Here is a 69,352-nt window from a genome sequence, read left to right as displayed (position 1 = left end):
CCATGTGGTTTTTGGGAATATTCCTGCGGCATCATCCCAGAAAAGAGTTGGGTCCCAGTGAGCACAGTCTCTCCCATCACAGCCCCACAGGCTGGGGATGATTTATTTTCCTGTGGCACACCTTACATCACACCTAATGCACCTTCCCTTGCTCGCTGGCTCAGGCATCATGTGGGCTTCCTGTCCTCACCCCTGGGGCTGCCCCCCACCACTGCTCACCTTGCAGCTGAACGAGGGCTGTTTGGGTGCAGCTGATGGGGAAGATGAGGTTTTAACCTAAGATTGACCACAGGGAAAAAGGCTTTTATGTCTGAGTGGTAACTGAGATCGATTACGGCCATGGGGAAATGACTCGCAGTCCCCCACTGCTCATTACTCCAGGTGCATTTTGCTTGAAATCGTTGCTTGAGATGGGGGCTAATGTTCAGCACTGGGCTTTCCTGGTGTTGTACCCCAGCACATGCTCCCATTTCCTTTCCTGAGGACTTTCACCCGTTCCCCCTACCCTGAAGACCCCACTTAGGAGCAGAGGACCACAACAAGCCCCTCTACTAACACACAGGGGTTTGCTTCTGCCCTCTGCATCTCACAACTTTGGGTTCCCCTTTATCCTTGCTCTCCCATCCCTTTTGCCTGCAGGGATGGGGAATTCCATCCTACAGTACTTCCAGAGCATTGCACTGCCAAATTGCACTCCCCCATTCCTCAGCTTACCTTTTCCTTGCCTTCCTCCTGCAGGAAAACAGGACTGTTGGCAGCGGTGTGCACGCAGAGCTGAGCTGCAATGCTGTGCAACCATGCAGTACCACAGCCTCAGTCGCATCTCGCACCCCAGAGGCAGAGATGCTGTTGGGGATTTGAGGTGAAAATAACAGCCTGCTGAGGGCTGGGGCTGCATGCTTCGGCAGAGGGCTGCAGGCGCGTGATGCTGCTTCTCCCTCACCATCTCTGGGATTAGCTTAATAGCACGGGGAAATAACAGGATGAAAAATTTGCTCCCCTCCAAGCACTAAAAGCCAAGTTTCAAGGTTAATTGTCTGCCCTGTAGGAACAGCTTTAGCGCGCTGCGAGGGGCTTAATTAGTGTCATTTTAGCCAAGCAGAGAGAGCACGCCCTAAACCCGTACTGTGTGCCCCCGAGCCCATTTTGCTCTCACTGTGCCGCTCGGAGAGGTGATAGATTGCAGGCTGCTTCCTGCACTGGCACCCAGTGGGTTGGATTTGGGGCCGATCAGGAAACCTCAGCCAGGCAGCTGCAGCCTCGTGCCCTGCACCCATGGGTGCTGCATCCATGGGGTCTGCGCCTGGTGTTTTCTGAGCCATTGTTCTGCAGCGTGATGGAGACGGCGGAGAGCATCCCAGTGTGAGTGCATGGGGAACATCCAGTATGGGAGGTGCAGGGAATGCTAGTGCGGGTTTGCAGCAGGTGCAGGCGTGCAGCGGGTGCATGCAGCTGCCTTGTTTCCAGTCCCTGTTGCAACAACCCCACAAGGGAAACACCCCAGAAACGGGTTATGTTGCTGCTCCCCTTCACCCTTGCTGGTTTTTTTTCTGCCAGCTGGGCAGCAGGGAGGAGCAGAGCAGCTGCTTTCAGCCCAGATTTGGAAACCAGGGCAGTGCCAGCAGTAGGGCCCTGTATGATGGTGCCCAGCCGTAACGCAGAGCTTTCCCATGGCAGCACCCCTGGCAGGCAGGCAGCGGGGCCGTGGTGCCCTGAGCACAGCGTCCTGGCACCCAGCATCGTTCCTAGCCGGCTCCATCCCATAGAGACGGCCATGACCTGCTGTGCAATCCCAGCCAGGACGCTGCCCTGGACGCCAGCCTGTCTGCGCTGGAGGAGACCTTGGGGAAGAGCAGCACAGCGGGGCTTGAAGTTTTCCCTGTGCTGAGGAATTCCCCGCAGCCTCTGCTAAGCCCATCCACCAGCACAGCCCCATCATTCTGTGTCACCGTGCCACGTCTGCCTGGCACAGGTTGCACTGGGTCTGTCCTGCTCTGCAGGAAGGCTCCAGCTCTCCTCCTTCCCCCTCTGCCCTTTGCACTTCAATGTCTCACCCGTGTCCAAATGGGGCCCCGTGGGGGATGGCGGTTCCTCACCAGAATCGACAAACCACAGCAGCAAACGTCTGCCCCGACGGCCAGGGCTTCCTCAAACCAAAGCGTCTGCCCTCTTTACAGGGATCTGCCAAAAAATAATTTCTAAAAAATGTGCAGATGATGGGTGCTGCAGCCCTGCATCCTCCAAAGGGGACACTGGGACTGTGGTGCTGCCCAGCAGTGTCTGGTTCTCTGGGTGCAGGAAGGAGAAGGGACATGCAGTGCAGGGAACAGGGACAGCCCAAGGTGCCTTTTGGCTTTAGCAACAAGGGGATTAAACACCTTAAACCTTAAACAAGATTTTGTTTCAGGCCCTGTTTTCTACAAAACAGATCGCTTTGTGCTCAGTTATCCTTCACCTTGCCAAAAAGGTTGTGGAAGAGAAACACAGAGTCGGTTCCTATGGCTTCTTTGATCTGGAACCACCTGAGCTGGCACCTCGCAGCGTCCCCACCCCGGGATGCATACATGGGGTGGTGGCAGGGTGGGTTCCTGGGGCAGGATTTGGGCAGGGGGGAGTACGCTGTTGGTGCTCACTGCTCTCTCTGTGCCCCTACTGCTGGTGCTCCGGGCTTCAGGCTCGTGGCAGTGAGATGATGTATTTTTAATTCGTTTAAGGGAATTAAGCTCATCTGTGTCTGTCTGCTGACAGTTTTTCCACTTTCATTAATTTCTGAGCTGCTCGCCTGGTTTTCCTGGGGCCTGGCAGGGCCTTGGCCTTGCAGAGATACCCATTTCCTGCAGACTGAACATTGCAGGCAGCTGGGGAGTGGCAGGACATCCCTACAGCCATGTCCCTGTGAGCAGGGACAGTCCTGGTCACTGCCACATTGTCTGACAGGGATCAGCTAATTTGGGGATGTCCGAGGGAGCAGTGCTATGTACCAGTCTGTGGCCATGGGGGGTTGGTGTGCTCCAGCTGAGCAAAGCTTCTGGCCAAAGGTTGGAGGGAAGTGGAGTAAAAAGCCCCTGGGAGCAACCAGGGAGAAGGGAGAAATGCTTGGCTGGGCTCCTGCCCCTGGGGCGGCACAAGGCAGAAGCAGGCAGTAGTGCTGCAGTGATACCTACCTCTGTGAGGACAAATCCCTTTCCAAGTGTGCCCTTGCTCCTGATGGCCCCTGCAGCCCCTCAGCAATTTGAGTTGTGTAATTGCTGCTAACCACTCTGTCCAGAGGGCTGCTCGCTCCTAATTGCATTTCCTGCGTCTGGCCACCACTAATCCTGCCAGCATTTCCTGAACGTGTTTGGATCGGGGATGTGAGTGAGTGCTGCAGCAGGACCAGGAATGGCGCCCAGAGAGCAGCAGCCCCCAAAGCACCTTAAAATCAGATACAGCACGGGATAAACCAGGGTGGGTCTGCAAAAGTGGGGTGAGACTGCTGGGATGCAAAGACTACGCCAATCCCTGCGGGCTGAGCCCAACCAGCCCTGGGTGCGGGGCTTCAGCTCTGACCTTCCCACCTCAGCCTGAGGGATGCTGCAGGGAGCACAGCCAGGGGCAGAGCTCTCATCCTTTGCTTGGGTGGTGATGGGGCAGGGATCTGGCTGGGGTCTGGCTGTCCCGTGCCCCGAGGTTTCTTCCTGCCCCCCTTCTGAGTTGTTTCTGCAGTTCAGCCTGTAAACAACCGTGAAACGGAGGGGAAAGAAGAGAAGATAAAAATAACAGCAGCCGTAGAGGGTTTGAAGTAAATAACGGCACCACATCAAAGAGGAGGGGAAGCGATGCTCCAAGGAGGTATTTATAGGCAGCTTTGTAGTTCCTGGGGATAAACCTGCATGTCCCCGTGGAAACCTCAGCCCTTCTCCTTTGTGTCCCAGAGCTGCGCATTGCCCTTCCCCGGGGGCCTAGGGTGCTCTGAGCCCCACCACCTGGCTTTGAGAGATCATTTGTGGGATGTGCAGTCCCCAGCAGGCTCTGAGCTCTGCATGGCACGAAGTGGTGCTGGGTGCTGCTGTGAGGGCCGTCACGCACGGCACGAAGCCCCACCACGAATTTTGTCCCCCCACTGAGCCCTGGAGGGGAATTTTCCCTCTCTGCAGCCCCCCTGGGTGCCACGTCTGAAAGCAGGGCTGAATGCCCAGGGCAAGGAACAGGAGGTGATGCAGGATGCAGTGACTCAGCTGCTCCATCCCTCCTGCTGCGGTGAGCATTAGGTGGCTGCTCTGCTAATGGAGACACCCTAATAATGCACCGTGTGGGTCTGGAGCAATGCAATGCACTTACAGGATAGCAATGCACAGCGGAAAGGTGCTGGAGTGGGTGGAATAGCTTTGTAGTCCTAGGGAAAGCTGCCCTACATGGGGACGGACCTACGGGGCAATGGGGTGCCTGTGGTGTGGGGTGGGCTTGTGGCAGAGTGAGGTGGTAGCAGTGACCTTTGCAGCTGCCTCCTGCTTTGGGAAGCCAACTTCTCTGCAAGCATTTGTCCCCACAGAAAGGACTTCTAGAGGGATTCAAGTGGTTTGGGGGATTTAGGGCTTTAGCTCTTTAGGAGAGAGTAGAGCAGCAATAAACCCTGTAGCCGGCTCTGTAGGATCCGTGCATTGAGAACAAGAGAGAGCCCAGGGGACTTCCACCCTCCTGGAGCCCTGAAATATCCTCCTCGCTCCTACTGCTGCTCCCTGGGCTGTGGCAGCACGGGCTCTGCATGCTGGTGCTGCTGCTCTCTAATCAGACACGGGATTTGCAATTAAGCGACATGGAGTGCCTTGGGGACACAGCCTGCTGTTTGAGCCAAGCTCAGACGAGTTCAGGGAGGGAGAGACCTGATTTCCCACTTAGCAGACAGGTCACGATCGGTGGATTCATTGATCCCAGAAAGCAAAGCCTCCGCTTCATTAGAGACATGCCGGTGATGAACGCAGCCTTGGGGAGCGGGGAAGCTGCTGTGAATCGTTCCCCAAATGCTGGCTCTGACCGCTATGCAGAGGGAGCTGCTCCATCCTGCTTCACACATCATGCACTTGGTTCTGAGGGGCACAGAAATACACTGAGCCTGGAGGGATGCTATTCCCCTTGGCCTGTAGCAAGGACGGATCCTGCTCTGCCCTCTGCTGCCTTTCCAATTCGCTCTGCCTGGCTCAGCTATCCCCACAGGGAGGTCTCCTCGCTGGCTCCTGCCAAAAGTTCCTGGCAATAACTTCCCGGTGCCCTTCAGTACAGCTGCTCAAGACAGCAGATGGGGCCGTGGGTTGTAGCTGTGCCAGACCGGTTGCTCTGCAAACCTGGTTCGCGATAAGCTGTGCTTATTCAAGCAGCTCCATCTACACCCGATGTTTCCAATTCCTCATGTAAAAACCCACCGAGATGCTGGGAGCACAGTGGGAACCAGCTCCGGAGGGGAGCAGTGCCCAGGAGCTGGACCAGGGCCCATGCTGTCCCCTCCCTGCATGACGACATGCACCCACTGGGCACCGCACATGAGCCAGCACGATAAAAACACCCACGAGTGAAAACACAAGACAGTAACTGGGAGAGGACTGTGAGCCCTCAACACTGAGATTTTGTAGGTTTTCCTCCATTCTCTGCATGAGGAGAGCCACACAGGGGATGCTGTTTTTAAGATTTCTGTTCCAGAGAATTGTGTTATGCTGTTGGCTCAGGGCAGGGATGTGTCATCCTGCTCCGACAGGCTTTGGGACTCCTTGCTGCTAATTCCTTCTTTCAAGAAAGCATCTCCCATGGGCAATCATCGCTCCACGGCATCGCTGTGCTCCCTCCCAGCATGATTGCCCAGCGGTGACTGAGCTGGCTCCTGCCAGGGAGAAGATGCCTGGCAGGCAACTCCAATGCCAGCATGAGCTTCTTCAGTTTTCAGCATCAACAAGCCCCCGTACAGTGACACATCCCCTTCGCAGGAGCTCTCCTCCTGGGGCCGTTGTTCAACAACTGCTCTAGGGGCAGATCTCGAGCTCCCAAGCGCTTGGCTCCAGTTTCTGGCTCAGAGGAGCAGGAAGCACCGCACGCTCAGCCCAGCCTGACTTTCAGCCTGAGAGCATCTCGGGTGTTTGGAGGATGTGGATACGTGTAGCTGAACTGGGTCTCTCTTAGCATCCCTGGCATTCACATGAAAGCATGCAAGGAGGTGAAGGTGCAGCTGCCTCTGCAGATTTACAGAGATCAGGATCCACGCGAGTCCCCAGCACTAACTGGGGTGTAAGTGGGAGCAGAGTCTGACTCACATACCGTATGTTCCCAATCCACCACGTTCAATCAAGCCTAATAAAATTAATAGGGGAGCATTGAAAATCTCGTGATTAATTCTTTATGATCTGTAATAGGGGAGCTGTGTGCCAATTACTCGAGTAAATCATTCATCAGAATATAAATAGAGCTAACCTCCAGCACAAACACTAGAGGATTTCCACTAGGATTGCAGGTCTGGATTGCAGCATGGCATGGCTGGTGACAACACGTTATCAGATGAAGAACAGAGGAGTATCTGCAATTTCAGTGCTGTCTGAACAGCCCAAGGTTTCAGCTCTGTGTTCCAGTGTGATTTCTTCTGTTTGCAGTGTATTCCTGTTTGTTTACGGTGTTTTGATGCTGTCTTTGATCTGTGTAGCTTGTCGGTCCAAACTGCTGCAGGTTTGCAAGGGGGTCAGTTTTTCTTCATGAAAGGTTTGAAACTATGGGCCATGACACTGCCCTTGGGGAAGGGACACAAAGCATTGGTGAAAAAGGCCCCAGACCCACATGCTGAAGTTAACCTGTGCTCTTGGCTGGAGTTCTCCAGCCACATTTGCAGTGTCCCATTTCCAAGGGAAATCCACCCGGCAGTACTCCCTACCCTGCATTGTTGGGAGTCCCTCGAGTATCCTTGCATTCAGGGACATTGAAATGTTTCTGAGCAAGCTGCAGCTTGCTGAGCCATGGCATCCTGCTAAATCCAACAGCCAGCATCCTTCATTGGACTGCTGCATGCATGCATGGCTGACCCACATGCAGTGAGCATGCAGTGCTGAGAAACTCTCTGCAGCAGATGCACCATCAGTCCTCCCTCCATCAGAACAGTTCCTCATCCCCCTTACCAATAATGACTTTAAGTGCTTTCTGCCCACGCAGGCATTTTGCAATTGCATATTCATCAGTGACCCCTCAGGATAATGATGGGATTTAAAAGGCTGCTGGGAGGGTTCAAGCTGAGAAAGGACTTGGGAACACCAGGAGTAGCGCTCACTTCCTTAGCTCAGTGCTTGGAAATAGAGTGCTGAATAAAAGGCATGCCACAGGGAGAAGGAGAGGGATGGAGACACAAAGAGAGACCCAGCCCTGCAGAAAGTCCTCTTTGTCTCCCTCCCAGCTGCCAGGATGTTTCCCAGAGGCAGAATAGAGGTGTATGGAGGGACTCCACCACTGTAAATTCCCCCAACCCAATGTCCCCTCAACAGGGGAATTTGCAGTGGGAGTGACATGGGGACTCTGGGAACATTTTCTATGCAGCATAGCTTGTGGGAAGGCACACTGAGCCTGGAGCTGGCGGGAGAAGTCCCCCTCTCCTGAAATGCATGCCTTTGCAGGCTGATCCACAGTGCGGGGGTGACAGGATGGATATGTTTGTGACATCCCAGCTCTGCTGGCCTTTATCCTCTCAGCCCACCATGACATCCTTGTCCTCTCCCCACTAGCCATGCTGATAGCATGGGGACATCCTCCCCTTGCAGCACAGAGGCCGGTTTGGAGACAATTTCTCCTTGCTAATTCCCTCCCCTGGGGGACATTTCTTCCTCTCTGAACACTGCCATCATTGCTCTTCCCATTGCATCCCCTTCGCCCTCCCCTCTGCCCCAAGGACCCAGCTGGTGGGACTTGCAAAACAAACATCCTCCCATCTGCTCCTGCGCTCCAGCCTGGGAGATGGCAGAGGCGATAATTACACGCTCGGCACAGCAAAATTATCCAGCACAAGGGAGAAGAGGCCGGAAGCAGCTGGAGATAATCCGTCTGGGGAACGCTGCTCCCACCCACAGTGCTTTCATCTCACCCCAAACCAGCCAGCTTTGCAAATTCTACTATGAATGTGCTCAGAGAGCCTAGACAGGATGGGGTTTGGCCTCGTACAAGCACCCATAGCACAGAGCTGGTCCTGTGGGTGGGGAGATGAGGATGCATGGGTGCAGTGGAGCAGCAGATTCAATGAAACCTGGTTTCCCACTGAGCCAAGAGTCATTGCCGGGTTTCAAAGCATCTTTCAACAACAAAGGATGCAGTCTTGCTGGTGATGTATGCATGGGAGCTGTCACTCCTGCTCCTTTTCAGTGCCTGTTAGGGCATGTGTACATAGACATCCCCCCATCCTTTTCCTCACCATTGCTTCTGAGACATCTCTGGAAGGGATGCCTGCAGCTCACTCATAAAACTTCCTTTCTACCAACCTCCCTTTTGAAAAAAATATATTTCCCCTCAAATGAAGGTATTTAAAATTGAACGGTCCATGCAGAGGCATGGAAGATACTACCAGCTTGCCCTCACACAGTCAGGTCCAGAATTGCAGCCCACCACACGCACCAATTAGAAACATCCAGAAGAGGAGTGCAAAAAATAAATAATGTCATAGAACCACAGAATCATAGAATGACTTAAGTTGGAAGGGACCTTAAAGACCCTTGGGCTCCAACTCCCCTGCTATGGGCTGGTTGTCCCCCACCAGATCAGGCCCTATCTAACCTGGCCTTGGGCACCTCCAGGCATGGCACAACTTCTCTGGGCAGCCCGTTCCAGTGACACACCGCCCTCTGAGTAAAAATTTATTTCCTAACATCTAATGTAAATTTCCCCTCTTTTAGTTTAAAGCTATTCCCCCTTGTCCTGTCATTATCAGACTGCGTAAGAAGTTGGTTCCCCTCCTGCTTTTAAGCTCCCTTTAGGTAGTAGAAGGCTGCAGTGAGGTCTCCCCAAAGCCTGCTCTTCCCCAAGCTGAACACCCCCGGTTCTCTTCTTGTCCCCATTGTAGAGGTGCTCCACTCTCTGAGCATCCCCGTGCCCTCCTCTGCACCTGCTCCAACAGCTCCATGTCCTTGTGCTGGGGGCCCCAGGTCTGGATGCAGCACTGCAAGTGGGGCCTCAGGAGGGCAGAGCAGCAGGGGACAATCCTCCTGCCCTGTGTCCCCCCACCCACCCATTGATGCTGCCCAAGGTACTGCTGGCTTTCTGGGCTGCAAGCGCACAGTGCTGCCTCATGTCCCACTTCTCATCCACCAGGTCCCCCAAGTCCTTCCCCACAGAAAAAGAGGTCCTGGGGACCTCTTGTCCCCCCGGTCCAGCTCTGCAGTGTCACTGATGCCCTGCTTGGGTTCATCTGGGCCAGTGGAGCCAAGCCCTGCAAACCCACACTATGCAGAACCCCCTACCTTCCCCCCAGGCCCTGGGGGCTGCAGGCGGCCCCAGTCCCCCCCACCACCTCGGTTGCTTCACTGGACAGGGGTGCAAAGTCCAACCACCGTCAGCACAGGCCACCCTGCCCGGTCCTGCGGCCAGACACACAATCAGAGCCCTCAGCGGAGGTGGAGGGGCCCGCAGCGAGGTCAGCGCTTGCCCGCAGGGAGCCAGGTGGGACAAAGCCCCGCGAGCAGGTCGCACTCAGGCCCGGCCGCCACGCTGCAGGCCCGGCCTCTCCTAGCTCAGGCCGCAGCGTCCTCTGGGCCATGTAGTTCCCGCAGCGAAGGGAGGACTACACTTCCCATCATCGCCGCCGCGCTTGCTGGCAGCCGGCCGGGGGAAGGCTGCGGGGTGCCCCAGCCCCGGCCCCGTGCCATGGCGGGGAGGCCCAGGCCGGGAGGCGAGCGGGGGCCGGCGGGAGGCCGGCGGGGAGCGGGGCCGCGGTGGTGGCCGCGGGATTGCTGCAGCGGGCTGGGCGGCCTGGAGTACAGCGAGGTACCGGGAGCGGGGCGGTGGGGGTGCCGCGGGGGGTGCTGCGGGGTCTGCTCCTGCCTCTGCCCCTCTCCTTCCCACCCTGCTGCCCTGCTCCGTGTGGCTCAGGGGGGATTTTCCCCCGAAGTGGGGGTGCTTTGCCTCCGTGCCCTCTCCAGATTCCAGCACCAGCGTTGGTGGAGCAGAGCATTCCCTGGCACGATGCTGTGAATGGAGTTTTGCTGCGCCCTGCCAGCAGCAGGGAGGTGTTGGCTCCCGTTGCCCTTGGCAGGACTGGGAACGCAGCAGGTGGCAGTAAGGTCACCACGGCCAGGTGCTCCCGTTGCACCACACTAGCTTGTGCAGTGCCCAGCATACTATGAGTGTGAGGCCGAGGGTTGCAGGGCTGCCAAGCCACCTGGGGAGCAAGTCACTGCCCTGTGCACCCTCTGAACAGGGCTTGTTTGTATGGGACACAGCAATAAACCCGCAGGCTGTGTCTGCAGGTGGAGCAGATGCAGAGGGATGCTTAGCATCAGTGCACACACAGTGCCTGAGATGCTTCCCACAGCCCTTCCTGGTACTAATTTCTGCTCAGACCATGATTGCATGCTCCAGCTACATGGCAACAGATGTGTTTGCCCAAGACCTAGTGCAACAGGATGCCTCAACCAGACCTGGGTGCCCATGCAGCTCTCATCCACTCTGATTTTGGGGCTGTGCAGCATCCAAGCAAGCAGTATTTGCCACCAGGAGCCTCTCAGAGCTCACGGATGCGGTTATTTATCACCTGTCAGGGAGGAGGGGGCAAAGTTGAATGTTCTGTGCTCGTTATGTTGTCCTCTCAGTAACTTGCAGAGACAGCTCATCCTAATGGGTTTGTTCCCCTTTTATCCCTGTGAGCACATGCTAGGCACAGGCCAATCTGCTTCCTGCTAGAAGCAGCAAATTTGGTTGTTGAGGAGGGGAAAAAAGGTGAGTGCAATGTTAATGATGTTGCCAGACAGGAGTTAGTAGGTCAAGAAGCTTTTGTTCAGCCCGTGCTGGCAGTGTGCACAGCACCATACGAAACAAGAGGAAAGAAGCTGTCCTGGTCCTGCAGGTTTGCAATTGAAGTGGGACTGTACAGTTCAGTCCTGGCACCAGTGGTGCCCAGGTTGTATCTTGGCAGAACTCAGTTTGAAGGGATGAAGTCTGATGGCAAAGTGCTGCCCAGGTGTGACAGGAGGAGCTGGAGAAGGTAGGAATGGGGGCAGAGGGTCAGGGCCAGGCCCTGGGGGCTCTCCCCTTTCTTCCTCACTGGGATGGAGGTGCCCCACAGAGCTGGGGTTGTCAGTGGTGGCCTATGGGCAGCAAGCAAACCGCTGTGAGGATTCCCCTGTCTGCCCATTCTGATGCAATCTTTGCTCTTGCACTTTGTACTGTGGGCGGTCTTCTCGCTGTGAGGGGACACCAGGTTAAACAGCCCCTCTCCACAAAACCCACTACAGCTCCAGTCCCTTTGAAGAGCTCATGAGGAGCCAGCGGGAGTTTCTCTCTTGCACAGGCAGAGCAAAGCCAATGCCTTTTCCAGCCCTTCCTGTCCCCTGGCATTGAAGGACTTGCAAACACAGCTGTGTTTGGGAAGCAAAAACCTTCCACGTCTCAATGTTGTCTTGATTTTGATTCAAGTAAGGGAAGGGCTTGGGCTGGGCTAGTTTGTCGTTTGTTTTCACAGTTTTTGGGAGAGAAAAAAAAGGTGCTGGCTGTTTTTCATCGAAATTCCACTGCAGGGAGAGGGATGAAGAAGCAGCATGGCTTATCTGCACATAAAAATGCTGACAATGTCAAGGAGTTGTCCTGGGAAAAATGTTTCTTTTTTTAAAGGAAAAAGGGAGAAAAACAGCAAGCTTTAAGGTTTTCTTTTGTTGCCAGTAAGTAAGACAAGAAAATCTTTTGCAACTGCTAACAGTGCCAGTGCATCCCTACGCAATATTGTGGGCTTGCATCAGCCTTGCTTTATGGAAAGCAAGTTGGAAGCTGATGCAGTTCAGTGCTCAGAGTTTCCATGCAGAGCTGCACTCCAGGGACAGTCCTCTGTCCCCAGGGTCACTGGGACACTGTGAAACAGTGCTCCCTTTCCTGCAGTTCAGAAACACTCTTTCAGCTTTCCTAGCTGACCTGGGGTGCTGGTGCACATCCTCACTGTAGTGGGGTCTTTGCAGTGCCCACATCCTTCACCAAGTGTCCCAGGAGAATGGGAGGAGTTGGTCTGACGGTTCATCAACTCTTGTGGAGCATTTGGTTTGGGATGAAGTACCCCATCTTTGGGTGCAACACTGAGTGCCTCTGCAGGACCTCTCACCCCCCGTAACTGCCTCTTTCCCCCCAGGTGGATGTGACAGCCATGGCGCGGCTCTTCGGCTACGTGGACGTGACTGATTCTGGCTTCATTGCAGCCGTCCTCTCTATCGCCTTCAACCCATTCTTCTGGAACGTGGTAAGAGCTACCTGCATGCTTTCTTTTGTCAGCTGACATGGGAATACCCTTTGAGCTGCTCTGAGTAACGCCTCACCTCTACCGAACACCCCAAGAGCATTTCTCCTGCAAGGGCACTGTAGTCCTCCCCCTGGTGCAGGTGTTTATTGTTCTGGGAACTGCTCTAAGGGAGGAACTGCTTCTGGAGAAGTCTGGTGGGGAGAGCCGTGCTTGGTACATAGGCACTAGAAAAGAGTGAGCAGGGAGTTTCACTGCAGAGAGAGCCCCGGCACTGCAGCTCCTGGGGATGGCAGTGGCTATGACATACGTCACAGAGGTCAGGAAAATGGGAGCCAAAGCAGGATGCAGAAGGAATTAGGAACTAAGCTCAGATGAGGGGGCAGAGCAATCAAACCCATCCTTCAGCCATCTGCTGCATCTCCCACCCTGGCAGCCAGGCACTGCTTGGTATACATGGTGAGACATCAGTGGCACGAGTGCCACTCATAACGAGACATCAACGGCATTAACTCCTGCAGGGGGATGCACTCAGCGCGTTGTCCGCTGCTTCCCATCAAAATATGTTGACAGGAGGTTGTATGGATGCAAGAAACATAAACAATCACCCAAAAGTCAACCTGAAGAAATTTCCCCTCCATCATTTTGCAAAGTCTGGCAAAGAGCCTCAGAAGTGGCAGTGAGCCAGCCCCAAGCATGGGTAGGGGTATCTGTGCACGGTGACGTTCACTGTCTCTGCAGGCACTGTATTGCCACTGGGTATGGTAGTGCTTTGGGAACTGAGAGTGGAAGAGGTTTTGCTGCCCTTTATCGCTGTGCTTTGCAACCTTCCTGCAAGAGCAGCGGGATTCATCTCTGGCCCCGTTGTGCAAGCCTTGCAGAGCCAACACGCCAGGCGAGGAGCCCAGGCCAGTGAAAGCACAAGTTCCCGCAGCGTCCTCAGCAACACAGCTGAGGTTTGGGGATGAAACCTTCTCCCTGCAAGCACTCATGGAAACGGGATGTCATCGCAGCCAAGATTCCTGAAGTCGCTGCCAAACCTCCCCGCAGCGATTCTCACCCTGGGGAAGTCTCCTTATAAAGGCCTTGTTTTTCCAGAGGGGGAGGACTCGGCTCGCTCTGAGCGTGGGGGCTCTTGAGATTGTCTCATGCTGGGCTTTGGAAAAGCGAGGCTCTCCTAGCTGTGATTCACTGTGGAAACCTCCGTCGGAGTTCTTTGTTGCAGCCTCCCTAATTTTTCATGCAACTCATTATTAAAAAGTCTCACAGTCTCTGAAATGCGAACTAGAATAAGCCACATTATTTCTACTGTGGAGTCATCGTTTAGCATAAAGAATCAATGAACAAGAAGATTCAGGATGTGGTCTCTGGGGAAGAGATCAGCTCCAGCAAGAAATTGCATAAAAGGGAAAGAAAAAAGTACTTTATTGCTGTCTGCTGCTACGCCTGTGACTCGTTGGTTGTCTGCAGCTTGGGAAATAGCATTTCTTTTTGGATCAAGACTTCAACTGCTCTTAAAGTAGAGCGAAAACTGATGTAACAGCAGGAAGTTCATTGCTCTGCGTTGTTGTGGTCCCCTTGCAGCATCTGAAGAGCATTGCCGCTGGCGGCAGGTGGCACTGCAAGCAAGACGTGCAGAGCTCCACCTGGGAGCAGAAGGCATCTGCATGGGTTTGCAGTGAGCAACCCCATCCGCTGTGTTGATGGGGAGCTGTGGGGAGGTGAGCGTGGCACAAGGTGCTCCTGAGCTACCAAGGGCCAGGTGCCTCTCACAGCCCATGTCCCCCCATCCACATGCTTGCACTGCCCAGTCCCCAGGGCTTCCCTCTGACATTTTCTGGCTCTGGCTCGCACCAGTCACAGCTTGAAGGCTGTTGCAGAGGTGCTGTGGAATCTTCAGCCCTGAGCAAGCCCCCGTTGTTGGTGCATTTTAGCAGCAGTGGCTCCAGCCATCCCTAGATTTTCCCTAACCTGCTTCTTTCACCTCCTCCCAGTCCTTTCCATGTGATCAGTGTCCCCTGCCTGCATCGAGCCAGCAGCTCTTCTTTCCTTCTCCACACCCCCACACAGGCTCACTTTGTCTTCTGCTCTCTGAGTTTCTTCTCAGCAGCTGAGATCATCTCTGCATCTGAATTACTTTGTCTGAGCTTGCAAGAGCCTCAGTGTAAAGATGGTTTCTGTGCAGCGCCGGGAACCCTCTGCTCTCTGTGCTTAATAAGTAAACTGGGACCCTGATCAAAACACCTCCTGTGCGTGAAATTCCTGATGTGGACAGAAACTGGGTGGGGATGCATTGATTTACTTCAGCGTCTTAATTCCCCGTTTCTGCTGAACTCCAGCCAGGTCTGCCTCTTGCAAAGTTTGGCGCCGGGTTGTCCTCTCTGCATAGAGTCTCTGAATAAATATGTGCTGGGGAAGCCCCGGCTCGGTGGGGGCTCGGGCAGTACGCATCTCGAGGCCGTGGGGGGGAGCAAGCTCCGGCTGCCCCACTCTCAGCAGTCACAGGGCATTGGTAAGCAGCCAGCATGTTTCTTCTGGACAAACGTTGCAGTGTTTGGAGATGAAGCAAGGGCGATGGAGGCTGTGCAGTAGCTTGGCTCCAGAGCAAACCGTGGTTCTTGTTGATGGAATTCTGTTAAGAGAGCAATTTAGAGAACCAGAGCCTACAAGGAGAAATTTTCAGGACTCCGGCTGAGCTGGGCTGGGCTCGGTTGATTCTCCTCATATTCTTCCCAAGGGAGAAGAGCCCCCCCAGAAAGACCTCTGGTCCCCCAGTTCACACCCTCCCCCCTGCAGGCATGTGCTGGGGGGTACCATGAATATCCCCCGGGATCCCCAACTGTATTTCCCACCAAACCCAGGGCTCACAGCCCCCTTTCTCCTTTCCCTTCTCCATGCCAGTTAAAATCCAGCTCATCCCCAGGTGACCCCCAGGTTACGTTATCCATGCGACAGCTTGGATGTGTTCCTGTGCTACTCACTTTTTTTTTCCACTCCTTCTCGTCCTGCCTCTGCTTTCCCACTCGCCAAGGCTGTTATGAAAGGAGCTGCCTGTACCACGCTGCCACGTGAGGCAGGTTGCAGGCGAGGCTGACTTCCAGAGAAAAGTCACTTAAACTGCCCAAGGATGTTCAAAGCATCCAGGCGACCTGAGCCACAGTGGGGCTGTTGGGGGGCACCCGATGAGGAGGAGGTGTGTCACTGGAGCCACACCGTAAAACTGTAATGAGTGCGAGGAGGCAGAACCTCAATAAATCCCATCTGTGTTTGGAAAGCTGCAGGACGATGGGAGAAATTTCCTTTCCGTTGGTAACTAAGGAAGATATTAAATAACAGCTCCTCAGGGACAAACATTTCAAAGCCAGGAAAGGCAGATAACCTGCATATTGGAAGCTGTAAAGAGCTCGCTGAGCCTTGGCATATGGGGAGTTTCTAGAAAGCTGGAAGGTTTCTGACACTGTCTCAACAGCAAACAGGCACAGCAGCGAGCCAGGTAGCGTGACGTCTGTCACCACGCAGGCAGGTTGAATTGGGGAGCACATCCATCCACCAGCAATCCTTTTCTTGATTTGAGCCTCTTAAAAATTTATGGCTGGCGTCATGGCCTGATTTAGAGATGGCACATCTTCAGCTGCTGTGCGAGAGCGTGCTCTTCCCATCACCTCTTGTGACCCTCCCAAAATACCCATGCATCTTGTAGGAGTCTGCAGGGCAAAAGCTCAGGTGTCAAGGCTGGCAGTGGGATTAACTTAATTCAGCATGATTTATCAAGAAAATAGACCCCATCAGGCAAATGTGATTTTATTCTTCAAGGTTGCAGCTTTTCCTGTTCAGGGTAACAAGATCTCTGTTCTAGACTTCTGTCAAGTGTTTAAACTGCATGAGGTTTTGATTAAAGAAGTGGTTGCACAGGGACCTGAGCTGACAACGCCTGGCTCCTGATGGATGCGTATCTCTTGGTTCATTTATTTTTAATTTCCCTTCCTTTTCTCCTTCTTTGGAGACTAGAGAAACCTGCCAAGTGGATAAGAAGTGCCTGAGTGGGGTGGAGGGGGAGTTTGCAGGCGCTGGCAGCCCAATTTCACCTCCTTCTGACCACTCCTTGCTAAATTTGGAGGAAGGTGCCTTCCCAAACCTCCCCCCAGTTCTGGGAGCTGTCAGGATTGAGACCTCCGGGAGCCAAACCCAGAAACCTTCTGGGGGCAGGAGAAAAATGCCTTATGCTGTGGCATTTCAGCAGCTCTGGCTGCTCATCTCACAGAAGGGAAAGACTGGGAGGTGGCTTGATTGTGGTGTGTTAGTACCTGGCTGGGGAAAGGAAATTGCAGGGTAAGAAATAGCTGTCAGGCGGCAGCAGGGCGAGGGTTGGGGCGGGCTGCTGGCAGAGGGGGGCCCTGCACAGCTTTGTGCATTCAGCACGGGGCGGGTAGCTGCAGCCTGAAGGATTGGGTAGATGAGCCAGCTGGAGTGGGTGATTTAATGGTCTCTTCTGGCCTTAAAATTCTGCAAATCTGCAAGAGTTTTGTGATCTCCCTGAAAAGCCTTTGCCTGCGTGTAGCTGTGGGTAAGAGCAGGAAAACAGCCTTCGACCATCTTCTGGAAAGTGCTTTGAGATCCTGTTGTAGCAGCCGTGGCACAGTGACAACGATTATCTGCTTATAACAGATGCTAGATCAATAGCAGAGCTTCAAGCTACGCTGTAAGGCAATTGACTGCAGAAAGCAATTCTTTATTGGGGTAAAGCTGGCCTTGCAACAAGGCTCAGATTCATTCTTACAACTCCGGTCTTAAAATGTCACCACCAGCTCTGATGCCTTTCATCCTTTGTGCCTGGGAGAGAATGCACATTATTCATAATTGGACTCTCTACCAGGCAGGAATAGCCGTTTTCATTTCCTACAATGCCTGAGAAACAGTGAGGATTTGCTTTTTTTTTTTTTTTTCCTTCCCCAAACAGCACTTAGTGGCAGTTTTATTCTGAGTGACTCGGTAACGCTTCCCACTCCGGTGGTGGTGGCTTCAGAGCGATGCTGTAATCATGTTGTGAGCGTGCGGCATCGATTCCCCCGGCCACCTCGTAACAAACGCCCCAGGACTGTTGTGAATCCACCATCCCCAGGCCAGATCTGTAAGCACTGCACCTGTTTGGCTGCTAAATTTAGTGTTTCCAGTGTGTCAACACCGCTGAGACACACATAACTGGTTCCAAAATCGGGTCACATCCTCCGGCCTGCTGGCTGGAGTGACACAATTAGGAGCACTGTCACCCTGGGGGAGAGCCACATCCTGCAGCCCAGCACCACTGCCCTCTTCCCTGCAGCCTGCCAGACAGGTGCTTTAACCCAACAGGCTGCTGGCAGCCGGGCTGGAGGAAGTCAGAACATGTACAAAAAAATGTAAAAATGCATTCAAACTAAAAGCCTCCATTCGATGTGCATCAGAGGATTATGTATAGGCTCTAGAAGTTCCTCTCTGTCCCCCTCCATCCTTATCCTGCATACTGCAGCAAGACACTCTCCTGCAGAAGAGACGCTGTTTAACGTTGTTAATCCGTGAAACTACAAGTCTATGTCCACCCACATCCAATGGGACAAAGCAAAAAATGCAGCAAGAAGCAAAAAAGAACGTGGGATTATCTACCTGCACAGGGAGATGTGGAAGGTCTCTGGGGCAGCCCAGGGCTTTAGTAGCATTTCTGCCCAGCCCCAGGGCTTGGGGCTGGTGGCTACAGGCTCCTGAGTGGGAATCCCAACGCCTGCCCTGTGACGTTGGCTGTACTGGGACTGTGCAAGGGCTTCCAGGCAGATTTCTGCCACAGTCGCAGATTGAGCTCTGTGTTTTCCAGCTGTTAAACAGAAACCTCCCCAGTTCCCAGAAAGACAGGATCTCCCAAAATACGTTGCTCTGACGAAGAAAGGCAGAGACACACAGCATGGGGCATGGGGGTCAGGCTGGATTTAGGCTGCTGGCACTCGGAGATAGCACTGTAGTTAAAGCATGCCCTTGTTATTTCTGGTTTTCTCGCCCCTTGATGAATTCAGAGGGGACACATCTCCAGTTGCTCACATGGCTGTAGGAAATGAGCAGTACGGCAGATTAGTAAATCAGTGAAGCAAAGCCCTCCTTTTGTTTTCCACCCATATTTTATTCCTTATGGCATGGGTCGCTGGAAATGGCACTTGGCAGAAGAATCCCCTTCCCCTGCTCTTGTGCGTGAAACCAGGTGTCTCTGCAGTCCGATCACAGCTGCATGAGTTGGGCACTGGTTGCTGGTAAATATCAGGAGCCTTGTTTCAGTTAAACAAATACCAGCAACCCCCAGTGCTGCCTGCCTGGGTCCCTTGCTTCTCTCTTTCTAAGGCATCCTGACAAAGCTTTAAACCCGCTATACCTTAACCTAGAGACAAAGAGTCAATTTTTGGAAGCTGGTACTGGTCTGTGTGTTGCTGGAGGACACTGTGGCTATGGAGCCTTCCAGCAGCGTTTTGGGTTGGCGCATTGCAGAGGGATGGGAGCAGCATTGTGACAGCCAGGCTGTCCAGAGCAAGGGGCTCAATTTTGGAGGGTGGCCCTGGAATAGCCCTACCCAGCAAGGTGCTGGGTGATTTTCCTCTTCCCTGTCAAGCCATTCTCTGTGCTTGCTCATATGCAGGGAAAGAGGGGCAACTCTCTTTGAAAATTGAGAACTAGGCTGCCAGAAAAGCTTGCACACCAGTGTGTGTCTTCATTAAACTCTCCCTGTCTCCAAGCAAATTCTGGGTCAAGAGGGACTAACAGGAGCCCTTGATTTTCCCATGCAACACTGCAATCACGAACCTCTTCAGTGCATTGCCTAGCTGTCCAAATTTGGCAATGTCTTGCTTTTTCCCTCCCTGCAAACCCTTTTTCGTTCCCTCTCTTCACTCCTCCAGACCAAGGATAATGCAGCCGTGGGTTTGTTCTGCAGGTTGGGACGTGCAAGCAGCATCCTTATCTGGCTGAAGGGCTTTCACTCGCAGTCTGCGTGGGCACATTCATTTTTGGTGTGATCCTTTTTGCGCTTTTGGGAAGAAAAGTCTGAAGTGGGTGAAATGAAGATGAGCTTTAGCAATTTTCGCTGTACTCTGCTGTTGCAGGAAAGTCTGACCATCAGGGCTCGTGGAACACCTTCGTCACCTCCTTTGTGCGGTGGGAGGTTTGCTCATTATCTGATTTGTGCTTTGCTTATAAAGGAAAATGTAATTGTAGCAGCTCCTTGCCATAAAAGTACAAAGACATTTTCAGGGAAGGAAAAGTTCCATGCAGCTTCTATGATCCTCTACAGTACTCTGTCTACTTTTCTCACCTCCAGCATCAGCTCCGTCCTGCCTGTTGCTATCCATGACCACCTCTGGCTTGAGCTTCTCCCTTGCTATAGAAATGCCCATTTAAAAAGACTGAGTTGGACTTCCTCCTCACCTTTCTGATTCAAGAGAAGAGGGACCCAAAACCACCCAGTATTGCTGTGATGTTTCTATTCCTGCCTCTTCCTCCAGAGCTGTTTTCTGTGGTGAGTCCAACAGTAGATGCTCAGTCTGTAAAATCTCACTGAGGATTTTGCACTGGGAAAAAAAAAAAAACTCTTTCAGTTCATGTGTGGATTGGAGTGAGAGGCTGATATTTTTCCAGATGTCTCATGTTCCAGATTGATCTTGGAGTTCAGACAGCCCTGGGGTGGAGAGCCAAAATTTTCTACAAGGGTTCAAGTGAAATAACAAAAATCTATACGCTCACAATGGTGAGAAGGAAGCTGCGACGCATGCCAAGCATCAGATATGAAGAAATTATCTCCTCCACCTCCCATTGCCATGGTGAGCACAGCTGCATATACATGCGTAACAGCACTGGAGTGATCCCAGATCAGATCATCTTGGGGCACGCTTGGCTGTTCATACTAAAACGGAATGACCTCAGACGAGATACAGTATTTTTAACTATGAAGCATTTCTACTAAGTGCCCTTTCCTGTTTATTTTTGCCGGGACATTGTTTTAATGACTGTAGAGTTACTCATTTGATTCCCAAGGCTGGAGAGCAGAAATGAATTAGTTTCATTTCTAGACTTAGTCGTGCAGTCATTTTCCAGAGATTGATGTACTCGGAAGCCAAAGTGAATGCATTGCCCAATTGAGGAACATTTCTTTCCTGCCTGCAGCCGTCAGCAGAGAAAGGCATGAGCGTGGGTTCCTGGTATAGATGCTGCTGGCTTGTTGCAAGGGTACATGGTGCACATGCACTCAGCCTCCCCATTCACGGCCATGCACGGCTGATGGTCCATGCTGTGCTTTTAGTACAAATGTGTGGAACAAATGCAGCAAGGTTTGGGCGTTGTGCATGGCTTGCACACACATCTCAGCATTGGGCTTGAGGCTTCAAAACAGAGATCCCTTGGAGTGCAGAGGTGGGGATCATCAACTGTTCACTTGGCTTTGGGGTTGTTTCCTGCACTGAGCAAAAGCCTAGGGGGATGTGCTTGCATCTGGTGCCTCCCATAAGCATCCTCAGGAACCACCAGCAAGCCCAAGGGGTTTGGTTATTGTATTTAACCCTTCAGATTGTTATTACAAGCATTATCTCACTTCACACATTGGTCCAATAAGCAGCTCCGCATGCCCAGTGTGACTTGCACCAATCTGGCTCCTTTGGAGCCCAGACAAAGGTGGAAACACTGGCTACAAAATTGAGATGATCCCATTCATCGCTACATCTTCTTCCCCAAACAGCCAAAAAAGGCTTTCCTGGGCTGGGGTCCTGCTTGTTGTGCTGGGCAGCGCGAACATCTCATCCCCAAGGACGGGGGAACAGAGCTCGACTGCCTGCGTTACATAAAGATCACATTGTCCCTCTCTATTGTTGGCCACTGGGACGACAGCAGCATCACAAACATACGTGTCCTCGGCGCCATGGGAAACGTTCCCAGGGGAGGCTTAACACGGAGCATAGAACATGATACGCTGAGCGCCGCGAGGACGGGGGCTGGCGGCTGAGAGCCGCGCTGTGGAGCAGCGAGTACCGATCTTCCAGCGAACTCTCACTACTTTGTGAAGGGGTATTGGGTTTCGTTGCGTTTTGTGCTCTGCCAGGTGTATTTATTCTCCCCCCGCCCTCCCATCGCAGCCTCTGGGAGAGCGATGAGCGAGAACACGCTGTCCAGAAGGATGGGTGTGTTGGGAGTCCGTATTAGCAGACTTATTCCAGAGAATTAAGCCCTAATTTCATAAAAGGGCAACGAGAGAGTGGCTACGGCTGTGGGAGAAGCAGACCAGCTTTGTGTGCTGTTTGCAAATAGGACAAGAAGTCCTGCTCCCAGACTGCTGGTTCTGCCCATTATGGTATTAACACCAGTAATTGTAATAACTCCCTACTTTTTAAAACAAAAATTACAAAGTGGTTCACAAGCAGCCAGTCATGTCTCCTTGTGCTATCACTTGTTCCTTCACTTGTTTTGTTTTTGTGCTTGGGCAGGGCTTTACAATGTTCCCCGTCATCTTCCATGTCACCTTTTGGCAACCCCGCTGCACAGTGTGCCTCTGCAACGCCCATCATTGTTTCTCCCTGAATTAATTGTTGTATGTAATTGCGACCTGCCGCAGGACGCTGCCTTGCTCTATTAAAAAAAGCGGTGCTAATGAAGAACATTGGGTACCACGTTACAGGAGAGCAAGGCTCAACTCACTAGGACGTGTACTCAGCGTTCTGTTACTGCCAGCCCGGGCAGAAATGGTGTTTCTGTCTCTCGTCAGTCGCTGGCTAATGACTGTAATTTTTACTTGCTGAGAAACTCTGGGTATAATGGTCTTTATTAACAGATACAGGAGATGCTACCAGGCCCGCATTACAGGGAAAGAGGAAGAAAACAACCTCTGTGTGGAGGCAATTTTATTATTTATTTGTAGCGATAGGAGAGATCCTGAATTAGTGTCAGATTCAACAGTGTGGCTAATGAGCAGGGTTGAGCTGGAATACGAGCAAACATATTAACAACAACAAACTGCAGAGATGATGCCCGGGCCTGCAAACCCCCACAGCAAACAGAAGATCTCGGTCAGCACGTGGGGCTGTGTTTGTGTGCTGATGTGTTTGTGGCTTCAGATGCTTCCGCTTGTATATCACCTGAAGTCCTTCTCCCATCCCCTTCTCCTTTGCCACCTCACATTACTCTTGTATGCTGGATGAGCTGGAGCCTCTGATTTAATCTTTAAGACAGCAGAGTCTAAGTATCATTAGAATTCATCAGAATTGCTTGTCTTGAAATACTCCAGCATCCTGCTCTGGTTTTCAGCCCTGAGTTGCACGTCCGCAGGTTGGGGACATGGTTGGGCACGTGGTGACAGAGCTAGGTGCTGCGCTGCCATACAGGTCATGTGGCAGAGCAAAAAGCCATTGCAATACCTGACATCTCTAGGGCAGCTTTATAGCAGTCTCTTTGCAATTAATCAGAGGGTTCAAGAAATGTCAGAGCCGTTAGCTGACCTCAATCTCCTTTTACCTGGAATGAGGGAAGACTTGTGTCAGCTTGGTAAGAGGATATTTGTTACACAGGATGCATTTGCTGTAGACTGTCCACTTTTATTCCAGCTGGGATAACTGGGTTTAATCTGACTGGCCTTATCTGCAGCTGTTAGAGAGGTTTAAACTGCAGGTTTGCAGCAATGATTGGAAAGCCTCGGAAAGCAGAGTGGATGCTTTGTGACAAAGATAGAAAGCTTTGTGCCTGCATCTAAAACCAAACCCAAGGCACTGAAATCCTGAAATCTGTAGTGACTTCAGAAAGACTTGACCTCAGCGCCATGGATCAGCTGTGATCCAGGGCCTGATTTGGAAACAGCAGAGTAGAGGTGTGAAAATAGAAGGGAAGTCTTAAAAAAGAGAGACACTGGCTGCCTTGTAACGTGGCATTTGTACTAAGTGCTTGCTGACAGTGTGGCGCAGCACAGAGCTTCTCTTTACATATCGATGCCAGATCAAACATCGTCAGTGCTATTGTTGGAGTGCTTTGTTTAAAAATGGGTCTTCTGGGCAGATGGCCGGGTTCAGAGCAACGTCTGTGTGTATAGCACTTCAGGCAGCTTCCCCTGCTTTGCTTATTTAGTGCTGCGGGAGTATGAGCAACAGAAAAAACAAGCAAGTACAGGACGTGAGATGGGCAGAACAGTCTCAATCATCGAGAGACCGACGTGCACCTTCGCTTCCAGCCAGCTTGGGAAGGTGCCTGCTTGACGGAGCGCCTGAGCTAAGTCAGACCTGTTTTTCTCAGGGAAAACGCTCCAAAAAATGTATGAAAATATGAGATGTGTGGTTTCCTGGCTCAGGCTGAGCGTGAGCCAAGACATCTGAGCACGGAAGATGTGAAAAATAAAATGTGCAAAATCCCATCAGGGAAAACCCTTCCTCATCCTGCGTGCGAGATGCTCATCTGACACCTGAGCTGCTCATCCGAGGTGGGTCCCTGCAGGCTCCAGCCCCAGGCACTGGTGCAGGTGCAGCCTTTGCCTGTCGCTGCCCTCGCGAGCTTATGTTGTTAGGTTGCATTTTCGGTGTTGGGCCATCCACACCCCATCCCGGGCTGGGAATGGGAGGCCCTCCCACAACCCACGCTGCGCTCTGGAGAAGTCATTATTTCACAACAGCTTTTTCCATGGGCTGTGTTGGCCGGCAGAGCCTGTTAGGGCCGTGAGGCGCGATCCCTGCATGGGCCAGGGGAGCTGCTGCTAAGGGCTCCCGACGCCCACTGCCAGAATTAATTAACACAGCTCCTCCTGGGTTACGCAAAATCACCTGCCTTCAGCTTCCAGCTCCTCGGACATAAATCATGAGCTCCTTGCCTTGAGGAGAAGCTGTTCAGATTTTGTGTTGGAAATTGCCAGCAAGTACAGCCCATATTCCATGTCGGTTTTGTTTTTATTGAAGAGGAGAGGATATGGCTCATGGAACATTTACAGACCTGGGCTGCCTTGGTGTTCATTAAGTAGGGGCTTGTTTTTATTACAGCCAGCTAATGAGATGGTACTTTGACAAATCACATAAACACTATTAGACAAATGAAATTTATTATCTAACTGTTTATCATGAGTGGATTCAAGGTAAAGACTCATGTGGAGGTAATCTCAAGGGATGGCTTTGAGGTAAAGCATACCCAGTCCTTATGAAACCCTTATCTGTTTACCTGCCGACTCGTTTTCTTTCCCCAACTCAAGGCCGTTAGCTGAGATGACCTGTGCCATTTCAGTCCAGTTACTTTCACTGGAGAAGGATGTGGGCTTTTTTTCTAGGCTAAACTCATCCATGCTTGAGACAAGCTGGGTTTCCATAGCACTCATCTTTCTAGTTCTAAAGAAGCAGTCACTCTGCTCTTCTCCATGTGTGTCAAAGTCCTCAGACTGGATCCCGCTGACCCCTCGTCTGCAGCGCTCCGGCTTCTTCGGGGAAGAGCCGCTAGAAGAAGCACTTCAGCACCGATTTCTTGCTCTTAACTCCCCCGTTTTGGCGAAGGCTTTGTCACAGTGACACAGTTGAGTGCCACAGCTCTGCAATGCATATGCTGCCTGAGAGAAGCTGTCCTCGAAGCCACTGATCGCCCCGCGCCACCGAGGCTGGGTGGGCTTTGGAGGGAAGCCTGACCTGCTTGTAGCTTCTCAATATTTATCTTCTTTAGCCCCTAGGTGTTCTCATTTTTTGCAGCCTTTTGTGCTTTCCGCGTGCATTTTTGTCCTCCATGAAGCTATCTGTCACCTGTGTTCACAGTCATGCCGCTCCAGCTGGCTGTTCCCACGCTGCAGCGTCTGTACGCAGCCAATCTACATACCACGTAGCCTTTCCTAAACCCTGCTGTTGTTTCTTTTGGCAAGAACAAACAACAAATCCCCACACCCAAGGCCCATGAAAGGCAATGGAAAAGTCTTCTTGAGTCAAACCAACGTCTTCCTTTTGAAGCTCTGGCAGACACGGACCAGCTAAGCCTTTCCACTTGGCTGCTCCTCGCTGACAGCTGTTATTACCATCGTACAGTTGGGAAAGTGAGAAAACTGGCTGCTGCAGCCTCCCAGGGTGGCCTTGGGACTCGTGTCAGGACTCAGGGTACCCAACACTCTCAGGCTCTGCCATGAGCCCATGCCCTGCTCCAACTCTGTGTATGCAGCACAAGCTGTCAGTTGCTGCTCGTTACTCCAGGACTGCAGCAGTCCCTCTCTGGGAGCCAAGGGCAAACTTCTGACCATGTTGGCTTAACTCTTCACCGAACATCCAGGGGCTGGTGCAGCACTTCTGCCCCTGCTCTCTGCCCCAGCTGCAGCATCCTTTGGGAACGGGATGTTGCAAACTCAACTCTGTCTCCGCCATGAGTCTGTGCTGATCCTGGAGGTCCTTTGACGCTGAGGTTGCACCTGTGCCTCATCTCGGTGCATTACCAAAAAAAAAAAGGCATTTACAAATCAAGTCTCTGGCTTACGTTGCCCTATAGTTTCCGTGAAACTGTTAACACACTGCTTGTCTCTTCTAATATCTCTGCAGTGTTTTAATTGCATGGACTGGAAGCTGCTGCTCCAGCACTAAGTGGAGGAACTTTGCAGGGCTTTAATCATTTGCTAAAAAGCTTTCGGGCTCCATTACCATCTCACTGCATTCTGTAATTGAGTGCCTGGGAGTAGAGAAGCCTTCAGAGCAACAGCTCGGATCCTGGATCAGACAGTTTGAAGCTTCACTCAATGCAGGAGGAAACAACTAAATGACACTGAGCCCTCTGGGGCAATGGCAGGAGCCAGTGGGGCAGAAAAGGGTCTCACAGCTGCTCTCAAGTGCCAGCTTCTCCTCCTGCTTCTGCAGAGCATCCATTTGAGGACAGCTCAGCAGGTGCAGGCGGGCAGTGCAGGGTGGCACGTGGCATTCAGTCTGCTGAGTGATGCTGGTGGTGGAGCACAGCTGAGAACTGGTGGCTCACAGCATACAAGAGGTGGGGGCAGGATGCATGAAGGACCAGCCTGCTAATGGCTGTGGGAAGGAGGACATCCACTGCTCATCAGTGCTGCAGGGACAGCAATCCTTTATATCACCACCACGGCTGCAAGGGGAACGTGACTGAGGGGAGGTGACTGCTAATTGCTGCAGCGAGTCAAGGGCTGTTTAAGCAGCTAATTAATTCCTCCTAATCAGCCCTTGATCTGTTGAAAACTGCATGGCATTATCTCTTCTGCTGCAACACCTTGATAATTCCTGTCTTGAATGGCCTTCACGGAGAACATATTTAAATAAACTCAATAGAGATTTCAGACAGATAGCAACTATAATTACCAGCTTGTACAAATTAAACCATGGTTTGTTCTGTTCTTTTTCTCCTGCCTTTGCTGCCCAGAGCTCCTGCTAATCATGTTCTTGCTGCCAGTGGCACGCGGGTCCCCGGGGCGTTGCTGCGCGTGCCTTCGGAAAGCCTGCGCCGTGCCCAGCGCTGGGCCGGGCAGATGGGGCTGCACGTGGGCATCCAGCATCCCCACCATGCTGCTCCTGGGCTGGAATGATAGGGTGTTTGGGAAGGGATACAGCAGCCTGGTGGTGAAAATACCATATGTGGAAGGTGGCATGGTGCTTCCCAGCATCAGCCCTGCTCAGTTTCCCCCTCCTAGTTCTGCTGAGGTTTGTAATCTGAGGTTTTCTCCCCTTGGAGCTGTAGGGGCACTCGGTATGTGCTTCGAGGATCCCAGTTTGGAGCTTGCAGCTTGACTGCAGTGTTCAGGCAGTGCTGCCCTTCCAGCACTCAGCAGTAAACCATTTGCACCGAGCGCACAGTTTGTTAGGAAGGATAAGGTCAGGCCACACTCATTTCCTCTGCGATCACTTGGGACAGCCATAGATGCTGCCTGCTCTGGCATTTGGCAAAGGTCAGCCAGCCCCAGTGCTGCCAGGCATGTAGTGCGTGCATTTACATTGAGCCCGCTCAGTTATTCCTGCCCTGCCTCATTGCACCCTCCCTGTTCCATGTAACGCTTGTGAGTGCCTTAGTCAGAGTTTGGGTGCTCAGGCGTATCCTTTTTCTCCCATTTTTTAGACAGATGCAATAACTGCAAGCAAGGTCATTTTCTGGCACCCAGGCTGTGACAGAGAGCAGAGAATGTCATGCTGGTTTAATGAGGGAAAATGGATTTTTCATAGCAGGGGAACAGTTCTGTTCCCATGGTCTCTAAAGGTGAAATAGGAGTACTGTCATATTTCCTGCCCTCTCCTCACTCTATGAGCTGGCCAGGACACATCTCCCCTTGTATGAGATGCTCACATGGGGCCACTGAAGCTCACAGTCAGGATTTCCCCTGCCCCAGCAGCAGCACAGAGCCCAGCGCCCAGGGAGAACATGCCTGGGGCTGCCCAGGGGACCTCAGTCTGAAGGGAAGAGTTAAAACATTTGCTCAGGTCTCTCTTGTATGAAGGTTTTTGAGTTTGAGCTGAATTGTCCAGGCATCCAGGGCTCACTCTGTGCATGCACGTCCTCCTGGGACTGCGGTGCACAGATACTCCAGGGATCTGATTGTTCTTCCTCTTGGTTTTCATGAAATGTTTGAGTCCTAAATTCCTCGGTGGGTTGTTTCCCAGACCCTACATGATGGAAAATACTCTGAGACAAGATACAACAAGGGCGGCATCTCCTGTTCGTTGTCCTAGAATCATAGAATGGCTTAGGTTGGAAGGAACCTTAAAGATCTTCTAGAAAGACCACTAAGATCATCTAGTCCAACCGCTGACCCATCACTGTCATGTCCTAAACCACGTCCCTAAGTGCTACATCTATCACAGAATAACAGAAGCATAGAAGCAATCTTCTATTAAGTTTTGGGCACCTCAGTACAGAAAGGACATAGAAGTGCTGGAGCAGGTCCAAAGAAGGGCAGCAAGGCTTGTGAAGGGCTTGGAGAATATGCCCTATGAGCACCGACTGAAGGAACTGGGGCTGTTTAGTCTGGGGAAGAGGAGGCTGAGGGGAGACCTCATTGCTCTCTTCAAATACCTGAAAGGTGATTGCAGTGTGAGTGGGGCTGGTCTCTTCTCACTGGTGACAGGTGACAGGACAAGGGGAAATGGCCTCAAGTTGCACCAGGGGAGGTTTAGGTTGGATATCAGGAAAAACTTCTTTACAGAATGGGTTGTTAAGCACTGGAACAGGCTCCCCAGGGAGGTGGTTCAGTCATCATCCCTGAATGCGTTTAAAAACCGCTTGGATGTGGTGCTCAGGGACATGATTTAGCAGTGGGTTGTTAGAATTAGGGTAATATGGTTAGGTTGCAGTTGGATTTGGTGATCTTGAAGGTCTTTTCCAACCTGAGCAATTCTATGATTCTAGGATTCTATAGCATCACAGTCATCTTTTAGTCCAGAATAGTTTACTCTTTCTGTGCCAACAGCTTGGCCAGGGCAGAAGCATCCCCAGAAGCAGGCAGAGCCCTCTGGTGCTTCAGTTTCCCTTTGTGAAAGAGAGCTGCTAATCCATCCCAGTCACTCCACATGCCTAAATTCACCAGAGCCCATGCAGTGTTCTGGTGCTATGGCAATGGGGCAATGTGAGGACGTGACCAGCTGATTAACATTGAGATGCAGCACTGAGCAGTTGGGGTATCTGGTTTCATTCCCTACCTCTGGGGCAAGCCAGATATAGAAAGGGAGTCATGCAAAACAGAACAAAGTCTCTATTTCAAAGCTGGGGTTGAGCAAATTAAAATGTAGCATGTTCAAAAGCTCACTTCCTTGGATGGCAGACAAAAAAAATCAATTTCCTTGAAACAAATACTAAATATTAATGAGAGGATATGGTCTGCCATGCACACAAAGCTGTAAAGAGCATTTCCCGTTGATCAACTGCAGAGGCGAGCTCATGAGATGAAATTGTTTTTCGAGCAGATATTTGTGGCCCGTCTCAAGGCGCCTCGGGAAGGTTTACCCGCCCAAAAAAAGAATAGGAAACTCGGAACATTTCATATCAGGGCAGCCACGGGGGATGTGAGCCTGTGCTTTCATTTTTGTTTATGCATTTGCCCAAGTGGTTGGGGAGATGGCTGGGTTGGCGTGCACAGCGATCGGCATGGCGTTATGTGGGCAGGGAATGGTGCCTGGGGAGGTGAAAAATGCCCAAAGCAGAGCGTGGGACCCAGCAGCATGGCTGCCTCTGCAGCCATGTCTGCCTCGCTGAATTATTTCTATAATGAGCATTGGGGAAACATTCAACAATTTCTTACAGCCATCAGCAGGCTTCCTAAAGCGAAAGCACAGGCCTTTGGAGAAAGTCTTGAATTTTTCTATTGCTTTGACCCTTGTGTGAGGCAGGAAACTTGGTATTACTCTGCACCCAAACAGGGAGGCTGGCAAACTGAAGACATTTGGACAGCTGGCAGATGGGACTCCCCATCCTGATGCCAAGATCACTTGGGTTGCCCAGGCACAGCGCTGGGAGCGTGGGCAGCCAGGCTCAGCCGAGGGAACAGGCACGGCACCGGGAATAGCTGCAGCCATGGAGGATGCCAGAATCATCTTGTATCCGTCATGCAGTAAAGAAAAACACATCGGCTCATGATTCTGTAAAACCATAACGCCAGCTGCGTAACCGCAGGTTGAACAAGAGCTAATATTAGCCAGCAGATGACTAAAATTAGAAAAGCAGAATCGAGCCGGAACTAATTAGCTGCTCAAGGAACAGAACCAGAACCGGAACAAATTAATTGTTAGGAAGCTGAAATACCAGCGTGGGGCCCCTCAGGAAGCACAGGCTCTTGCTCGGTGGTGACTCGTGCGTGAGCTCCTGGGGTGCTTGGGGAAGAGTCCCAGCTCTGTCCGAAGGCTGTGCCCACCCAAGAGGAGGTGATGTGTTGATACACCAGGGGCAGCACCACCACAGCTGGGACAGCTCCCAAGGGGCTCAGAAAGACTCTCCGTCCACCATGTCTTGTAGACGAGCACTATGGCGAGAGGAATTAAGAAGGCCTCCAGAACAGCTCTACTCAGCCCTACAGCGCTGCCTGCTCCCAGCTCCACTCCTGCCACTGGCTGAGATGCTCTGCAGCCCTCCTGACACCAGCCAGGAGCTGCAGCCATGCAAGCGCCGCTGGGACAATTTCCAGGGAATTAGGGAGCTCGCATAGATAATGGGCACGTGGCCGCATTTCTTATCCGTGACTCAGTCACCTGTATGGTTACTTCTTTTCCTTTCCGAAGGTAGTAACTCACCCCATATTTCTTTTTCCCATCTCGCAGCGTTCAAACAGCAGCTCCCATTTTAGCAGCAGCATGACGCACGGTGTTTTAAATTCAATTTAGAATACAAACTATTTATACCAGCCAGAAAAAGGCAGCGAAGCAGCTCTCTCTGTCATGAGTGGATTTGTAATTTCGGAGCAATCATTGCATAACTAATTGAATCAGCTCTCAGCATGTGAAATCAGTGCCCTGCTTATCGGAGGTTTTCATCTCGCTCCCCTCATGAAGCCAGCAGTCCCCCTCTACTTTGTGCTTCTGCATCAGCCTGGGAAGAAAGCAGTGCCTGCAAAGCTGCCCTTCTCTGCTTGCTGCTTAAATGGAGCCAATAGATTACCAAATGTACTCAGAATAGCTGTATTATGGGTGCCCCCCAGAGCTGCCCAGGCTCCATGCGAGGGGCTGAAGTGTGTCTGAAGCTAATGAAGAGCCAGCCATGTCTGAGAAGCAAATTGATGTTCAACCGTTCCCTTGACTCCCGCCTCTCACTTCATTGCCTGGGTGTGCTTGGATTGGCTTGAATTCAGAGTCTGATCTAAACCATAGAATCACAGGTTTATAGAATGGCTTAGGTTGGAAGAGACCTTAAAGACCACCTAGTTCCAAGACCCCAGCTGTGGACAGGGTTCCAGCCACTAGATCAGGCTGCCCAGGGTCCCCATCCAGCCTGGCCTTGGGCACCTTCAGAGACAGGGCACCTCCAGGAATGGGGTACCTACATCTTCTCTGGGAGGAGGAGAGCCGCAGTACAGGACCTGAAAATGAAACCTAGAAGAGGCAATAAATATACCTACAGCACTTTGAGCGATACAGAAAGGCAGAAAAGTTAGTCATGTAAAGACTTTGATCTGCTTGGGGGTGAAGATCGTGGTTGTGGTGTCTTGGGTGGATGCAGTTTTGGGGAGCAGTTCCAGCCACCTCCATGCAGCAGCATCTCGGGGTGCAAGGGGCACCTCATTTTGGGCAGGGGGCCATCAGCTTCTGCTTCTCTGTAAAACATGGAGATCTTCTGGAAGTGGGTTGGGAGGAATTATCCCTGCCAGATGTGTTCCCACAAGTGGATGTAAATCACAGTGCCTGGAAAACCAGACCAGGGTGTCCATCGCCTGCTCCGGGATCTGTTTTCCTTCTTCCTTCCAGGAGAGCAATGTCAGGAGCCTGCTGGTTTCAATGGCTCTGGGACAGTCTTGGCAGTGCTCTCAGCTGTGCTGGGTGCCTGTTATACAAGCCAGGGGTACCCCAAGGTTGATGTGAAGGGGGCTTTCTGAGAGCCAGTGCTCAGTGCTGCTGGCTTGTATGGTGGACAGGGAGATGTTGGCATGGTTAGAACGGGGCTTTCCTCCCAGGCTCCATTTAAGCCACATCAGATCAGTGGTCCCTGATTGCTTCTCACATAAAGCCATGGGGACGGTGCTCTCTGAGCAGCAGTGGGGCCATGCACCTCCAACCACCCCTTCTGTTCTCTGTTGTATCTCTCCAGGTAGCAAGATGGGAGCACAAAACGCGGGCACTCAGCCGAGGCTTCGGCTCTCCACACACTGCCTGCTACTGCCTGGGCACAGTTATCCTGCTGCTCAACTGCGTGCGCAGCCACTGGTAAGGAGCTCACTCTACTGCTATGCATAAATGCAAAGAAATGCATCTCCAGGTCAGGGTGATGAGGGACGTCTGCTCTGCAGAGCTGTATCCAGCTTGTCTATCAGCTTTACGTGCTGCTGGTTGATACCTTCAGCCAGATGTATTCCAGGATTTGGAATCCTGCTGGCAAGCAGAGGGATGAAATGGGGTGGCTATGTTCAGGAGAGCAAATCATCAGCATCAACAGCCATCAAATGCCACAGGTTTACAAGAAAACTTGTTGCTCTCTTTTGAGGTAGTTTTCCCTGCCCTGTGTGCAGTCCAGGTGGCAGGAAGGCTATTTGCCTGGTGTGGATCATATGTAACAGCAGAATCTTTTAATTTTCTCATGGAAACCATAAACAAAATTAAACCTGTTTTTAAGAAGCCGCAGTTTCCTGTGCAGAAGAGCGGGATTATCTGTGCACTTAGCGAGCAGTCTCTTTAAACTCTTATCTGCGATCTGCTTAAATACTACCTGTGCTAGCTAATAGTGTTGTATGACTGATGCACTGTACACCATGGGAATACGTCTTTTGACGTTCTAAGTGCAGCAAAGAGGTTTACTGCAGAAGATTTCCTCAATGCCAGCAATTTATCTGCGATCTGATAGGCTTTATCTTCGACGCTGTTAGAAGAGACAGACTCTACTAAATTTCCAGATTCAATTATGCCAGGGTCAGAGCTAATGGGTTGTTTAGTACTTCAGGTAATTTCCCAGGCACAGAGATCTCAGGTTGGAATTTGCACATGTATTTAAGAGCTTTGCCTTCCTGGAAGTGACACCGAGAGCTGCCCTTGCCCTTCTGCATTTGTCACAGCTACTGCTTATTGCTGAAGCCATAAGGAAGCCCACAGTGAATGTGGACATAATTGAATTCAGGCACTGCAGAGGGCATGTGTGTGTTCTGCTCATGTCTCAGTGACATTGTATGCTTGGATTTTGCTGGAGTATGTCTCAGCAATCTCTTGCACAGATGACATAGCCGCTTGTTGTCTGGGAAGAAATGCAAAGCTTTGTGCCCAGCCTTTAATTAAAAACACAGCTGAAGGAGGGGCAGCCTCAGCTCCCAGTGGTCCTCCTGAGCTCAGGGGTCACCGTGTGGTGCTGACACGGCATGGCTGGGAGAGACAAAGAGGCTGACCTGTCCCAACACTGTACTTCATGTTATTCAAGCGAGGCAAGTCCTTGCCACTGGGAGCAATGGGATGATTTCAGGATGAGTACTGGAGCTGTAGCTGCTGGAAATGCCCTGAAATGCAGTGGGGCAGCTCACTGCCTCCATGCCCAGCTCCGCCTGCCCGCTGCGCTGCATCCCCAGTGTTCCAACACAGCCTTTGAAACTCCTCTCTGTGTGCTTTGAGGGTGTTTTTGATGGGTAGGGGCTCCAGGTTGGCATCCCAGCTGGAAGCCCCCACTGCAGGGCCACATGGCTGCTTTTCCCCCATGCTCCATGTGGGGGTCCCCTCCTCAGTCCTGTCCCCACTTTGGCACCATGACAGTCTCAAATTTGCCTCCAAATGGATACCTCGGTTGGAAGAAGAGGGGTATCCTGTGCTTATTAAGCAAGTAGGTGATTCCCAGTTCTGAACTTCATTATCAGCTTTGGCGTGTTTCTGAGAAATAATCCAGAATGACCTGTGACCAGCAAGGACCTGCTTAGTCAACGGCACAAGACAAGCTTCTTTAATTGCTTTGGTGCGATGACGAATTTCACTACAATCATGTTCTTTCTGCAAGAAGCAAGGAATTTCCATCAGCAAGGCCCTTATCAGCAAAAACACCTCCTGAACTTTTGAACCATTTATCTGCACTGTTCATTACCCCAGAGGTTTATGACTGTTAGCTGTTTGACATAGGTTGTGACAACCTTTATGGTCCTCCAAATTTCCATTCAGTGTCACTCTCTCCTGCACTAGCCACCTTGTTGACACTGCACTGACTCTGCAAAAAGCCACTGGTGCTGCCTTGGAGCTGTCCCGTGCTCCCCTTTGAATGCTTTTGCAAGCTCCCTGGCTCAGAGCAAACACGTGTAGGTGATTTTATACATGGGGAGCTTATGGACTTCCAGTTCTCCGAGTCTTGGGGCATTTGTCTGAGCTGTAAGTCAACACCCACACATGGGGGATGTTGCAGATGCAGAGCAGAGCTCTCAGGGAACCTGGTGTTGTGATGCCTCTGGTCCAAGCAAGCTCCATGGAGGCTGAGCAAGGGCAGTGCCTTTGGCACCATGCTCTGTCTGCTCAAGAGAAAGAATCCACCCTGAGATGGGCCTTTGCCTGGGAAGGGGCTGTATGCCATTCCCTGCTAGTGCTTCTCTGCTTTATGCTTAGCACTGTGTACTTCCTGGCTCTTGAGTCAAAACAGAGGTGGTGTAAATGGCATCAACAGGGTGTTTTGTGCAGAAATGACCACACTCTGATGAGAAATGAGCCTAAAGGAGCCAAAGTCCCCTCCGACCACGTCCAGGAAAAGCCCCAGGTGGCCCAAAGCACCCCCAGGTGCCACTGCCGGGCAGGGGGAGAAGCTGCTGCTAAACAGCGTGACCTAAATAACTGACAGTGGTGCTGGGAGAAAAGCAAAGTCATTACTGGCAAAAGAAGCTGTGAGGATGATGACCAGGCTGACAATTGCTGGTGCTACCGGCAGGATGATTTCAGCATTCGTTTCTTTAATGAACAAGGTCTTTTGTTGCAGTGTGCATGCGGCACTGTTTGCTGCTGGGCTCCACTGGATGGTCTCACCCCCGTTGCCTGCTATTGCCACGAGGAACAAAGCCTCCAGCACAGGGACGTCCCGCACCTCTGCTGCTTCCTGCTGCCTCCAGCCCCTGGCCCAGTTCTGCCCCAATTGCACTTGCCCAGTTTCCAGGCTGATTTTTGGGATCATTAAAGGGAGCATCACGGCAGCGACCCAGTTTGCTTGATGAAGTCTTTGCCCTCCTTTATTGGAAAGGGATTACAAAATGTGGTCACTGTGGGCCACATTTTGAGGGAGGCCTGGAGCTTCTTTCTCTGTACAGCACTTCCAGGCTTGCTTCATGCTCCGTGTGGCTTTTTGGGACATATTTAGGCTGCATGGTAAGCCCTCTGGTTTTGCAATCACCTCCTAACTAAATGAACGCCTGTTTCTACAGACTTGACCGGTGCCTCCAGTGCCCACAGCACGTTTCCCGTGCCCTGGTGCCCAACACACCACGGGTTAAAACCACTTCCACCTGCGTGACGTCCACGTCCCCGCACCGCAGGGCCATTTTGTGGGTGTTTTTCCAGTTCATGTACTTTATTCCCACAAAGCAGCACCGCCTGCATAGCAACAAATGAGTGTCTGAGCGCACTCCTCTCTGTTTTGGGAAGGGTGGGCCAAACAGTGCCTGTTGCCTTGGCTCCCTGGTACAAAGCCAGCCAACGTGCACAGCCATGGTGGCCATGGGCTGTTTGCAGCCCTTGGGAATTGGCCAAATCTGCCGCTTTGGTGGATTTGGCTTTTACAGCTGGGCCACTGACACTGGAAAGCTGGCAGGTACCCATGGGGAGATGTTGGAGGAAGCATCATTTCCCCTATTTCCACTCCTCAAAACTGGGTGCACTTTCCAGAGCCCCCCCAGACACGGGCATCTTTGAGCCAGCAGGCAGGGATGTGATCGAAGTAGGTCACAGCCCATCCATCTCTGCCCTGTGAGAGGGGAGCTCCTCACCATGGCAATCGCTCCGCTCGGCGCACAAAGCATTTCCAGGTACTGGGACAAAGCGTGGCTCTAATTGGGGTCCTCTTGGGCGCCGAGCCGGGACGCTGCCATGCGGTGTAGCCAGAAATAAATGCTGGGATGAACGTGACTCGGAGGCACATGGCAAAGGGAACGGCTGCATGACATGAAAGGAGACAGCTTCTGCCTTGTCCTCCTGTGCCAGGAGGGTGAGCCTCAGAGCCGCCACGCTCCCCTGCCACCCAGGAGCAGTCACAGATGCCAGAATAATTGCCGTCTCTGACAGCTCCATGCTGCTTGTCATGGCCCGGCATCATAAATGCTTAAAAGGTTTATTTACCAATCCTGAAAACTCCAGTGTGCATCATGTTTAATGCAAATAGAGTGTGTGTTTAGGAAGATATAAAGCATCACTCGAGGGAAAGGCAGTCCATTATCTGCATGCAAACACCTCCCTCTCTAGCTGTAAGCTGAACAGCAGGGGACTAAGTGGAACATGCTGATGAGGGCAGTTAGTGCAGCCAAAAAAAGGGGGAATGGGATCATCTGAAGCAGGGGAGATGGCTTTGCCATAAGAAACCCCCGTCACATGTTGGTTGCAAAGCTGATCTGTGGTCATCCCGTTTGTGCTCCTGGAGCCACCTTTGTTATTCTTGTACTCCAAAGCCAAGCTGGGTCATGAGCATAGGGAAGACTCAGAGATGCACAGTGGCATGACTCCTGCTCATCCTGAACCAAAAGCAGCCTCTGAGCCATCGCTTTCCACGCAAAGCCAGGCTGCGCTGGCAGCAGGGATGCAGGTTTGGGCTTCGTCATAGCGGACACTTATGTCATTTAGTAATAAATACCAGGGGTGTCATGAAAAGGGGTGTGAGGCTGCTGCTGCTTCACACTGCAGCCAGGATGGCACGTTTCCATCAGCACTGATTCTAAGCTGAACGAAACTGAAGCTGGTGAGCAGAGGGAGATGTGCTGGGCGCTGCAGCAATGCTCACAGGCTCCTTCCTGCTCTCTCCCAAGCACATGATATTTATTCTATGCTTCGCTGCTTTGCTCCAATCCAAAGTGAAGATAAAGCATCTTACTATGGGGCTTAAAAACTCCCGAAGAGCAGCATATCTTATAGGAAAGAGCTCCAAGGAAAACAAAAAATATCGTCCAGGTCTCTAAAGCATGAGGATGAAGAATCATCCTTGGCTTTGCTCCGTGTGTGTGCCTCCCATCTGCCTTCTGAGCCTTCGCAAGGTGTGCTTGCAGCCACATCTCTGGTAGGGCTCTCAGCTTCAGTTGAGGCAGCAAAGAAAAACGAGGGATTTGTCGGATTCGGAGAGCTGGACTTGAAAAAAAAAACCACATCCCAAATGCTGCAGATAACGTCAGAGCAGTTGGCAGCCCTGCCTGCAGGGTGGTGGAGCAGCCAGGGACACCGCTGGGCTCTTTCCACGTGAAGACCCAGGAGCACGAGGAGGAAAAGCTGTGCCCGGCAGGCAGCGATGGCCAGAGGCAGGAGAGCTGTTATTCCACTTGAATTTCAGCCTCCAGGGTGCTCATTTAAAAAAAAAAAAAAGCTCCAAGTTTCCTACCTCGTGTGTCAGACACATGTGGAGAAACCCTGCACACAGCTCTGCGGGTCTGTTATCTCACTGTTATTAATGGGCAGTTCTTAATCACGGCGTTATCCTGTTTGTGGGCATGCACTGGTACTGGAGCTGTGCGAGAGGCCAAGCCCCGCTCCCAGGCAAAGTTCAGGTGGCCCAAGACAGGGGTCACAATTATTACACTCACAAATGTGTACTGGCAAGGTCAGACCTGAAATGCCTCGATGAGAAGCAGTGCTCACACTCCAAAATCTGTGTATCTCGTGTTTTCCTTTCGCTGTTCGAATCCTCCCCCTGCCTGTCAGCCTGCAGCCATGAATCACTCTGGGCACGCGGCGAACGCATGAAGGCTGCAAAATATTTTGGTGGAGGAGAGGAATGGGGGTGGGAGCACGAGATAACCCGGCAGACTGCTCCCAGCCCTCCTGGTCCTGTGCCGAGGTTCTGCAGCCTCCAGCATTTACGTGCAAGGGCATCTTTAGATATTGCGGTGCAGTGGGGTTGATATTTCCAGGAGAAACCAAGGGTTGCAAGTAAAAATAACTTCTCCAGGTCAAGCCCTGGCTGCTCACCAGACTTTTTGGCTTCTGCCATCGGGAGCTGGAGTAGGTCTGGATGGAAAAAGAGACCCTGAGAAGTGCCCCCCCTGCAGCATCTTCTCCCAAAGCTCCGTGTCTCCCAGAGGGTGATGATAGCAATGAGTCGCTGCTATAACAGCCCTTGTTGTCTCTCCGACAGCTTCACAGAAGCCATGAAGAGCCAGCCGAAGCTGGAGGGCTTGGACAGCCACTGGGCCTATTACTCAGGCTTGGCCATCATGGCTGTAGGGACCTTGTTTGTCATCTCCAGCTTCTTAGCACTGGGATTCACCGGGACCTTCCTAGGTAAGCACAAAAATTGAGCAGCTGAACCAGAATGGTCATTGAATCCTCCCAGAGCTGGACTCGATCATCCATATGGGTCCCTCCCAGCTCGGGATATTCTGTGATTCTATGAGTTTGGTAGGGCAGAACTCCCTGTGAATTTCCTCTTCCTTGTCTTTGGGATGCTGTTAGGTTTGGTCTTGGCTTTGTGATACCAAAGCATGACATAGCCGTGCCGTCACTTTGCACGGAGGTGATCGTGCAGTGATTTTCTACAGCGAGTCCGATCACCTTCTGCTCCAAGACTGAATGTTAGAAACCAGCTAATTATCTCAGAGATCAAACGTCCTGCAGAAAAGCAGTCCAAGGGCAGACCTCGTGAGCAGGTCAGCACCAGCACCGCCACTGTGTGGTGGGAGGAGGAGGGAGAAGAGGAGGATGAAGTCAGAGCCATCCAGCAGCCTTGTGCTGAGCCCAGAGCCATGCGGCACGTGCTCGGGCACAATCTCATTTGCTCTTCCCCTCTGCAATAAACACGACATTCTTTGACAGATTCTTTTATCTGCCGCTTCATGGCAAAAGGCATTTTCCACTGTGCCTGCTTTCACATTTAGAGTGTAATTCTATTAGCATTGTTGACTTTAGAAACATGCCAGTATGTGTGGAATTCATAAAAATAAAATAGAGACAGGAACAATAAATACCAGAGGAAAGGGGCAGCTCCCGCTGGCTGGAATAATCACAGCCCCAGCTTTGACACTGCATTTAGGCTGTGCTTTTTGCAAGTGCTTTACAAACCAAATTCAATTAGCTCCTGCAGTGTCTCCAGGAAGAAGAGAGGGAGGGAATAAGCTTTCCTGCTTTCAAGTCGAGTTGCAAAGAAATGTGTTGAGTTGGCCAAGATCCTGCTGCCAGAAACAGATCCTGGACGTGTGCTCTCAGCATCGATGCTCCTGGCCCCGTGTTGCATCTCTGTCCTCCAGCCATGGAGCAGAACACACCCACAGCCCAGGAGCGATGCTGTGCGCATGGAGACGTGTCCAGGAGGCCGGGCAGGGCAGCACCCATCAGCTCGAGCTGGTTGAGCGCTCCTGAAGCACAGCCAGCCCCGGGCTTGCTTACGCAAAGCCTGATTCACTGCCCACGAGGACCCACTGGGCCTGAACCACTGGAGGAAAGCAAACGGGTGAGTCAGGCTCAGCGTAAGCAGGGGCACAGCCCTGTCCCCTGGGCAAGGAGGAGCTGGGCACTGGTGGCCTGTAGTGGCACTTGTTGTGCTCATCCCATTGACCCAGCAGGAGGGACGAGGGGTCTGCAGATCCCAGGGATCTCATGTGGGTGCTGTCTGGCTCAGGACTGTGCTCTCTTCACCCCATTGCACGCACTGCACTGGCGCAGGCAGCACTGGCACTTCTTGCTGCGGGTGGCAAAGAGCTGTGCTTCTTCAGCAAGAAGAGGGTAATGACATCATCCTGCTTCTTCTCGGTCGATTGAACTCAAGAGGAGTTTTGAGAGAGCATGAGATTCCCAAGCATTTAATAAACGGACTGAGACAGCATCGGACCTTTCCCTTTGGGGTTTTCTTAAAGCAGCGAGTGCTGAAGCAGGCAGGACAAGGAGACCGCATCAGGGCTGCCCATTAGATCCCAGCAGTGCCAGTCCCGTTCTCTGCTGTGGCTGGATGCAGCCCCTTGCCCTGGCAACTCCTCTCTCCCCTCTTCTCCCAGCCATGCACAGGCTGGAATTTGTTTTGGAGCCATTTGCCCTATTTTCTGACACAGGCAGTAACGAGTGCTTGACTTCCCAAAGGCCAAGGGCTGCGCTGCCTGCCCGAACCCATCCATCTGCACCCAAGCACAGCTCCTGCCAGCACTGACCAAGATTTCAAGCAAATCGAGCCTGCCCAGACTCCATGAGTGGGTCACGGTGGACCCAGCAGCTCCAGGTCAGGCTCAGGGGGCTTTGGGAAGCACCTGCTTTATGTGAGTGCAGAAGGTCTGCAGGTCCTCGCTGCTGCTTGCATTCACTTTGTGCAAACCTCCGCGGTGCCAGCGCCCTTTGGGGAGCAAAGCGTTCCACCCGAAGGCGAGGGCGGGCAGGGGATAATGAACGTTTTGACACAGAAGAAAGCACAGCAATGGGCTGTGGCTTCGGGGGGGCTTTCTAGCAGAACAATCTCCGAGTCGTATTGCCAAGCGACTGTGAGAACATATCTTGTGAATACCAGGCAATTATCTCACTTAGTGGCCTGTAGTTAAAGCCCAAAAGCATTGTATAATTGGGCAGGAGCTATTTATCCTTGGAAATAAATGTTTTTGCACCACGTGAGGTCAAAGAAATTACACCACGATCCAGGTAATAATAATAACCTTGAATACTTTGCACTCCCATAATGCCTTTTATCTGAATTTCCAAGCACTTTCTCACCATCCATTAATCCTCACCCCCACTGCACTACGAGAAAGACCGGTATTGTGATCGGTGCACAATGGCACTGGGAGGGATGGAGGAGATTTGCCCAAGGGCAGGGAACGGGCTGGGAACACAACCCCTGGCCATGGGCTGCTCGCTGGGTTACGCTGTGCCTTGTGCCGAGGACACGGAACAAAATCCTTGCTGGCCTTCGTGGTCTCATTGTAAGCCCAAGAGAAGCCAAAGCTCTGCATCCCAGCCCTGTCGCTCCCCCAAAATGTGAGCTGCACACTGCACACATCTCGCTTGTCATGGAAAGATTACTCCGAGGTTGATAGGAAGCTGGTTGGAAGCTGACAGTTCTGAAAGCTTTCCTCGTTACAGATGAAAATCACCTATTATCATCGTCATCATCATGCTGATAATTGAGCGTTTTGTAGGCAGAGGTGCTATTTTCTGAAATTCTGAGAAATTCTCTGAACTATGAGATAAGAGTGGCACTGAATGGGGGCATTTGGTGGCAGCGGTCTCAGCTGTACCATCTCAAAACACCATTACCGTGCACTGGGTTTATTTCCCCATCAAATGTTTTTGATCCTGTGCACTCGCTTCCTTGTCAAGTGGCTTCAGAGGGGGCGATTTTCAAATGAAAGAGCAGAACCAACCAGCTGGGACCTCGAGAGCCGTGTCCTGGTGAGGAATGTAGCTGCCGTCGCCTCACTGCAACGCACAAATGCACAACCCTTCCTGGTGGGCAGAGAGCCCTTCCCGGAAAAGCTGATGGAGATGGAATAAGCACTCAGCCTATTTGCTGCTGTTTTCTCAGCCTGAAAGCCAGCATTGAAACCCTTTGTTTGCCATTGCTCTGCCTCCGTGATCCCCCCTGCTTTGTAGAGCCTAATGACAAACCCTTTGTTCACCCTACAGGGGATTACTTTGGCATCCTGATGGAGGCAAAAGTGACCTGCTTCCCCTTCAGCATCCTGGATAACCCCATGTACTGGGGCAGCACGGCTGTCTACCTGGGCTGGTCCCTCATGTGAGTACGTGCTCCTGCTACGGTGCTTGGGGTGGATAAGATGCTGGCTTGAATTGGAGGCCAAAGAAATGATTGGTGATGGCAATGACATGGCTGGGGAATAAAACAGCAGGGGAAGTACAGCACGCCTCGGCTTCTCGCTTCCCAACTATTTTTGCACACGCAAAACCTTTCTCTGTCATAAAAAGACGTGTGGCATTAATTGTCGAAAAATAAATAATGGCCAAGTGCTGGGGAGAGGAAACATCAGCAAACGCTCTGCAGACGAATGGGGTCCTTGGCAAGCTCTGCACGTGGAAAAATCAACAGCCAGGGCCGAATTCATGCCGGGTGTCACTCAGCGGGGGCCAGGCACTGATACCAGCGATCGGTGTGACCCTGTAATTACCTCTGGAAAAAAGCAAAACAAGCCAGCGCACCTCCCCCCCACTGCATGGTGATAGCGCTTCCGAAACACTCCTCATGTGATACAACACAGCTTAATAGCCTGCTTGGGAGGAAATGAATAGGCTGTAATTTAGCAGTAAATGAGCAATATACTCTATTCTGTGTAATAAGTTTTATGTGGTTTTCATTTAATATCACATCTTATTTATTTGCCCGGGAGTAAAATCCATGGCAGGGTTGCGTTGGGAGCCCGCAGAGTACTGCTGGACTTTATCACCCGGTGTTTCGCACAGGCACTGCCACGTGGGACACCTCTCTTACACATCAGTGGGAAAACAAAGCACTTTGCCACTTCTCGCCTTCCCAGCCACATGCGCAGCGCTGCAGTGCTTTCTGGCCCCTGTTAATGAGTAAAGCCGGTGTCTCTGAGCCTTGTGTTCGTTCTGCACTTTGACATCCCCCCTGCAACCGTCAGGGCTTGCTGCACAGAGCCCTTTGCCTTCCTTGCAGCCCCACAGCAAGTGGATTGGGTCCAAACCCTGGGAAATGGTGCTCAAGAGCTGACACCGGGGGCTGCACATTGGGCAGGGGGACAGAACCACTCATGCCACCCCACAAGGAGGCATTTGGACAGAGAGCTTGTAAGGAGATGTGTATTATTTTACAATTGAGCCATTTCCTGGAATCCCTGCCGAACCCAATGAGCCTTCTCAAGCTGTTTATGCTGCAGAAATTCCTCCCTCACCCCCACAACGGAGCAGCCTCACGCTGGATGCACGTCTCTTTGTCTTCAGCCACAGTCCTGGGCAAAAGGAGTTTGAAGCGGCTCGAGACCACGGCGTGATTGCCTCTTTTTCTCATTAAAAGCCTGCCACCATAAAGGGCAGCGAGGCGTGAGCAGCAATTGCTGTTGACAAATTGCTGGAGCTGTGCAAAGTGGCACCAGGACACGGCACGCCTGGCCCTGGGAGAGCTCCACACAGCCCTGCACGCTGTGCTGGTGACTGTCTCTCTTCCCTGGGATCTCGGTTTGGGTTTCCAAGTTTTAATGGTGATCCCGGGGCTCTTTTGAGCTCTCCGTGGGGCCACAGGGCTTTGAGATGTGGGTCAGGGCCAGCGTTCTGGCAGTAGCAGGGATGTGCAGCCGAGCTGTTGGCACAGGAGGAGCGCAACTTCTGGCCAGTTTTGGACGGGCCTGAAATGTAGAGCATATTTCTCCTCCCTCAGTGATGTATTACACCCCATACTGTGGCATCAGAGCCCAAGGATTTGATTCATTTACATCTGTAAGGTTACATAGTGCGTAACGTGAGTCTGGCAGCACCCCAGACAGCCTGTGATTAGGACTCCAGCATTAAAAGCATCACTCGAAGCCAGAGCTGCTATTTTCTCCCTTCCAGGATGTTGCACATATCCCACATTCAGCTAATGGCAGCTCCTTGGACAAAACAAATGCATCTGCTATGTACACAGCAGGCAGCACTTTGACCCTTTCTGCACACAGCGAGCAATGGGCACAGGGCAGCCAGGGCTCCTGTGTCTGCAGGATGAAGGGGAGGGGGTTCCTCCACCACTTGTCATGAAAATGGGAGCTGAAGGAGGAATAGGATGTGAGCAGCAAGCATACAGAAAGAGCAAACACCCCTTGTTCAACGCCCAGGACCAGCAGTGCTGGAAGGGAAGGACATGAGCACACGAGCATCGCTCTTGCAAAACACCTACAGTGATGTGGAGATGTGGCAAGGGTTGGGGGCAGACAAACTCTCTCTCTGATTGCTACCAGGACCACAAATCCTGCCCGGCTGACTCATCATTGACCCTGCTACAAAATGAGCTGCTGCCCAAGAAGTAGGTCGAGCTCGTGAGAGGAGTGAAACGCCAAGATGCTTCTCATTGCTCCGATCGAGCAGCCTCGTTTCTCCCGAAAGACAAACAGAGCGTTAGTTGTCTAGAGACAGCCTGGTGTATCCGTGGCAGGGGAAGTGTTTTAACTCATGGCAACAGGCTGTGTAAATCAGAGCAGGCACTGCAGCCAAATGATGCAATTAGAGGTCTTGCTGTCAACAAACAATCATGCAAATTTGTTCTCTCTGATACAAATCAAGGAGGAGACATGACTAAGCATGTAATAGCAGGGGGTTGGGAATGAAGAAGTTGTCCCATGTTTCCTAATGAGAAAAAAAACTTGATGCAAAATGGGAACAGTGGGAAAGTGAGGATTTGTGTGCATCTCTCCAGGAATTGATGCAGCCAGGCTCTATCTGATGCTGCTTTGGGTGGTACAGGGCTCAGGTCATTTGGTCTCTCCTCTGAAGACACTTCTTCCCAGCAGGGCAGGTCTCCTTACATGAGGGGTGCAAGATGTTTATCCTCACCAGGGACCAGCTAAGTACATTTTTCTGCTGACAGTCAACTTCTGTCCCCCTCAGAGAACTGAGCTGCAACCAGCAATTAAAGACAAGAAGCAGTGTCCTAATTAAGGGCTACACGTGCAGCCAGTAGCTGGAGGCATAGGATGCAGAAAGGAGTTTTGGGGATGCGATGGACTGGACACAGCCATGCTCCTTGCTGGAGAGATGAGGCTGGGACTTTGTGAGGAATTTGCACATCACAGAGTGCTCTTGATACCTGGTTTGGATCCTGGGGCCTTATCAATGACCCAGCTGCCTTCACCAGCCATTCTTTGCCATCTCTTCCAAACCTTGCCATGCCTTCCATCCCTTACCATCCCTTCTGTTCTATCCATCCCTTCTATCCCTTACCATCCCTTCCAATCCTTGCCATCCCTTCCATGTCTTACCATCCCTTGTCATCCCTTCCATCGCTTATCATCCTTTCCATCCCTTCCATGTCTTACCATCCCTTGCCATCCCTTCCATCCCTTATCATCCCTTACCATCCCTTGCCATCCCTTCCATCCAAGCCTGTGATGGCTCAGCTCAGTGTCTGCAGAACCATATGCTGCTCTGTCTGCCAGGTGCCTCCTGCACCCCGGGTGGCCGTATTTCTGTGCACATCAGGCATTTCCCTTATAGCGCGCTGGCTCAGAGCCATGGCTGTACGTAAGCAGCTGCTGAGCTATTAAGCAGCCTTATAATCTCAGGACTTAGCATCAAAGCAGAAACTCTCTGAACAGAGACATGCAGGGATCAGACTTGAAAGAAGTTGCCGAAGTAGGCTGGGGAAGAGTCTTTGCCAAGTAACATCTGTCTAAGACAGTTAACATTAAGCACGCAAAAAAAAAATGCACCTTTGTTCACTTCTGTTTAATGAGCAAGAGAGTGCTCTCTCTTGGAGCCTAATGTCTCATTTCACTTTCTAAAGCAGGTCTTGCATAAGCCCGTGTACTCACCTGATCTTTTCCTTCTCTTTCAAAACAGGCATGCAAGCCCAGCTGGCCTTTTGCTGACAGCTGTAGTGGCAATTTCCTACACAATTGCAGTGCTGTACGAGGGGTGAGTAGCTCTGCAAAACTGGAGAGCTTCTAATTATTTCTACCAGCTTTAACTCCCGAGGTTTCGGGGAACGGCAGAGGCAGAGATGTTTTTTTCCGATTCATTCAGCGGGGAATAAGGAAAACAGAGGATTGTTTTCCAATTGTTTTGATAATGGGCAGATTCCTTTCTGAAACTATGTGCTGAGTTCTAGGAACATTTGTGCGTTCGTTTATTTTTATCAAAATAAGGGTTTTTTTTTTTCTCTTTCGGCTGCCTAATTCCGTGTCTACGAAAGCAATGAGGAAGGCAGCGAGAGGGCTCGTTGGGGCGTCTGATGAGAGGCAAGGAGAACATTTTGCATTTTGTAACTCCTTGGAGAGGCTTCTCTGATAATTCACCCCGCAGTTTGTCCAACAGCCCTGGGTGAAGCAGCCCAGAATCATCCCCAGAAGCGCAGGGAAAGGTCTTTGGTGGGAGGCGGAAGCAAGGCTCCCCCAGACCATGTGGCACTCATGGTTTCTTCTTCTTCCCCCCTTCTTTTACCCCTCTCCTGTGCCTCTGCCCCCCACCCCCCACATTCCCACCCTCCCAAACGCAGGCCTTTCACAGAGGAAATCTACCGGCAGAAACGGAAGGGAGCAAAGAGCAATTAGCGACAGGTACGTTTCCAAAATGGCCACGGCATGTGCTCGGGGGAGCAGCCGGGTGCTGCACGAGGTCCTTACCAGACTCTGCTCTTTGCCTCTCACAATGCAGTGCCTCGGACACCTCAGCGCAGCGTGCCCTTCCACTCTCTGTGCTGTCCAATTTGCCCATTTTCCTACTGAGATGTTTCCTAATAATTAGCCCAGCAACCCCTAATGAGCCACCTGAGCACCCTGCAGTCTTGGAAACCATCAGAGGAACAGTGTGAGCGCATCACAGGAGCTGGAGAGCCCCATTCAGCCCCCCGACCTCTCCTCCCACACTGACCACTGAAGATCTGCAGGGACAAAGCAACCCAGCTCCAGCCCCAGCCTGGAGGGCAGAACAGCGATGGGGGCACCGGGGGCCTTTTGGAAGCAAGGTCTGAGCGCACAGCAGCACGGCTGCAGCTGATCCTCCATGCCCATGGCTGCTAAGGACGGGATGCATTGAGCAGCAGTGCCTCAGCTTTGGGCACCTTGTGCTTTTCAGACAGCACGTTGGACCTCGTTGCTCGCTCTGCAGCCTGGCACGTGGAAGGGAGGACACAGCACCCTGATCCTCCGTAGCAAACAGACACTGCCAAAGAGGCATGGCTCGGTCAAAATGGTGCCCATGGGGCTCTCAAACTGCAGGGGGAGGAACAAGGGCAACCGCTGCAAATCCAACCACAAACCCCACTGGAGCCGAGACCTCCTCGTCCACCCCAGCACTTTCCCACCGCTGCAGAGCTCTGTAGCACCTTTGTGCTATTTGCAAAGGCTCCCAGACAGGGGACAGCACGGCACGTTGATGTGAATGTCCCACCTAAACCACTGCCCAAGGGGACAGAGACATGGCAGCTGTCGCACGGCAAATGTTCCCAGCATGGAGAAACCAGGCTGGGAGTGGAGAAGACCAATGGAAAGATTCAGTCCCCATCAGCAGAGTGAGCAGGCCCCTGGTGCTGGTGCCCCACTGCCCCACGGTTCTCTGTGCCCCAGGGACAAACCCCATCCAGCCCCTCCAACTCCATGCAGCCTCTCCTTTCCCTGTGGACACCCGAGGCTCCTGCCCACCGTCCCACCACACAGTGCCTTGCCCCCACAGCCGGGATGAAATGCAGCCTGGGCTCATCCCTGCTGCTGGATCCGGCCCCAACGGGAAGGTCCCAGGGCTGACGCCACAGCCCCACGCTCAATGTTTACAGATTCCCAGAACGGTTTGAGAAATAAACTATAAATGACCAAAAAACACCAAAAACTGAAGGGAAGGGAACAGTGATGCTCCCGGCTCCCGCGGGGACGTGGGTTGAGCCTGGTCCCGCGGTGACGCCGTGCTTCGTCCCAGCATCGCAACATCCCCTCCGGGGAAGGTCCTCACTTCTCCTTGCACGACGGCCCCATTCCCTCCTGCTCGTGCCCGGCTGTAACTCACCCTTCCGGCATTGCTCAATGGGAATTAAAAGAGTCAGTTTCTTTCTCTTTTTTTCTTTCTTTTCCTGTTTCCTCCAGCGGGGCTCAGGGACGCTGGGTTTCTGTTTCTGAGCCATTGCACAAGGATTATTTTTCTGTTGGTATCTTGACGACCTTCCTCCTAAAGACTTGGGCATAGTATTTTATTTTTAGATAAGTTTCCACATCCCCTCCATGGTGGATGTTTATAGACAGAGGCTACAGCAGCCCAGTGCCATAGCAACCAGCAAGGAGAGGATCCATTGCACAGTGCAGACATTTGTGTCAGAGTTGCCAGTCCTGGCTTGAAGCCGCTCACGCCAATAAATTCAGATTTACCGAGAGGTGAAATCGGTGTTTACCAAAGAGCTGTGTGCTTGTCAGGAAGGATTGCTCCAACGAGAACACAGCGAGGGCCGTGTTGGTGCCGACTCGCTCCCAGTGCAGGGACCACCATGAGGACAGGGGACCCTGGCTGCACAGCTCCTGCCCCCAACCAGGATAACCCCCCCAGGATGGCATCTACCCACATCAACCCACTGACGGGGCCACGCTCCCTTGCAACCTCACGGCATCCCAAAAGCCCAGGGGCTGGGTGCTGCAGTGGGTTCTTCACACCCCGCCCTTCCCTCTCTCCACCCGCTTTGCATCGCTCATCTCCGGGGCTGTGCTGAACTTGGCGCCTCCGGCGCCGCGCGGGGCGTGCTGCGTTGTTCGGGCTTGGCACGGCGATTTGTTTGCAGCCTTGGGGAAAGCAGCACGAGGCCGTGTGCAGATGCAGCCGATAACTCCCTGCGCTCGGTACATTTCTCCAGCGCAAACACCGGGGAAGGAGGAGCTGGTTAAATGACAACTGCTGGCAGGCAGGGACAGCCAGGTCAGCGCGGCCACCGCACGCTGTGCCCCCGGTCACCTCGCACAGGGCAGACCCCGGCACTGCCCTCGGTCACGTGTCAGCGTGGTTCTGCCCCACTTTCCCCTTCTGTGCCAACCTCGCACGCGCTCCATGCGCACGTGATACCATATGCAGGTGGTAACGAACACACCGAACTTCACGGGATACTTTTTTAGGGAAAACCACCCCTACAAACCCAAGTTGCTGCAGCACTGGGATGCATGGTGCTGCTGGGATCCCCTCTGCAGGGACACGCTGAGCTGCGTCCTGGTCGCTGTTCCTTGGAAGCACCAGGGTTGGACAAGCAGCCCCGGAGCCCCGCAGTGAGCACCCATTGCCCCTGTGCTGTGTTTGCTTGCATCCAGCGCTGCACTTCCCTCACCTCGGGGAGAAAAGGCGATCGACCCTTACGTGGAACACAAACTCTATTAGGCAGTAACAGAAAACAAACACAAGTCGCAATCGAGCGAGCGCTTCTCGCATCAGCGGAGCTGGCAGCGGCCGCAACCCCGCACCGTTCCCGCGTGGTCCTGGCAGGGGTTTGCTGAGTTGGCAGCTTTGCAGTGTGGGCAGTGGGAGGGGAACGAGGCCCCGGGGCTCTGCAGGTGCTCCCTTGCTGATTCCCAGCGCTGAGGATCGGTGTGGCCGTGCAGCAGGAGGGGGCGTGGGTTGGTCCGGCACCAGTGGCTGAGCTGGGGTTTGGTGCAGAAGGAAGAACGAGGTCTGAGCACCGCGCTGCACGGCGGAGCGGGTTGGGCACTGAGTGCTTCATCAGGGCCCCAGAGGAGGGGATGTGATGGGACTCATCCTCACGGGGCTGCCCGTGCCCCCCCCCAGCCCTGCCGCAGCACGATGCCGGTGCCGAGCAGCCCCGCAGCATGGAGAGCCCATCTCCGATCGCTGCCTCTCGGGCTCTGCTTTCATCCGAAGGCCTTTTATTTTTGTTCCATTGCCCTGGCAGCCACTGCCATTTCCATGGGAACCCTCCTGAAATCTGTAGCAACGCATCTGCTGGGGTCACTGAGCCTCTCTCTCCCCCATGCCCTATATTCCAGGCTGGGAGCCGCCCAGGTCCGGTTACAGGTGACATTTCTCTGTAATCCCGGGGTGGCTGATGCTCCTCGGAGGTGAGCAGGTGCTGCTGGAGTTGGGTACAGGTCCAGATGCTTCCACTGTCCCTGGGCTGTGAAGCTGAGCAGTGCTTGGCAGCTCCATGCACACGGCACAGCCGGGAGCTGGGCCTCATCCCAGTCGTGATAATTAGAAGCCCATCAAAAAAAGTGATGGGAGAAGGGGAGAGGATGCAGAACGCCAGGAGTGCAGGGCACGAAGCTGTCCCGTGTACATGTGATGCTCCAGCCGGAGCCGTGCTGGTCGGATTCAGTGATCTTAGAGGTCTTTTCCAACCTTGGTGATGATTCTGTGATTCTGTGCACACGGGAGCTGGGGATTTGAGGCATCTCTTTCCAGCTCCCTACTGATCAAACCCCAAGGGGGAAAGGGAAATGGGAGACATGAAAAGTGTTGCCAAGAAAAAAAGTAGGAGGCGGGGGAAGGAAGGAAATAAAAGCAGCCCCTTGTGCCCAGAGACACAGCAGCCCACTGCTGCTTTGCATCTCATCTGGGAAAAATTATACGTTGTGAATTACGTGCTTCTTTTGAAAAGCCTTAAAGGGGATTTAATAAAATTGGACAAGCTAATAATATAGGGAATGAAGAGCAACCCCGGGTCCTGCATCTTGATTTAATCAGATGCTTTTCTTCACGGGGACACACGGGAGCTATAGCAGAGCCTCCCCCTCCCTGCCCTGCCCAGTGCTGGGCTGGATCTATCCCGGGGAGCAGTGGGGCAGCAATTGGGGCCTGGGGGGGAAATAGCAGGAATTTGGGAGCCAGCAGTGCGGGGCTGGGGGTGCACACACAGAAAGTCCCCGGTGCTGTGCAGCGGACTGGTGCTTGGTAGGACATGACAACGGGACGTGGTAAATCCTAGGAGCAGCGATACGGAGCTCACGTGGCATCTGCTCCTCTCCGTGGCCCAGGAGGGGTCTGGGGGCTGTGTGCTCTGGGACACCGTTCCCTTCTCATCTTTTAACCCCGTGGACCCATTGGAAGCAGCACAACCCCGGGGTGCAGACGCCTCCCGGCTGCGGGAGCGAGCAGAGCCGCGTGCTGATGCAATCGTTCTTTTCCGAGCATCCCTCCAGGTCTCCTTTTCTGGGCTCGGCTGTGCCGTGCACGCTCGGAGATTTCTGGTACATTTTGCTTCCCACGTTTCCGCAGGCTCCGGCCCAGCTGCTGGCACAGCGCGTCCGGGTGGGACCCCGGGGAGCCGCGCGTTCCGCCCCTTTGCGCCGCTTCCGTGGAATCCGTCGGTGCGGCCGCTGGGTTTCAGGTAGAAACACGGGTGGGTGAAAAGAAACAGCGAGACGCCGGGGAGCCGTCGGCGCTGAGGACGTTGGGTTGCAGAAAAGCTGCCCCCAGCCCGCGGGCTTCGTGCGGAGCGGCTGCGTGAGCAAGCGCAGAGCCGCGTCCCGCACAGCCCGCAAAGCCAGCACACACCGGGGTGGGTCGGACCGCAGCTGGGGGGAGCGCTGCCGTAGCTGCCCCCGCTTCAGGCTCGGGCTGTCTGCGGCCGGCTCAGGGACGGGCGGTGGTTTTTTAGCAGCCATATCCAGGGGAAGGCGCTGCCTCGCGGCGAGATGGGGCCGCGCTCATCCATCAAAGGCTGCGGGCGGGCGTGCTCTGCGCGCAGCAGCAGAGTGCCGAGATGCTCCTGGGGGACTGAGGCTTAATGCCTCGTAATGCTCCTCTGCTCCGGCTCTGCGTGACTCTGCGAGAGCCTCGGGTACCGCGCCCCGGGCTGATGGGAGGTGGCCGTGGGCTCTGCCGGCCCCGATCCCGCTCCTCGTAGCCGGGGGTCACAGCTCCCAGAGCACCCCCACACCCAGCCCACGCCTCCGCTGTCACCAAAGGGCCCTTTGGAGAAAGCAAATGGATTTTCCATTAGCTAAAGCCCGCTAACCCAAGAGGAGGCTTCGAGCAGGCTATTTTTACCCGTTCCTGGCACTATTAATAGGGGTACGGTTACCAATAAGATCTAATCAAGGTATTTGATGTGTCTGTCCCCCAGAGGTAGGCACTTCTTATTCCTCCTGCTGCTTTCCGTCAGCTGCTACAATTAAATGATCTTTTCGTTATTTCAGGTTGATACTTTGTGCTTTATGATCGGCCCTCGGAGCCGCTCGCCGTCTCGCGCTTGGATCAATACGCGCTCAGTCCCATCCATGCAGAGCTCTGTGGCCTCTGCTGCAGCTCCTCCATAAACCTTTGCAGAGTGCCTAAATTAACCTCCAAGTGCGAGGAGACGGCCAGCTCAGCAGCACCCATTTCCCCAGCAGTGCTGCTGAAATGCCCCGTGCTCCACAAATTCCAGCTTCCACCCATCCCTGAGTCCCATGCAATGTTGCTACTGCTTTTTTGGGACCACGTTTTAAGCATTTACTTTTGCAGAGCTGCTGCGTTGTTGGTTGGTTTGTTTGAACATCCTCCGAGGTGCCTTTCATCCGCAGTTTCTCAGCCGCACCTATCTCCGGTGAGAGCCAACCGCCGGCAGGAGCATCCCTGCATCCCCGCGAGCATCATCCTTTCCTGCCCCGGGGGCTGCGGGACCGGGTGCGGCCGTGTCCTCCCCGGGGGGGGGGGGGGGGGAGGCTTTGCCCGAGCCGTGGTGGGGCCCTCGGCCGCGCTCTAGCGGGAGCGGGAGGGGCTGCAGGCGGCGGGGTGTGCGCTGGGGCTGGGATGGGGTAGGGATGGGAAGGGGATGGGAGAGGGACAGGTTGGGGTGCGGATGGGAATAGGCTCGGGATAAGGTCGGGATGGGGCTGAGATTGGGGTAGGGTCGGGCCGAGGCTGGGCTCGGGATAGGGCTGGGGAAGGAGGTGAGGACGGGCTCGTATCAGCCTGGGGCGGCAGGGGCTGAGGCCGGGCCGGGATTTCAGCAAAAAGCAAGAGACACAAAGTGCCGCTCCCCGGGCTGCAGCACCCGGCGGGACCCCGACTCTCGGCTCCCGCTCCTGCGCCGTGCCCGTAACTCCCCAACAAGCACCGTTCCTGGAGCTTCTCCCACGCACGGGACTGGAAGCGCGAAACGAAGCCGGGCTGCGGCTCCCCGAGCCCTCTGCTTCCCGTCCCGGAGCCTCGGATCCCGGTTTGAGGCGTGCGGAGCTCCGGGACCCGCACCCACACCTACCCCGCACCGCCCGCGGGCCGGAACCGCGCTGTGTGCGGGGCGGAGCGGGGCGGCGCTGACTCAGCCCCGGGCCGTGACGCGCCGAGGGGCGGGCGCTGCTTCCTCCATATAACGCGGAGACCGCGGGCGTGCAGAGCTCAGAGCGGCCTTCCAGCCTGCGGGAGAGAGGGACTGAGCAGCCGGGCACACGTCGCCTTCCTCCTCCTCATCCTCTCGGCGCAAGCTGCACTTTGGCCGGCTTCAATGAAACTGGCAGCGATGATCAAGAAGATGTGTCCCAGCGAGGCTGAGCTGAGCATCCCCGCCAAGAACTGCTACCGCATGGTCATCCTGGGCTCCTCCAAGGTGGGCAAGACAGCCATCGTCTCGCGCTTCCTCACCGGCCGCTTCGAGGAGCAGTACACTCCCACCATCGAGGACTTCCACCGCAAGTTCTACAGCATCCGCGGCGAGGTCTACCAGCTCGACATCCTGGACACGTCGGGCAACCACCCCTTCCCCGCCATGCGACGCCTGTCCATCCTCACTGGTACGTGGCTGGGGAGCGCCGGGAGGAATTGGGGGTTCTTCTGTTGGAGCTGGGGTTTTCTTGGTGGCTTTAGAGATGGTTTTCCGCCCATCTCCGGGTGGGATTTTGTGCGTGCATCGGGTGGGCGATTTTGTTGCCTGGTCCTCCCCGTCTCTGTGTATCTGTGGGTCAGTGTGTGTGTCCCCATCCCCGCAGCCATCTCACGTCCCCGCTTTGTCCCCAGGCGATGTGTTCATCCTCGTGTTCAGCCTGGACAACCGCGACTCCTTCGAGGAGGTGCAGCGCCTGAAGCAGCAGATCCTGGAGACCAAGTCGTGCCTGAAGAACAAAACCAAGGAGAACATCGAGGTGCCCCTGGTCATCTGCGGCAACAAGGGCGACCGGGACTTTTACCGGGAGGTGCAGCCCCGAGAGATCGAGCAGCTGGTGGGCGCAGACCCCAAGAAATGTGCCTACTTCGAGATCTCGGCCAAGAAGAACAGCAGCCTGGACCAGATGTTCCAGGCGCTCTTCGCCATGGCCAAGCTGCCCAGCGAGATGAGCCCCGACCTGCACCGCAAGGTCTCGGTCCAGTACTGCGACATCCTGCACAAGAAGGCGCTGAAAGGCAAAAAGCTGCTCAAGGAGGGAGGCCGGGGCAGCACGGAGGAGGCGTACGGCGTCGTGGCTCCCTTCGCCCGCCGGCCCAGCGTCCACAGCGACCTCATGTACATCCGCGAGAAAGCCATCGGCGGAGGGCACGGCAAGGAGAAGGATCGCTGCGTGATCAGCTAGGAGCTGAAGGAGGGATGAAGGGAGGAAGGAAGGAAGGAAGGGAAGGGGGAAGGATGCTCGTTTCCAATGGGACTTTGGGCAGGCAGGAGGGCGGGCACGCACCCAGCTGGGCACAGATTTGCCTCTTCCCCAGTCTCCCTCCTCCCATCGCCTTTCCCCTCCCGGGGCACATGATGGGAGAGGGGGAGGATTTGGAGGCAGGAGGGGAACAGGGAGGTGAGAATGGCAAAGTGCAGATGGTGAGTTGGGAGGATGAGCCCTCCCAGACCGCCCAGCCTTGGGCCCAGGGCATTGCTCTCAGGAGGGCAGAGACCTGTGAGAATCCCCCTGGAGCTTATGGGTTTCTTTTTGTTTCATTCTGTTTGTTTTTACTTGAGAAGCTGTGCACGGACTCTGGCTCTGTGTCGTGTGTTTGTCTGTGTTTGCAAAACACGTGCAGGAGACACTCCTAAGCTGTTGCAAAGACTCTGCAGAGTTACAGCCCCGATGGACCAAAAACTGACTCTTGTTTACATTTGTCTTGTCTGATTTGCAAGATTTGGGGGGCGGGGGGAGCGGGAAGGGTTTTTTAAATGAGAAAACAATAGGCACTTTACGTAGGTATTGGTTGTCCTCGACATGAACAAAAATCTTCAAGTGTTTCTACCGTGGGTGAAACTTGATGTTTTATTTTTTCTACAAAATAATAAAATCTTTTTCAAACGACGCTTTGTGCCTTTGCCTTTGCTTCTTCCCCGGTCCCCGCAGCAAAACCAAACCCTGTCAAACCCGGGCCCGATCCCAGCTGCAGGGCTGGATCAGCTCTCCGCTCGATGCCTTTCTTACCTCACTTTCTCTGACTCCCAGTGCAAAGGTTTCTGTCTCAGAAAGCCGAGGGCAGCGCGGGGCCACGCACGCTGTGACTCCAGCAGCTCGCCGAGCCAGAGCTCTTTCCTCACCCCACTGGGCAGCGCTGGTCGGCGGCGCTGGCGCTTCCACAATGAGCCGGGCATTGGCATCTCATCCGCCGCCAAAACCGAGGAAAATGACATCATTTAATGACAAAGAGCTCATTGTGCTTCATGCCTTTCCCCGATTAAATAAACACTCTTTAATGATGTCAACAGAGAGTGATTCATTTGCGCCCCGTCCAGGATATTGTTTTTATTTTGCAACACGAGTAAAGGAAATACTTTGCTCGAAAGGTCACCTTTGCATTTGATGTTTTTTCATCTCTCGGTAATAGCAAGTGCCAGTAACCACTGCTGGAAGTGAAAGGAAGAAGTGAAAGCTCTACAAAGAGCAGCTCTCCCTGGCTCTCCCAAGCAGCCTGCTGTTTCTGATCACACTCAGAACCCCATTCCACCCTTAAGCCGCACAACAGACCCACATTTAATGTGTATTAATGGGGAAAAATCCTACTGAAGCCATAAAGTGTGGGCGAGCGAGACTGCAAACAAAACCATTTCAGTTTGGCCTGAAACCTGGCTTCGAGTTCACTTGTTGCAGTGCTAAGCGCCAGACATTTCTTTGGAAACACTTTGCTTCTCCCAGCTCTTCGCAGGGGCTGGTTTCTCAGGAACAGCAACTGCCCAAAAGGAGGAACCTCCATCCAGGCATGAAACACAAGAATGTATTGAGCTGGGACGGGGAATGGTTGGCAGGAAGGTAATTTCAGTAATAAAAAAAGTGCACATTGTGCTTTGTTTATCTTGGTGTTCTGCTTTGCTCAGAGTTTACACACGGGCACCTTCCCAAAGAAATTACCAGCAAAGCACTCCAGTGGGGACAGAGTGATCCCTGAGCTGCCACTACCCCAGCTACTACAGGTGAGCTGCCACTACCCCAGCTCCCAGCCAGCATCATCACTTGCCTCTTGGCTTTGGGAAGCCAAACCCTACCCAAACAGACCCCGTTCTCGTCGTTTGAACGCTACCTGCTCTCGGACGCAGGCTCTCAACTGGTGCTGTATTTCACGGCTCTGTTTTTCACCTCTTCCCCTCCTGACCCCCGCCACCTTCCAGCGTTAACTCACAGAACCGTGAGATCCGAGGGCTTGTCACGTACCTGTTAGTGGGTGAGATGCTCGCCGGGTTGTCACCCGACACCGCAGCAACTCCCAGCACGAGGACAGAGGACAAGGAGTTCTGGGACCCGTCTGAGCGCAGTACAACACTCGAGAGCTTTCCACGAGCATCTGGCAAATGTTCAAGACGCACAGTGTTTGTGTTTGTGGGAAGCCCCTGGAGCATTTAAAACGGAGAACTGCTCCATCCTGTTGAGCCTGACTTGTGTCACTCAGGGAATAACTACAAGCCGCTGTCATTTTTGCCTTTGGTTTCGATCCTGCTTTCCCTTTTTCTGCTTTATGAGCAGGATGCCCGGTGCGTTGCTTACTGAGCTGATGTGGGAGCCCTGCGCATCCAGAGCCCACCAAAATCCGCTCCCCTGGCAGGCCCTGCTGTGCCCTCCCAAGTCACCACACAGCGATGTTGAGAGAGAGGAGCAGGGCCCAGGCTGTGCACCACCACATCCCAGCCCCGCTCAGCCCACGTGCACTCAGTGAATACACAAGAGGGGCAGCTTGGAGTTTCTAAACCTTTACTTGACTCATCTCAAACACAAAAAACACAAAAACAGAGAGAAAAATACAAAAGCAACAGAAAGCAACCATCCCTCTTCCAACACCCCGGCTGCAAAGCACCCCAGAGACCCTTCCCAGCAGTCTGGCTTTCCGGGCCAAACGGCTCGTGCTCCCCTTGCATGCTCCCTTTCCATGTTTGTCATTTCAGAAGTGAAAAGGAAAAAAATGCAGGAAATGCCACCTTTTTTTTTCTATTGAACTTAACCTGCAGGTACTTCAGTCTTTTCTTTAGAGTAAACAGAACGCGTTCTGCTTGCTTGAATGAAAAATAAAAAAAGTAAAAAACAACCCCAGGGGAAGATTGCCGCATGTATAAATGCACGCAGTCCGACAGCAGATCAAAGCAAAGGCACCGCGGTAACCATGGCATGTGAAGGACACACGAAGGGTTCTGGTTCAGTGTCACGTGCCTGTGACCCACACAGCCACAATTTCACAGTAACACGACAAAAAAAAAAAAAAACAAATAAGCCTCTGCCACCTTTTTCTCTCCTCACCAGCCAGGAGAGGAAGTATCCCAGCCCCAGAGAGCAGAGCTGTTCCCTTCCTACTCCTTAGGGATTTCGAACATGCAAAGGCTCTTGTACTTCTGCAGCAGTTCGTTCTTGGTCCGGACCTGCTCCCGCAGGCTCTGTAGCTGTTGCTGCTGCTGCTCTGGGCTCACGCCGATGCCGGGCATGGTGCTGATCAGCTTCCTCATCTCCTGGAACTTGTTCTTGAGCTCGTTCAGCACCTGGTGAACATCCTGGCTATCCTTGTCCATGCTGCAGAGGGGAGAAAACAGAGTCACAACTCACACCTCCTGCCGGACAGGCCCCTTCAGCCTGCTGGGGAACTGCCATTCCCAGTGTAATCAGGGCTTATGCTGGAATGCACTGGGAAATTTTTGCTCCTGGTATCTAATTCACACCCAATTCACCTATTGCAACAAAATAACCAGAGACAGATACACGGATCAGTCAGCCTCCGGGACAAACTGGTTTCCTGGTCATTTTCAGCACGCAAACCAGTAACCTCAGGTGCAATCCTACAGGTTAAGACCTGGTCTGCAGCTTTAAAACATTACCACAAACTCTCACTCTGTTTAAATTCCCATACGTGGCAGGTGAGATTACGCACACATGTTGTGTGTAGGCACCTGGGAGAAAAGATCTCAGTCCCGCCTGTGACCTGTTGCCAAAGTAATACAAAAAATCAATGCAGTCAAACAGCTTGACAGCAGAAAATAGAAATTGTTCCCCAAAGTATCAGAGAGTGTCCAGTGGCAGAGAAAACGGTACTTCGGAGCTTTAGAACGACTCTCTGGGGATGTCTACCTAATAAGAGAGAAGCGACAGCTTATTTTTTAAGAGCAGCACAATTGCTTCTGCAGCCAGCTCTGTGCTTCTCAAGGATCAGTGCTGTCTGAGGAAGCGTCTGCCCTCAAACCCTCATTAGTATCTGGCTCAGCTTTGTTAGCAACAGCGAGAAGTTTTACGATTCCAGGCAAAGGCGAGTGTGCTTCCAAGGCACCGCTAATAACGAGAGCGGGATGCTAACGGCCTTTGAAATCTGGGAGCCCGTTCAATAGCCAGACCCAAAAATAAAACCGCTTGGCATGACCAGGGCAGAGAGGTGCTTGATTATAACTTTGGGGAATCGTGACACGACTGAGAGCAAAACTTTTAACCAGATGGTCCCGTTCATTTCAACAGCCTGCTGGAACAAAATATTCATTACTCCCTTCTAAATAAAACTGCAGCTGGTACTATAATGTATCCCCATTATGCAGGCATTTACGGTCAAGTTGACAGTGGAAAAATACAGGCACACACACGTTGCACATCTGGGAAGGATGGGCTGGCACTGCCTTTCATCCACACTAGCTGCATGCTGGCGTCGAAGGGCCGACCAGGTCTCTCCACAGCTTGTTCTCTTCTCCACACCCAGAGAATGGATGGTTGCCTGTTTGGCTGGTTGATTTGAAGGAATAATTATTTCAGGTTTGTTGTTGTTTTTGTTTTTCCGATGGGAGGTTTTCCTGCTGGATCAAGTAATCGAAGCAACTCCCTCTACAAGGGCATGGACAGACAGAGGTGAGAGGAGGAGTGGGAAGAGATTCAGCCACCTGCAACTACGCAGGATTAAACGCAATGTCCAGCCACAGCCTGCGTCAGTGGACAGTGCTTGAGATCTCCCTTAAAGGACTGAGTTTTTCAGACCCCTCCCGAGCTGGCCACCAGCTCTCCTTCACTGGTGCCCCTCCATCGTGTCCCACCAGCAGCTCCTGGCTACACCAGCACAACCTGCCATCCGAAGAACCACGCACTGGGACCTCACAAGTAATCCCATTTGATTATACAAGGGTGAAAGTATCAGCAAGCCCTGCTTGGGAGAACTTTCTCAGGACTCAAACAACAGGAAAGAGCACGTGTCCTTGAATGTAAGCAAATTTACGCGATACATCATTGCTCCTGAGCACAGTCACCTTGGAGATGTGAAGTGTCTTCAGGGCTGAGTCAGTGTCAGAACAGCAAGGCTGGGCTGTGAGCCTAGCGGCGGCGTTAAAGGATAATACATTTGCCATCTGTCAGGGACATGAGGCAATGCATCCCACCACTCGGCTCTGCTGTCTGACCCGTCTGCAGTGCTGCTCAGTGCACCTACGTTGGCTCACGTCGTCCAGGAAATGCCACGTGCCAGCCTGCGGGAGGGAGCGGGGCAGTGGGAGTGGGTGGCTCAGTGGGACAGAGCACAGGATATCCTGGGGACTGTCACTGTGGGTCGCCACGACTTGCTTGGTGACACACAGGAGTCTGGGAGGTCTCAGCCCATGGCTCTGGCTCACTTTGCCTCTGCACATGCACGCAGATGGCAGCGGGCTCAGCGTCACCTCTGTGACCTGGATGGATCAGGCAGGGTCGAGCACAGGGACAGCGGCAGCATAGTGGGGAAACAGAGGGTGGGTTTGAGTTCTCACAGCTCTCCTGTATCTAGACTGGTGTGTCAGTGTGGTATCTGTTTTTTCCTTGCGATGGCCTTCTGGTTGCAGTTATTAAGGGCGAACCTCTCTCAGCACTCACACTTGACACAAGCGGAACCCCAGCAGGAAACAAATCAGCCTCAGCTCCCATAGAAGTGTGCAGGGAAAGGCCAGTCAGGCCCGCAACAAGGAATGGGAATTTGTGCTTCCTGTGCCCTCTGCCTCACTGTGCAGCGTGCCCAGGTCACGGGGCAGCTGACAGCAGGGCTATGCCCCTACCGGGAACTCAAACATTTCCAACGGGGTTACCCTGGGCCACAAACACTCTGGTTGTCAGGACCCTTGTACAAACACCTTTAACCCTACAGCACTGATTTTGAACAGGAAAGAGGATGACTCAACCTGCAGAAGCCTTCCTCTTTCTCCCAACGCCCAGAAATGGACCTCACTGCTGCCCTGGGACTGCCCATACTTTCTGAGACCGTTATCAACCAAACAGAGCAGCAAGACGGGGCAATAACTCCGCAAAGCGCAGCTCCGCCAGGGACCTGGCCCACCTCGGTGACCCCAAATCCGCCCGGGTACGGGCACGACTCAGCACAGAGCCGCGTTCAGGGCTCTGCCGGCCGCTGCCACCCCTCCCAGAGACCCCAGCGGGAAGAAAAAGGGCAGAGGGGAGCATCACTGCGGGGAGGACGGGATGGGGCCGGGGGAAGGCCTAGCGCTGTGCGGCGAGCCCGCGGCCGCCGTTACCATTTGATGATGTCGTGGACGAGCGGCAGGAAGGAGAACTCCTCCTGCGCGGGTGCCGGCGGTACGGGCGGCGGCTTCTGGTCGGCGGGCGGCTCGGGCGGCGGCTGCTCCTCGGCGGCACGGGCGGCTGAGACCCCCGAGGCCATGGCGGACCCCGGCCCGCGGCCGCGGCGCTGAGCAGTGACGGAACGGGGAGGAGCTCGGCCGCTCTGCACCGCCCCGGCAGCGTCTTGGGCTGGGCCTCCGCTGCGGCCGGATCCGCGGCTTGCGCTTTGGACTGGGCCTGGGTCTAGGACCTGGAACCTCGGGCCTAGGACGTGGGGCCTGCTTCTGTACATGGCCTGGGCCGGGCCGTGGGGCTGAGCCTCGGGCAGGGACCGAAGCATCGGCCCTGGGCCAAAGCGTGGGTCGGAGGCCTGCGCCGCGGCCTGACCTGGGCCTGGGTCCTGAGGGAGGTCTTGGGGCTGGACCTGGAGTCAGGCTTCGGGCCTGGGGCTCGGAGATGGGACTGCACTGCTGCTGAGGCCTTCACCAGCTGGGCTAGGCCTGTGCTGCGCGGCCTGAGCTTGTGCTTGCGCTGGGGTCCTGTTCTGTGCTCCCAAGGCAGTGCCCCTGCACTCCCTGACTGACCGCCCCACACTGTGCCTGGGGACGGCTCCTGCCCAACAGTGCGACCCATGGCATCCCTGGCCTGCATGCAGCCATCCTTTCCCTGGCGATCTTCATGCAAGGAGTTGGAGAGGAGGGCAACAAAGATGCTCAGAGGGCTGGAGCACCTCTCCTGTGAAGGCAGGCTGAGAGAGTTGGGGGTGTTCGGCCTGGAGAAGAGAAGGCTTCCCAGGCTTGGAACTGGAGAAATCAGGAGGAACAGAAACAGAAATCCAGTGCCACAGCTGAGACCTCCATGAAGCTGCGAGGGAGAGAGATGGGGTTCCAGAGCCTGGCCTATGAGTGAAAGAGGTGATGGAGAGAACACCCTGCCTTGGAAGCTGGGAGATGGGCAGTGCTGTCGCTCTGCACCAGCAGGCCTCCGAGTGTGCTTCAGCAAGCTGCTGCTGCCGTGTTTAAACTGCTCTGTCAATATACACGATTGTAGCACTAATAATGCCAGCCACAATCATGAGTTAACCTTCCTGGATTGGCTTAGAGAAAATAGATAATTTCATTTTTCATTTGAAATAAGCTCCCATGCTCATCAGTTAGTTATAGGCCAAGGATGACGGGAAAGGTAATTTTTTAAAACAATTTCTTTCGAAAAGCGAACTATTTATGTATCAAATGAGAATGCTGGTAACCGTTTGTACGCATGTGTTATTGACTACTCGCTCTAAATATAGCAGATGCAATTGTTCACATTGTTCCTACTGTCAAGAATAGATCCCGGCTTGGTCACCAGTTCTGAAATGTGCAAGGGAGCCCAGGGGAGCCCACGACCTGCTGAGCAGATCCCTGCAGGAAGGCTGGTGGGATTTATGGTCCTTGACTGAGCCAAGCAGGAGGTCCAGGATGCTAATTCCTTTGTGTGGGGCTGAGCAGAGAGGTTCATTTCTACACGTTGTTTTATGGGCCGTTTCTAAAGCGAGACTTGATTCAGGCTCCTTGGGGGTCATTTTATTCTGTACTATGCTGGTTTTAACTCTCCCCTTGACTTTATCAAGGAGTATGGCTAATTGCTAGGCTGCTGGATGCCTGCCTCTGATGGGTGAGTCAGGCAGTCGTTAGAGTAGGTGACAACATGCAGATACCATTCAGCCACAACTGCAGCACTGTCAATCAGCATTTCTTTGTACCATTCAGTTCCCATTTTAGTTCACATATTCCCACAGCAACTGAAACATACAGCTTTATCTCGATGGTGTTCAGTCCTGTTTGCCTCACACCTTCCCTTTCTCATGCAAACAGCTCCTTCAGTTGACCCATCTCCATTCTTTCAGGGCTGATCTGATCTCATGGCAAGTTCAGTGGAGAGTGATGATGTTTTGCAGTGAGGAAATGGTGCTGCTGGCTCCTCCATCACTGGAGACACTGGTGAATTGATGGGATGAGGCTGCACGGTTACTGTCTGAATGTCAGCCTGTTGCCTATACCGTGACTGATGTTCCATAGCCCCAGTGAAGATGGCAGGGAGGGTAAAGACCCAGCTGACATATCTGGGAGGGAAGAAGAGGTGTTCTTTTGGGCAAGCGGACAGCTGCTGACCCGAGCCAAGAAGCACTGCCCTAAACTTCACCTGCCCTTACAGAGCTCCAAGCTATGAGACTTTGATCTCTGTGGGATGGTGACCTGGCTTACATCCTTGTGATGTAGTTCCTAATAGGTAGTCAGCATACTCAACATGATCTTTGCACTCCACAGGGTCTCCATCTCAGATGGAAGGGCTGTGTCTGGCTCTCTCGCTGTTCTCTCATGGAGCTGGCGTTGGTCTGTAGATCTTCCTAATATTCAGTCTATTTTCACCCACTCTCAGACCCTCAGCTGAATGGTTTGAGTGAGCAACCCCTGAAAACTCGTAGTGATGCAGCTGAAGTATAAACAAAGGTGCTTAGCATTGAATGAAAGGACTAATTTTTCTCCTAGATTTGGTAATAAACCCAAAGTACAAATGATTGTCCTGTTTTTCATTGATGTGTTGCTGTATGATTGTGGCTTTTTGTGTAGCTCACTTGCTGGTCATCCCATTTCTGAAATGTTCAGATGTCCCCAGACCATCTGATCTTCCACATCTTTAAGCCATCACATACACTCATTGCTTGCCCTAACATTTTGTTAGCCACTTATCCTAAGAAAACAGCTGATCAAATAAAGTGTACCCAATACCTCTTACTGCCTGTTTCTTTACAATAGCAATCTTCTTCTTTTTTCCTGTCTTTTTATACAAATTGCATCTCACATCTGCTTCCAAAGATAATTTTTTGGGGGGTTACCAGCAATTATCTAATTGAGCACCATGCAACTCTGCACCTCACCAGTGTTCCATTACAATGACCTGACATTTTTGTATGGATGGTCTGGCATGTCACCAGGCTCTGCTTCTCTCTGCCAGGCTATCTGGAGCTGCTTGTGCCATTGTCACCAGCTCTGTTATCATTTTTTATTATATGGCTATCATCAGGTTGAACTTTATCTCTTTGTCCTGCCCCGATACCTCATTGTCAGCCTGAATTTTTTCTCTTAGGCTCGCTGAGCTGCTGTGGTGGGATAAGTCTGTACTGCTAAATGAGAGAGGTGTTGTTGGGGTTGTGGCTGCCTGGCATGGGGTGATAGGAACAAGAAGTAACAGCTCCTGCCTGCCTCTGGGCAGCCAGCCTGTGGCTGTGGTCAGCAGCACAGGAACACTGGCCCGTTTTCCTCAGTGGTGGCTGTGAGCCTGCAACCGCTGAGATTCCTGGCCAGCATCCCCCTCAATGTGACCAGATGGAGATTTGGCCTTGGGATCTGACCTGTATTGAATTCTGGTGTCATTCAGGGCCCATTTCAGGGCTCTAGTGTCCCTGGTTCTTTGTGGGGTGCGGATAGGAATGGGGGAGCCGTAAGCTGAGCATCACCCAATCACATCCAAAGAACTCTGGTGCTTCCCGGAGCTCACTCCACTTTGTCAGGGTGACCAGCTGCTGGGGAAACTGTGTGCCCCATCCCAGGGCTGTCCCAGGGGGAAGAGCTATCTCGTGACACATCAGGAGATGCTGTCCCTGAGGAGAGTGGCCTCCCCACCCAGAGAGCCCAGCCTGCGGGGACAAGAGGTAGCACGGAAGTGTTGGCCGAGCTTGTGGTGGCCCTGGGCTGGATGTCAGAGCTGTAGGGCATTGTCCTGGCCATGAAGGCCACTGCTCCATTACACCAAGCATCGTGGGGGGAGAAGGGGGATGATTCAAGGGCATGGGGAGTGTCCAGCGATCTCATGATGTTTGCTGATGCCACCCTATGCTGAGCAAACGCAGGGGCCTGCCTGGGCTGCGATCCACCCTGGGGGAGGTTTTCAGGCCAGTGTGCGGGCAAGGGGAGCACAGAGAGCTGCCTGCACAAAGTCAGCTGCGCAGAAACACAGATCCAGGAAACACACGGCCGGATTGGCCACGGCACCCAGCCTGGCCCTTCTCCTGGCTCTGAGGCTCCCTGCCCCCCAGCCAGTGCCAAGGGGTGAAATTCACCCACAGAGCTTGCAGTGTGGGTCTGGGGAGCCAGACCCCCCCCCAAGGAGGGAAGTGCCCCTGCTACCGCTGGGCAAAATCAGCTCTGGGTCCCTGCTGGCAGCGTGTTTGACTCTGCAGTGTCCTTGCCGCTATTTGCAAACAATGAGTGAGCCACCAAACACGTGCCATGGAACATGTGAGGCAGCAGCATTCAGAGCTCTTGACGTGCGATCAGAGCCTCAGAGCAATGCAGAGCCCAGCATCCAGCCAGGGCCAGGACTGCTGGCCTGACCCCCCAGCTTCACATCCTGTGCATTGGGAAGGTGCTGGAGAGGGACAGAACAAATGTGTGCATCCTTGTGTGCACATCCCTGTGTGCATCCTGTGTGCATCCCTCTGTCCACCCGTCCATGCATCCCTGCGCGCTTCCCTCTGTATATGCACATGCAGGTCCCAGAGCAGCACTGGGTGTGGTGCAGTTGCACTTCTTGCTCAGTTCAGGGGACAAAAATATCCAGATACAAATGGCAGGGACTGGCTAACAGGGCTGCATTAAGGACTTCATTGAAACCCCTGCTCCCTTTCTTGGTTAGTTCTTATTCTGCTAAAGTGGGTCAGGCTTTGTTGATGTGTTTGTAAGGTTGCCTTCAAGCGTGGGGCAGGAAGAGCCATGATGTGCAGGTGTTTGAGCAGATCAAGATGTTGTTCTTCGGTTACTTCAAGCTGCGGCCACCACGGCCATGGTGAGAGCAACGTTCTGGGGAGGTTTCCTCCTCCTGCTGCCCAGGGCTAGCAGCCCCGGCCCCACTGCTGGCCCCGAGGAGTATCACCCAGCTCTGTTTGCCATGGTTTAATGTTTAGCTACTAATAAACAACACATATCAGGCTTTGCTGACCAGATGGCTGAATTTTCCTGGGAAGTTCACTGCTCTTGCAGGACAAACAAGCGCAGGATGTGGTGGCACACTTGGTGTGCATAAAGATTTCAATGGAAAATGGTCAGCATTCTTCCAGCTGCCATTCCCCTGCCCCAGCCACTCCCTGGGCATGGGCCTGGACCCAGTGCCCGGCTACATCCCCTCCTGCCCTAGAGCTTTCTCTCCATCCCGGCTGTGCTCTGATTTATTTGGGGACGGGCTGTTTATCTGCTTGAGATAGGTTTGAGTTTTTGGCTCCAAATAGCTGTCAGAAAGCAGTGCTTAGTTTATTCTAGCAGCGTTGAAATCAGGTTTTTAAACAATGTCAAGGGGGAAAACAACAGCTTTCCTTCTTCTGACTTGAGAAATTTGAGAAATTGTCCTTTATGTGGTATTTCTCAGCCAGATGCCCAATTTCTCCCCACAGAGGAATGTGCCCTATGTGCACTATGGGGTTTGATGCCCATTGGACACCCAGGGCTCCATCCAGGCTTGTGCAAACAGCTGAGCCCAGCCCTGCTTCTCTCTCAATAGTGACTGGCAAGGAGGGAAGCAGGAGCATCATCTGGGGCAGCTCAGACCCTAACTCCATCTTCTGTTTCATCATTAATCAGAATGCAAACAAATACCATTAGAGAGTGACTTTCAGCTTTCATAGAAACAGTTCCCTGTATTTTGCCCCTGTTTTTCACAGGAATTACATGCAAAACTGCTGTTCCTGGCATTGCAGGAGGCTCTCCTGGTGCTACCATGTTGTTTGGGGCAGCTCCGTGCTGGGTTGGATGCAGATCCCTCTTGCACAAAGATTGCACCTGGGAGCTGCCATCCGCCAGCCCATTCCGGCATCTCTCAGCAACTGCACAGATAATTGCAGTCGCTGCAATAAGTCTAATTGTTCCTGCTGGATAATGAGCGTTTTGCATCGTCATCTCCAGCTGCAGAGAGCATCAACTGAGATGGTATTTCAGGGGTGGAAATTGGCTCCTCTGGGCTGGGGAAGGATGAATCTGGCTGGCTTCAGCCATCCGGAAAGAGAAAACAAACAGCACCCACGGATGACAGCTCTGTCAGCATGGTCTGGGACAAGGCATGGGCTGGAGACTGCTTCCTGCAGGCAGCCTGGACACAAGGCTGTGCAAATGTGAGATTTCCAGTGTGCTGATGAAGCACGGCCAAATCCCTGTGGATGTCCCCAGAATGCCCTCCTCTCACCTGCATTCAGCATTGCCCCTGCAGGATGCAGAGGGGACATGTGGGAACATGCATGGACGTGCACACACGTGTGCACACACGCAGTCATGCACACACACACAAACACACATGTGCATGCACATGGAACTGCTCCCAGGCCAGCAACACGTGTGCTCCTAGGCTGCTCAAGCACTGCTGAGTGTAGGGAGCTGTGGCATAAAGGCAAAGGCTTTCCTGCCACGTTGTGCCCCTATTGCCATGTACAACCTCCTGGCAATGTGTTTGCAAAGGATGCTGCTAAAAATGCCTTGGGAAAGAGTTGCTCAAGGCTCAAGATAAGAGTCTTAAGGGCTGGTTAGGCAAGGAGAGAGAGGAAAAAATGTGTCAGGCCAAGAAAGGGGAGAGATAAGCAGGGCATCGGGCCGAGAGCACCGAGCCACCCGCCTTCCCGGCGCCATGGGGCTGCGAGGTGGCCGGATCCGGGCCATGATACCCTGGGCTGGAGCCAGCCACGTGGCAGAGCCTGCTGCCCACAGGGCTGGGAGAGCTGGGGATGGTGGCACAAACCTTCTGGCTGCACACCACAGGGGATAGCACTGCCTGTCCCAGGGATGGGAGGGATGGGGGCAAGGGGACAGGAGGATGGAGTGTGCTCCCCCAAGCCTTGCACAACCTGTTCACCAGGGCTGCCATCCCAGGCAATAGGATTTTGTATGTGCCACGGCCATGCCTGAAAGGGGAAGATGCTCATTTCGCACTATCGACCAGTTCTGTCGGTGGCCGTGTTTAACGCCTCAGGGAATTGCAACATGCTGCCTCTCTGTCAGCTCACTCCCGCTCTGAGCTTTCAGGGCTGGTGCCAAAGCAGCCTCTGCTGCTGCCCAGAGGTGGATTCTGGGGTGCAGGAGGAAGGGCACACATCTCGGAGCTGCTGGGGCTGATTTGTGCACATCGCCTCCTATTTGCAGCTCTTGATGCTCTCTCAAAATGAAAAGCGTGATTTAGCCAGAGGATGGGAAACACAGGGAGCCAGGGCAGAGCTGAGCCCCCACCCTGCAAAGCCATCTGCTGGCATCTGTCACTGTCCCTACCCTTTCTTTCCTGTGCCACCTTCGCCTTGGCACCGGCAATGCTCCCTGCGCTCATTCCACCGCCGCACCCATGCACGCTCCGAGGGCTGATCCCACGCACACACACTCCTCTCCCGTGCCAGATCCGTATTTGTAGCCACTGTATATACAGTAGAATCCACCCACAGGGTGTCCAGGCTGTTCTTGGCTGGGAAGGACAGAACATCCTTGTGATTTGAAAGGTCAAAACGAATGTCAATGCGCTGTCGGCTTGAGTCAGCAAGAATGCCAAAGCTGCCGTGGGGACACGGGGTGCTCACAGGGATGGTCGGGGGCTGTCAGGGACGGTGGTCCACGGCAGAGCCATCCCGCTCATGTCATGAACCATTTACCCACTCAGCCCCGCTCTGTTTCTGGCTGTTTCAGGCTGAACCCAGCAGCAAATTTAGAGAGGGCACAGACACATCGAGCGGGTGTCGGAGATTGATTTCTGAGTGACAGAAGCATCGTGTCCCTTCAGCTCCTGTTCCTGCACCAAACAATTTGCTCTGCCAATAACCCCTGCGGCAGCATGTGAGGATGAGGGGACATTTCGGGGCTGATTGCTGGTGGCAGGGCCACGCGCTGCTCCTGCCATACAGACCTGACGTGTGTGCCCCCACCTGTCCCAGCAGGAGGGTGCAGCAGCCGCACACCAGCAGCACCAGCCTAACGCTGGCCCTGGCTAATAGCAATGAATCCCCTGTGCTGACCACACATTGGCAGCTCCAGGCAGCACAGGGAGGTGATTTTACCATGGTGAGAGCCAGCTGAGAGGTGCTGCAGGACTGGGAGGTGCGTTAGGAATCCCTACAGGGCAGCAGGGCTGACCCTGGGAGCTGATGGCATCCTGCAGCAGGGCTTTGGAGGTGCAGAGGATACGTGATGTGGTCACTCAAACCCAGAATGCCACCCTGCAAAGGGCACTCATTGCCCTCCTGTCTCAAAGCCACGCTGAGCCAGGCATCGCCTCTGCTGCTGGTGTGGGGACTTGGTGCTCTCCTGAAGCAATATCGTGCAGCATCTGCTCCCAGAAATGTCACCCTGCATTTGTCACCGAGCTGCGGAGCATTGCACAGCCCTAGCAGGCACACTGGGATGCTGCCACTTCCCACCATGCCCCCGCGAGCTGGCCGCACTCTGGGAGTAAACAAAACATTCCCACGTATGTCCTGTCCCTGCAGCACACCTGGGCAGTGCACATGGGCAGGTAGCAGTGGCGGCAGCGCGTCAGTCCTACCGTGCACCAAGCAGCAGAGCTGGCAGTGCCGCCGTGCCTGGCAGGGCCCTGGTGGCCCCGACCTCTCTGGCTCTGAGAACAGGACGGGAACAAGCCGCACTGTTGTTTTCAGCTCAGCAGCAAGAACGGGACCTTCGGGC

At 53.2% G+C, this 69,352-nt stretch overlaps 3 protein-coding genes across 9 annotated transcripts; 2 read left to right on the top strand and 1 right to left on the bottom strand.

Annotated features, from left to right (window-relative positions):
• PEMT (phosphatidylethanolamine N-methyltransferase) lies at positions 9,514-47,867 on the top strand. Of its 7 annotated transcripts, none has more exons than XM_021411246.1 (8): positions 9,514-9,645; positions 12,317-12,421; positions 32,141-32,256; positions 38,321-38,466; positions 41,785-41,896; positions 45,664-45,738; positions 46,319-46,379; positions 46,477-47,867. In XM_021411246.1, the coding sequence occupies exons 2-7, from the start codon at positions 12,332-12,334 to the stop codon at positions 46,371-46,373; spliced, it is 594 nt and encodes a 197-aa protein (XP_021266921.1). In that variant the 5' UTR covers positions 9,514-9,645; positions 12,317-12,331; the 3' UTR covers positions 46,374-46,379; positions 46,477-47,867. The 7 variants fall into 7 exon arrangements, with proteins under 7 accessions (XP_021266921.1, XP_021266920.1, XP_021266923.1 ...); XM_021411245.1 differs by having other exon boundaries at positions 9,516-9,645; positions 12,317-12,424; positions 46,477-47,866; XM_021411248.1 differs by lacking the exon at positions 9,514-9,645 and adding an exon at positions 9,733-9,969.
• On the top strand, positions 53,110-54,799 carry RASD1 (ras related dexamethasone induced 1). Its single transcript, XM_021411252.1, has 2 exons — positions 53,110-53,513; positions 53,737-54,799. Exons 1-2 carry the CDS (start codon positions 53,228-53,230, stop codon positions 54,285-54,287), a joined length of 837 nt encoding a protein of 278 aa, XP_021266927.1. The 5' UTR covers positions 53,110-53,227; the 3' UTR covers positions 54,288-54,799.
• On the bottom strand, positions 56,851-60,837 carry MED9 (mediator complex subunit 9). Its single transcript, XM_021411254.1, has 2 exons — positions 60,626-60,837; positions 56,851-57,674 (listed from the first exon to the last, which is right to left on the bottom strand). The coding sequence occupies exons 1-2, from the start codon at positions 60,769-60,771 to the stop codon at positions 57,458-57,460; spliced, it is 363 nt and encodes a 120-aa protein (XP_021266929.1). The 5' UTR covers positions 60,772-60,837; the 3' UTR covers positions 56,851-57,457.

The sequence above is a fragment of the Numida meleagris genome, chromosome 13 (assembly GCF_002078875.1).
Source record: "Numida meleagris isolate 19003 breed g44 Domestic line chromosome 13, NumMel1.0, whole genome shotgun sequence".
Classification (NCBI taxonomy): Eukaryota; Metazoa; Chordata; class Aves; order Galliformes; family Numididae; genus Numida; species Numida meleagris.
Note: the sequence above shows the minus strand (reverse complement) of the source record. Positions and strands in the feature narration are given on the sequence as shown.

Coding starts and splice junctions, on each gene's coding strand:
- PEMT (XM_021411247.1), top strand. CDS start 9,850: ATGGCGGGGAGGCCCAGGCCGGGAGGCGAGCGGGGGCCGGCGGGAGGC. Junction 9,970..12,316: donor GCGGCCTGGAGTACAGCGAG/GTACCGGGAGCG, acceptor CTTTCCCCCCAG/GTGGATGTGACAGCCATGGC. Junction 12,425..32,140: donor ACCCATTCTTCTGGAACGTG/GTAAGAGCTACC, acceptor GTATCTCTCCAG/GTAGCAAGATGGGAGCACAA.
- RASD1 (XM_021411252.1), top strand. CDS start 53,228: ATGAAACTGGCAGCGATGATCAAGAAGATGTGTCCCAGCGAGGCTGAG. Junction 53,514..53,736: donor ACGCCTGTCCATCCTCACTG/GTACGTGGCTGG, acceptor CTTTGTCCCCAG/GCGATGTGTTCATCCTCGTG.
- MED9 (XM_021411254.1), bottom strand. CDS start 60,771: ATGGCCTCGGGGGTCTCAGCCGCCCGTGCCGCCGAGGAGCAGCCGCCG. Junction 57,675..60,625: donor GTCCACGACATCATCAAATG/GTAACGGCGGCC, acceptor TCCCCTCTGCAG/CATGGACAAGGATAGCCAGG.